At 41.4% G+C, this 72,089-nt stretch overlaps 1 protein-coding gene across 1 annotated transcript; it reads right to left on the reverse strand.

Moving 5' to 3' along the window:
• Window positions 1-13,380: 13,380 nt before the first annotated feature.
• Window positions 13,381-54,920, reverse strand: LOC149298597 (ribosomal protein S6 kinase alpha-5-like). The gene is made up of 16 exons (XM_089487333.1): window positions 54,857-54,920; window positions 54,481-54,699; window positions 54,076-54,191; window positions 53,838-53,945; window positions 50,799-50,879; window positions 50,589-50,692; window positions 50,329-50,473; window positions 49,978-50,139; window positions 49,700-49,819; window positions 36,253-36,386; window positions 34,636-34,729; window positions 32,001-32,171; window positions 31,728-31,919; window positions 27,121-27,280; window positions 25,935-26,098; window positions 13,381-13,605 (listed from the first exon to the last, which is right to left on the reverse strand). Exons 1-16 carry the CDS (start codon window positions 54,894-54,896, stop codon window positions 13,381-13,383), a joined length of 2,235 nt encoding a protein of 744 aa, XP_089343459.1. The 5' UTR covers window positions 54,897-54,920.
• Window positions 54,921-72,089: the final 17,169 nt, after the last annotated feature.

The following is a 72,089-nucleotide window of genomic DNA, read 5'->3' on the forward strand; positions in this document are numbered from 1 at the left end:
GGTGCAAGTTTCATGGGTACGTGGGTAGACCTGGCTGTTGTAGAAACCTTAACTTGATAGTATAAATATCTTAACTAGTGGCCTTTTTTGTTTTTAATTCCTACTTTTAAACACAGGCTCAAGTAACCCCCATCTGTCAGTTCCTGTGATAAATCTACATCCAGTCCTGTTGAGTTTTTACTTGGGTTAATATAACCTGGCTTGCACGGTCAAGTTTAATGAAGGATTGGGCTGTCCCAATAGGCTGCTCCTATAACACGAATCGTATTTTTGAGAAGTCTTAAAACAGTTCTCTGCATTTAAGTTTATAGGTTATGTTTTACATTCAGCAAGGTGGGGAACTTGGTGCCTGAAATTGATGGTCTCCTAAGCCCTTTTTAAAAAAAAAAAAAACCTGTCTGCTGCCATAATATGTATGGTGGGTGTTGACGCCCAGGAAAGAGCCCACATGGGGCCCCTGCTGCAGTTATGGGTTCACATCATTGGGGTCCTGTAGCAGCATAGCAGCCCTAGACCATCAGACAATCACCACCATGGTTCGATGGAGTCCCAGAGTAGAGGACTGCATCGGGATGTGGGATCCGTTAAAAAACTTGCTGGTGGGGGCGGTTTTTCCAGTGTTGTGGGCGGTCAGACTATGTACCTGCAGGTCCCAGTAATCCCACGAGCTCCTGCAAGGCTGCCTTCACGTTGCTCGTACACATTGTCTCTTGTCCCGCCCAGAAACCCAGCGCAGTCGTATGAGTTTACATCACATGACTCTACTCCGTTCCTGCTTCCCCTGGGCCGGAAAAGAGACTGGACGCTGTGTGCGAGAAACGAGAAGGCAGTCTTGCAGGAGTGCGTGGGAAATCTGCAGTTCAGGTAAGGGGGTAGGGGAGTTTGTATGAAAAAGTATCTGTGATCGAGGGAATGAGTATCTGCGTAAGGGAATGACTGTGAATGATACTTGCGGGATTGGACACGTATGTTGTGGGCGCAGGCGGGAGTGGAACACATACGTTGCGGGCGGTAATGGTCAAATTCAGCAGGATTAAGAAAACAGTCCCGTGCAGGGTACTATCCCAGAGCCATAGAAATCTATTTTTTTTTTATTTTTTTTTTAACCTTCCCAGACTGATGGATTTAATTTATTTTTATTTTTTTTTTCTCCTCTATTCTTGAGATCAGTGCATCTTGAGGTGGTTTTAAAGGCCCTTTAGCCTACATCACTTTGCACGACAAGCTCTATTTAACCCCTTAAGGACTGGGCTCATTTTTCATTTTGTACCCTGTGGGACCGAGGCTGTTTTGACACTTTTGTGGTGCTTGTGTTCAGCTGTAATTTTCTCCTCACCCATTTAGTGTACCCACATAAGTTATATATTGTTTTGTTCAGGACAAGATGGGCTTTCTTCAGATACCATTATTATTATAATTTCGATCGTATCATCTTATTTACTATTAAAAAAACATGGTGAAAAATTGAAAAAAAAACACTTTATGACTTTTATTTGAAAAATCTTTTACTCGCCTAAAAAAGCAAGTAAAAAAACTAGCTAAATAGATTCTACTACTTGTCCTGAGTTTAGAAATACCCTATTTTTTTTTTGCTGTTTTTTGTAAGTTATATGGCAATAAGTACAAGCAGCGTTTTATGATTTCCAAATCTTTTTTTAACAAATCTGGTCAGTCTGCCTCCATCTCCTCTTTGGAATATCTTTGAAGCCGGTTAACTCAATTTAAACCATTCAAACCATATATTTTTGAAAACTAGACACCCCAGGGTATTCCAAATGCTGTTATTTTAACCCTTTCCATGCACCAATTATAGAACTACACTTTGTCAAACTTTGTAATAGTCATTTTTTTTTTTTTTTTTTTTTCACACAAATTGTACTTTAGTTATAGATATACAGGTTCTGGTATATGTCACTGTCAAACAACACCCCAATGTGTGTTCAGGAACATCTCCTGAGTGTAGTGATACCCGACATGCATGGGTTTGTCGGGTTGTTTGAGATTTTTAATGCCACATTTGGGAAGTGCGCTTTTTTTTTTCTCCATTTTGGTCAGTCTGTACCTATGCCCTATCTTTGAGCTTGGCCACTCCAATTTACCCCATCAGCCATTTTTTTTATATATTAGACACCCCTTGGGTATTTGAAGTGCTTTTATTTTAACTCTTTGTTGAGATTTTTGAGAACTTTTAGCACTTGCTCACAATAATAAACTATTTTTTTATTTTAATACTTTTTTTATATTTTTTTTACACATTTTGCTGGTACTGGATGGTTCATCAAGTGACATCACTGCATAATTTTTAAATGTTAGCACATTTGTTTTATTTATTTTATTTCCATTTTTTTTTTTAATATTTTACTAATCACATAGTGATTAGAAAGCTGGGTTCCATTGACTTGCTTGGTTAAATGCAGTACCTGTATTCAACCTGCAAGTGGAGCCAGAGTTCTCTAGAGGGTCTGGAGACCGTCTAGCGAACTCTTTCTTCTTTATTGTTTTTTTTCCCGGGCCGCCGCCATCTTGCTGATGGCGAAGATCACCGGCTGCTGCGGCTGTGACCGCTCTCTGGAGCGGTCACAGCCCATCCAAAGGTAAGTGTTTGGTGTCGCTGGATGCCTCCTGATCGAGGCATTCCAGTGACACCATTTAAGTTTAGGAGGCGATCGTTGATCGCCTCCTAAACGCTTTTAAAACAGGCGTCCGCCGCCATACAATGTATGGCGGCTGTTGACGCCCCGGGGAGGGGCCAGACATGGCCCCCCGATGCCGATCTCGCCGTTACTGAATGCCTCGACATCGAGGCATTACAGTAACGCCGTTTAAGCGACGAAAGTGATCGTTGATCACTTTCTAAGCTTATTTAATTTTTTGACGGTTCAGGACCGTCAAAGGTCATTTAGTGACCTTCTTGTCATGACGGTCCTGAACCGGCAAAGGTCGCGAAGGGGTTAATTGATGTTTAGATTCAGTTAGTGGTTGATTTGGTAATCAAGGGGGCAATTACTTTTTACCCAGGTAGGGTCGAATAGCTTTTTTTCTTTCTACAAAATCATTGTATAGAAAGCTACATTTTATGTTTACTCGGATTATCTTTGATATCAAAGTTAGTTTGTTAACAATTTTCATTATTGATTAGCTGGTCGAGACAGATGTCACACACACACGCACACACACCTGGGAACGTGTGCCCCTTTTAGTCAAGCATTTGCCACATTAGGCACTGATGTTGGGTGAGAGGGCCTGGCTCACTTTAGGCAACCTTATGAGCCTGCCATATAGTAGACAAAGGGCAGGTGTGAGATTATCCCTGAAATAGTCTGCTATATGTGCTTGAAAATACTTGGGATTTCTGAGGGAATTAGACTTTAACATTGGGTTAACCACCATGAACAGTACCGGACGTGAGCTTATTATGGCGCTAGCAGGAACACCTGACCATTACAGCAACAGGGGCTTCTAAACATTAATATGTGGTTGGTCTCCCCTTTGCAGGTATAACAGCTTCCACTCTGCTGGGAAGGCTTTAAACAAGATTTTGAATTGTGTCTGTGGGAATTTTTCGCATTTGTAAGGTCAGGCACTGATGTTGGATGAGAAGGCCTGACTCCAGTTCATCCCAAAGGTGGTTTGATGGGGTTGCGTTTAGGACTCTGTGCGGACCAGTCAAGTTCTTCCACACCAAACTCATAACCATGTTTTTATTGACCTTGCTTTATACACTGGGGCACAGTCATTCTGGTATAGAAAAGGCCCTTCCACAAAGTTGGAAGCATAGCATTGTCCAAAATGTTTTGCACGTCCCCTTTACCATACGTCCACTTCAAAGAGTTTTTTAGATAATTGTAGAGAACTCCTTTGTTTTCAGAAGTGCCTTCGTTCTTCTGGCATACTTTCTACAAGGTGCTGGAGGACATGTCATTGCGCAGTTGCTGTAGATTTGTCAGCTGCACCTCCCGTTCCACATCCCAAAGGTGCTCTATTGGATTGAGATCTGGTGACTGTGGAGGCCATTGGAGTACAGTGAACTAACTCATTGTCATGTTCAAGAAACCCGTTTGAGATGATGTGAGCTTTGTGACATAGCTATTTGCAGCAGGATAATCAGAAGATGGGTACACTGTGGTCATAAAGGGATGGACATGGTCAGCAACAATACTCAGGTAGACTGCCGCGTTTAAACGATCCTCAATTGGTACTAAGGGGCCGAAAGTGTGCGAAGAAAATGTCCCCCACACCATTACACCGCCACCAGCCTGAACTCTTAATACAAGGCGGGGTGGATCCATGCTTTTGTTGTTTACGCCAAATTCTGACCATGCCATCGGAATGTTGCAGCTGTAATCGAGACTCATCAGACTAGGCAAAGTTCTTCAAGTCTTCCATTGTCCAATTTTGGTAAAACTGTGCAAATTGTAGTCTGTTTTCTGTTCTTAGCTGACAGGAGTGGCACCCAGTGTGGTCTTCTGCTGCTGTAGCCTATCTGCTTGAAGTTTATACGTGCTTTGTGTTCAGAGATGGTATTCTGCATACCTTGGTTGTACGAGTGGTTATTTGAGTTACTGTTGCCTTTCTGTCATCTTGAACCAGTCTGCCCATTCTCCTCTGACATGAACAAGGCATTTTTGTCCACACAACTGCCACTCACTGGATATTTTCTCTATTTTGGACGATTCCCTGTAAACCCTAGAGATGGTTATGCATGAAAATCCCAGTAGATCAGCAGTTTCTGAAATACTCAGACCAGCCCATCTGGTACCAACAACCATGCCATATTCAAAGTCACTTAAATCCCCTTTCTTTCCCATTCTGATTGAACTTCAGCAAGTTGTCTTGACTACGACTACATGCCTAAATGCATTGTTGCTGCCATATGATTGGCCAATTAGCTATTTAGGGGCAAGGGGCAAAAATACTACATAATAAAACCTACACTAAAATGTAAAAATAACTTTGTCCGAGTCTCCATGCAGTATTTTTAACTGTGCTGAATACAAAAATAATTAAAAGCTCATGAACCTATTATTCAATTTCATAGAAATGAAAGAGGAAAGTAAACTCCCAATTCCTCTGATGAAGTATTTTTGAAATAAGCTTCTGGCTACATGCCAGAAAACATAATTTACAGTTGTGCTCAAAAGTTTGCATGCCCTGGCAGAAATTGTGAAATGTTGGCATTGATTTTGAAAATACTACTGATCTTACAAATTTAAGGCCTCAGAAACAACTATTACAAAAGACTGCATTCTATCATTGATGCTAAAGGGGACAATACACAGTATTAAGAACTAAGGGTATGCAGACATTTGAGCAGGGGTCATTTCATTTTTTTCTTTGTTTGCCATGTTTTGTTTTATGATTGTGCATTTCTGTTATAACCTATAGTTGAATATGAATCCCATAAGAAATAAAAGAAACGTGTTTTGCCTGTTTTATTTAAAAACGGTACATATATTACCAATTCTCCAAGGGTATGCCAACTTTTGAGCACAATTGTAGCTCACCTAGGTTGTGGATAAGTGGTTTACAACACTAGCCACTCAATACAATAGTTTACTTTTATTTATCAGAATGTTTTTATTGGGAAATTTTGCCAATTTTGTGTTGCAACACAGCATGAAAGCAAGGATCAGACAGTTTTCCACTGTGTCAGTCAGTTGATCTAACTATTCCTGCTAGTAACGCGCAAGCACTTTTTTGGGCACTATTGATGGCACACTAGCAAGCAGGTAGTTTATGGTCTCTTTCTACTTAAAGTCGTCTGGAATATTCTGGCTTCTTGGACTACTTCCGCCAAAGAGCCCTTTTCAGAAAGCGCTCTGAGAGGCCTGGATAACGGAAAAGAAAGAAGACAGAAGAATAAGAGGAGGTAAGAGAAGAAGTGGCGCTGCAGGAAAGAGTGATTGTGTGAGAGTGAGTGTCACGACCCTGCTCGCTGGAATACTGGCTTGTTTTCATTGTCCCCGCCATGCAGCGATGTAGGGTATGGTTGTCTCTTATGAGAGTGACAGTGCAGCATTAACCCCTTCAATATGTTTTGTACAGGGCTCTGCTGCTGGTGGTCTCCCTGGAAGTCAAGGCAGACCAGCAACAGCAAAACGAGCCCCCACAAGCCCTTTGATCACTCCTGCTGGAGGCAGCTTCAGGAATAGGGGCCAAGGTTTCTTCGGTCTCCATGAGTGTGGAGACCAGCCCCAACCCTCCCCACTGCCCTATCGTTCCATTAAGAGTGATCACGTAGTGTTGACCCCTTCAATGCCGCGATTGTGTATGACACGATTGCGGCATTGCAAGGGTAAATACTTGTTCCCACAAGCTTGTGGGGACTAAATATCAGTCAATACTGTGCTCCAATGGAGGATCAGAATTGAAAAAGTTAAAAAAAAAAACAGCACTGACCTTAACCCCTTTAAGGACCAGGCTGCTTTTTACTTTTTGTACCCTTTGGGACCGAGGCTGTTTTAACACTTTTGTGCTGCTCGTGTTTAGCTGTAATTTTCTCTTCACCCATTTTGGATCATATCATCTAATTTCCATGTAAAAAAAAACAACTCACTTTTATTTGAAAAATCTTTTACTCATACAAAAAAGATAATGAATAACCTGCAAAATAGATTCTACTATGTGTCTTGAGTTTAGAAATACCGTTTTTATGGGGGTTTTTTTTGCTTTTCTTATGCAAGTTATTGGGCAAGAAGTACAAATAGCGTTTTGCTATTTCAAAACCAATTTTCTTCAAAATCTGGTCGTTCTGCCCCATGTGCTATTTCGGGTATCTTTAAAGCCGGCCAACGTAAAGACACCTCAAGGTATTTCAAATGCTGGTATTTTAACTCTTTCCATGCACTAAAAAAAAAACAGAAAATAAATTACTACCATAAAGTTTGACAAAAGGTGGTAGTTGATACCACCTTTTGTCAAAGTTTATGGTAGTAATTTATTTTCTGGGTTTTTTTCATCACAAAAAATGCACTTCAGGTATGGATTTACAGCTCCTGGTGTATGTCACTGTCAAACAAGACTCCAATATGCGTTTCAGCAACATCTCCCAAGTACAGTGATACCCCACATGCATGTGTTTGTAGAGTTGTTTGGGAGGTAAAATGGGAGGAAAATTGTCAGGCGCTGGGTCCATACAGACGACTGTAAAGACCCAGAACGCCCAATGAAGGAATTGAGGAGATATTGCGCAGTAGTGTAGTTGGACAGGGCCTGGTGCAGGGCGACTGCACTCTCCCGAGTGTTGCGCACCTAGGGTTGTGCGGCCACATACCCAGGGCCCTAACATAGCAGCGGATGATGTCCAGAACAAAACAAAGTGATATCCTGCAGGCACACTGGAGAGGGCATGAGACATAGCTCAACAGAGAAATGGCTGGGAGTAGGGAAGTTAAGTAGGGTAACAGCAGAAATATAGCAAGCAAAGGGGACAAAGCAAAGAACAGGGAGACCGAGTAAGAAACATAGCCAGACAAGACATACATGGTACAGGACACAACAAAAGGACAGGGAACAAGGAAAGGAACACAAGGGATGTAGCCGAGATCCGCAGACGCTTCTCCTTTAAGCAAGCATAGGATATCTTAACTGGGACATGGAGAGAGGAACCAAGATCCTCAGATGATTCAGGGAAAAAAAACCGCAAAAGGTACATAATAAGACTGACACACATAAATACAGGACTAGCCTAGGACTATATGATAACAATTGGAGATTTAGTCGCATCTTATGGCCATAGTATGCTTAGCCCACCACTACACCAAAGTACTGTGGGTCCTAGTGCTAAACCCTGCCTACTGAATTACTTATAAACTGAAACTAAACATTGAATCTAAACACAGAATCAAGAAGGGCATACCTTTAGACTGCTGACAACCATACCAAACGGGTGGGGCACACCTTATAAAGGAAACAGAAGCTAAGGCTAAGAGCAGGACTGAAACAAAGTATGAGACGTAAACAGCAGAGCACAGGGAACTGTAGCCAGACAGGGGAAACTAGAGATAAGCATCTCCGCAGCCTGGATGGGGCGTGACATAAATGGTAATCTAAAGTAATAATACCCCCCCACACACAAATTATTAATAAAAAAAGACATTTATTACCTGTCGGTGACATTTTAATTCACTGAATATCCTTTTTCATTTGCACTGGTTATATATATTTTTTTATAGGTTAAAACTGTCAACATTTTTCCTTTTTTCCTAATTTCCCCCACATCTTTAGATATTTCTCATACTAAATGATGGTTTATATATATATATATATATATATATATATATATATACTGACCTTAACCCCTTTAAGGACCAGGCTGCTTTTTACTTATATATATATAATTATTTTGTCAATAGAAAGCCCTGACAGGTACTGAAAAATACTAGTCATTTGACTTATACATAGAACACTTATACATACATTGCAGTCTTTGGGTTTTGATGACATAATAGTTGAATGAATAAGGCAATAGTTGAATTATGGGAGGCAGAACTGTTTAGTTAATGGTGCATATTTAGAGGAAGGGCTTGTCACTAGTGGGGTACCTAAGGGATCAGTATTGAGACCTGTACTTTTTAATATTTCAGTAGGTCTTAATGGTATGCTATGTCTTTTTGCATGGGTATGCATGTTAGTGTCTGCCTGCATGAGAAATACCATTACAAATGTTATGGTGGGTAAAGGTGATGAAAAACCCTTCCACTTAAAATTAAGGGGTAGTAGAAGCATTATTAAACACTCATCTACAGAAATCTTGGTGCTGCCACAACCACAAGGGATTCTGGGTAGGTGCATGCAAATACCTTTTGTAATGGTATTTCTCATGCTCTCCCAAGCCTCAAGTAATAAGCCAGTATCATGAAATCATGCTGACGAGTCCCATGAAGGACGAAACAGTTGTCCATGAGTGGTGATCTGGCTACTGCACCTCTTTCCGAGTTTTGTCTAACGGCTGTCTTGTATATCGGGCAATTACTTTCAAGGTTCCATGTATAAAAAGTGGATATAGGGGCAAAAGGTGATTATTGTTGACCTTATTTGCATACCCCTACCCAGAATCCCTTGTGGCAGCACCATGAGATTTCTGAGGGGAAAAAAACAAGCCTTCTGGCTTGTCTGGTGTCTGTAGATGAGTGTTTAATAATGCTTCTATTACCCCCTTAATTTTAAGTGCAAGGGTTTTCCATCACCTTTAACCGCCATAACTTTTGTATAGGTATGTTAATCTCTCTCTCCCAGGGCATGTATGCATGTCTGGGTATTTTAATGTGTCTCTGCCTGGGTATTTTAGTTTGTGTTGGCTCTGCATCTGCCCCTGGGTAAGCAGTGAATGTATGGTGATAACATCACATTTTAAAACTTTGTGGGGGTTTTCATAAATACAGAACTAATGTATTTTACCTATCTTTCCGGCATTAAATGTACTTCCTGCTTCTAGTTTATAATACTTGCCTCAGGTACTTCTGTGGTGGATTACATAAAGTAAAAATGACACAACTTTCCCATATTGCTAAATGTACCAATAATTACAGGGAAATACATTTGACTTATACATTGACTTATTAGTCAAATAGTATGGAAATAAGTTCCTTGTTCCCGTGGATGGTTAATGCCCAGTGGATATACAGCATCCTGGGTTTGTGGGGGTTTTTTTTTGGTTTTTTTAGATCCTAAGAGATATTTAGAAGATGAGAGTAAAATATAGAAAACAAATTTAACTAATTGAATGGTATACACTAGAGAGGATCTGCACTTTTTTGAAGCAACGAGAATTCTAGAAATTAAAGAAAAATAGAAAAATAAAGATTAGTATCATATTACATTGTAGATTAAGAAACACAATAATAATTACAGTTTATTAAGAGTAAGAAAAGGGATATATATACGTAATATATATAGTATAATGTGTCCAGTTTAGATTGGAAATAATCGAGGAATTATCCCTCTCTTGTCTTTTTCTCTTCTTCCTTCTCATTTCTCCCTCTCTTTCTCTCTTGTGCTTTCTCTTCCGTTTCTGTACCTTTTTTTCCCCTTCCTTCTTTCTTTTGGAAAGGAAGGGGAAAGGGAAAGCAATAATGATTTGCTTTACAGAGAAATATATATATATATATATATATATATATATATATATATATATATGCATTAGACTGTACTTATCACTTTGAAGTAAAGGCCTTCATTGAAATTTGATTTCAAAATAACAGCTCAACTGGCAGTTTTCTTTCTTTAATATATATATATAAAATAATAATAAACAATTTATGTGAAAATATATAAAATATATAATACATCTTGCAACAAGAGAAAATTAAGTGAAACACCAACTTCAAATAAACTACAATGCATAACCTGTTCAAGGATAATAACACCCAAACCAACAAAACAACAATAAAAAAAGTAATAAACTTATTAATATAAAGAAAACATTAGACCAAGAAATGAAGACAAAAACGTATACAGTAAACACCTTCTCAATATTCTTCAAAGATTAACTAAAAAATAAAAATACAAAACACACAGTGTAAACTGATGGAAAATGGTTATTAAAAAATAAAGATGAGATGGCCTTAAAATGGCAAATGGTTCTCCAAATTTCTGTTTGTATAGAACATATCCTGTCCAAAGCAGTGTGACAGAGCAGGCCGCAGATGCGGGGACGGAGCCTGCCTATTTGACACACACACACGCCTTATTACTCGATATAAATTATATACAAATAATAACTATTTACTATGCAATACTTTACATAAAATAGACATCTCTGCACAGACACTACCTTATACCGATATGTGCATGAATCCAAGCTGCTTCAAATAGTTTTAATAGTAATACATTGCTCTTATCAGATATATACAACCAATTTCAGACGTGGTTTTCATTTCTTCTTTTATTTATATAACGTCAACATTCATGCATTGCTTCTTATAGTATATTCAAGGGGTATGACAAAACAAGAACTGCTGCTTTCTGCTAATAGCCTTGTATTGTGACTCTGGCCGACTGATCTGATGCTATTTGCAGTGCCCTGCCTAAAAGCTTTCAGACAAGGGCCCTGTCCAAGGGCTATCCTGACAAGCATCCTGTCCAGGGGCCATCCTTCAATATGTCTTGTCCTTAGAACTATCCAGCTTCTGCCCATGAAGTTCATGAATTTTCACTCTTTCCTGTGAATATATATATATATACTGGTATACTCACACTTCAAGCACCTCTTTCCCCCTGTCTTCCCTGTACAACTTCCTCGTACATATTATGGCTGGAACTGCTGAATCTCTGAACGCCTTTCTACTTTTAGGTATCATGCAATTTGAGAAGAGAGGAGCTAGATGCCACACACCTACATTTTTCAGATCATCCAACTAATTGTAATATAAGACAAAGACAACACAAGTAAATACAAATGCAGCTTTTAAACGATCATTTACATTGAAGATTAAGAGTTAACCTATATCACCCATTTTAAAAAGTAATTGCCCCATAAACACAACTGGTTGTGCCCACCTTGGCAGCAACAGCTGCAATCCAACATGTGCGATAACTGGCAATTAGTCTTTTCCATGGCTGTGGAGGAATTTTGGACTGTTTGTACTATGTTCTTATGGTGGAATGTTAGCTTTATGCCAGATGTAAAAAAAAAAACAGGTCCTTCAAAAACTTCCACTTTTGACTCATGAGTCCACAGAATATTATTCCAAAAGTCTTGAGGGTCATCAAAACACAGTTTTTGGCAAATGTGAGACAACCCTTTGTGTTCTTTTTGGTCAGTGGTGTTTTTTCCTTGCAACTCTCCAATGGATGCCATTTTTTGCATGGTCTTTTCTTTTTGTGGAATCATGAACACTGATCTTAACTGAGGCAAGCGAGGCCTGTAGTCCTTTACATGTTAATCTGGGTCGTTTGTGACCTCCTGGATGAGTCGTTGATACGCTCTCGGAGGAATTTTGTTGGCTCTCATAGTGTTTTTTTGAAGTCCTACAAATGGCTTTATAACCCTTTCCAGACTGATTTTAATGACTTTGTTTCTTATCTGTTTTGAATACCATACATTGTGACATCATGTGCTGCTTTTTGAAACCGTTTAGCCTACTACACTTTAAACTGATGTTTAGATTCAACAGGGCTGGCAGTAATCATGCCTGGGTGATTATCAATTAAATTATTTGTATTATTATTATTATTATATTTTTCATTTGGTGATGTTGTAGAGATAAGGTAGTTGTGTTGTAGGTTATTAAAGACATTTTACATAGTTTTTTCGTCCTTAAAAGTACAGTATCAAATGACCACAGCTGCACAGCATCATGAAGTTCAGCTAGATAGTTTTCAATTGCATGATTGCAGTGATTTTAAGACGTCTGGTAGCAGTGATGTAACAAACAGGGGAGGGCTAGAGTTGAATGACAGTGCTCTATCAAAAGTCTCTTATCAAAACTTTGCAGTTTCACTGCTTGTAGTATTTCTTATTATTTGCACCCCGCAAATAACACACATACTATCATTTTAACACCATACACTTACATACATACTGTCTCCTACTACTAACCCTAGGCACTAACCCTGACACTCTACTACCAAACATTGACACCATAATAACATAAAACACATACTCACACACCCCTTCATACCAACACCACACACTAACACAGTGACTTACTCTAATACCATATGCTCACACATACATACTCACACTAACACTTTCGACCACTGGGCTCCTTTGTTACAGGCACACCTCGTTGCCATGCACCCACCATAGCGTGCCACTGCCGTTTTAGGCGCTGACTGAGAAAAAGAAGTCAGATATGTTTTTGTTTCTCCCCTTTATCGTGAATGAGCACTTATCTTGTGATGTTAAGATTGACCTTGGGTGAAACAGCACCTTTAATGTTAGCACCTTTCTAAGCATGCCCTATGTGTTTGAACCTTATGTATTAGCTTTTCAAAATGTGTATTTGCCACAGGTCTATCTGAAAGAATAAAGGGATGTAATTCACGTGGGCATAATACTATTATTCCCAAAATCATCTTTCTTGGCCATGGATAGAAGACACACAATGAACAGTATATTGATAAGTGACAGATGCTTATCAGGGTGTTGTGACTCAATTCTATTTTGCACATCTTTTCCTGCAACATTGTGGTTTATACCAAGCTTTTCTACCATATTAAAAAATACCACTTCAACATTTTAAATCCCTGAATAAGTAAAAATCTTAGCACATTAAGAGATAGGTGCATGGGCATATACATATCTTCACATAATACACACTGGTTCCTACATACATGCAAACATTAATCCTAATGATACCGGCAGTATTTTTATGGGCAGGGGTGCCATAGGACCAACTGCTACCATATTCTGAGCCATGCCCCATTCAGTGTCTATCACTGAGACTGGTGGTTTGGCATACTCACATCAGGCGTTTTCTGAGGGGACCTAGATCTAGGGGAGGGGGCTGGAGCTGCAACTGTGTATGACAAAGAGGAAGATGATGAGCCAGTGTGTGAGTCACTCTCTGTGTTGCACTGCTTCAGTTTGCGTCTTTTGGCAAGAGGAGCATTCTCCACGCTCTTTAAGAAAACACCTTCTCTTTTTCCACGGTTAAAAGCCTGCAAGAGTAATCAGAAAACATGTGAGTTTGTAGGTAAAAGAAAATCAAGTCTTTAACCAAACATGTCACATATGCTTAAGGGACCTAAGAGGTCTCTTCATTAGAGTCACATTTAGTTGGTCCCACCAGATTTCAGTTACAGTGTTATTCAACAGATTAATAAAATTAGCAGTTGAGAATTAAAACCTACAATTTGTCAATTTATAAGAACATAGATCTCAAGCCATGGTAAATGTTTTTCTTTCAGACACAAACTAGATTTTTCAAAATGTATTTAGGTGGGGATCTGTATTTGCAGATTTTATCTATCTTTTGTGATGCCTTAAGACTGTGCAGTGGGTATATAAGCTATAACCCATTCTACCACAGAACAAGTTTTCCAAGACCAGATAAGGATGTAACAGTTTTCTGTTAGGTCAGAGACTGTAAATCCATGGTGTAATCACCAGGCAATGTGATTTTTTTGCTTTATGTTTTACAGCATGGTTTTGTTTATACTGCCTCCTATGATCTAGGGCATTATTATTATTGTTACTGAATACACCACAATCTTGGGGCACCAGTAGTGTATACCTTTTTTGCTTACACAACAGTGCTTTACACTGATAAACTATGTAACTACACTCACTGGCCACTTTAGTAGGTACACCTTGTTAGTAATGGGTTGGACACCCTTTTGCCTTCATTCTTCGTGGCATAATTTCTACAAGGTGCTGGAAACATTCCTCAGAGATTTTGATTCATATGGACATGATGGCATCACGCAATTGTTGCCAAAGTCTGACCCTGCCATCTGAATGTCGCAGCTGGAATCAAGACTCATCATCTTTCAGTCTTCCGTTGTTCAATTTTGGTGAGCCTTTTCGAATTGTAGCCTCAGTTTTCGGTTCTTTGCCGACAGGAGTCATACCCAGTGTGGTGTTCTGCTGCTGTAGCCCGTCTGCTTTATGGTTTGACGTGTTGTGCTTTCAGAGATGGTATTTTGCATACTTGAACCAGTCTGGTCATTCTCCTCTAACCTCTGACATTAACAAGGAATTTTTGTCCACACAACTGCCGCACACTGGATATTTTCGCTTTTTCAGACCATTCTCTGTAAACTAGATGGTTATGCATGAAAATCCCAGTAGATCAGCAGTTTCTGAAATACTCAGACCAGCCATGCCATGTTCAAAGTCACTTAAATCTCCTTTCTTCAGTTTGAACTTCAGCAAATTGTCTTGACTACGTCTACATGCCTAAATACATTGAATTGCTGCCATGTAATTGGCTGAATAGCTATTTGTGTTAAGAAGTAAATGAACATGTGTACCTGTGAGTGGCCTGTGAGTGTATATTGTTGCTACATGTATCACCATGGATGAATTGTATTGTATAACAGTTTTGTATGTTTTTTTTCTTGTGAAAATGGATCGTCATGCAACTTTCCAAAACTAAATTTTTTTTATTTTTTTTTCTAAATATGAAGGTAATTTTTCTTGCATTTCTTCCACGCTTTTTCTTGGTTTTTCTTTTCTTTCTTTTACTTGTTGGCAAAATATTGAAGCTCCACAGATCACTTGACACATAAGTGAAATCTTTCTTGTGACAATGTATATTTTACATTATTATGTTACAATTAATTACTTGATGGATATTTGCATTGATACCAATATTGACATATGCAACAAATTGTGTTATATTTATTATAATACATGCGATAAAGGTGTGAGGAGCATTTACTGAAGCCCATGTGACAACTGCAGAAGTGTAGCAGACTGCCTATGAAGCCAAGACTTTATATATGACTCTAACCTACTGAAAAATAATTATGTAATTAACCAATGACATTTAAAAGAAAAGGTATGTTAAAGAACATATTTTATTTTCACATTTTAATTTATAAACAAATTCCCTGTAGTTTCCATAAGTCCATGAGATAATTTACATTTAAACAAGATGTTAAAGAAGTATATTTATCAAAACAAATACCAAATAGCACAATACATCTGACATGTATCATAAATAAATAGAAATAAAATAATAATGCCACATCTAAAACTTTGCCCAAATGTTTTATTTTCACATTTTGTGAAAGTTGTTGAATTATAACACAAAAAGTAGCATATACATGTATAAACCAAAAATGAATGACATTTTCTATTTAAAGGAGATTCATAAAAATAATGTCTACCAGAGGTACAGAAACTTGAAAATATATACACACACATTGATACATACAGAACAGCTTAATCTTCTTAAGAAAGGGAAAAGACATAACATAACCACTAAAGAAAAATGCATTATTAAAAAAACAGCAGAAAGGAGGTACACTTTAATATACGCATAAAATACACACCAAAATTTATAGTATCAGGGCAGGAGCATATTTATGCCAAAGCCTTAGAAATAAAATACCGTATTTTCTCAATTATAAGACTAGTTTTTTTCAGAAAAAGTCATCTGGGAAAAAACCCAACATTGTCTTATAATCCAGGTCTTCTTTTAGTCAGATCTCAGATCCACTGAATCAGCACTTCCGCTGACTACTGGGGAGTCATTTTATAATCAGGCAAATACGGTATATACCTGTTGTCTATAGCAGTCTCTCTGCTCTGGAACATTGTCATGCTAGATTACAGTGAGAGGACCCTGAATCTGTTTCACAACAACAGATCAATCACACAATCAGTGGAAATTTCCACGCATCTGTTGTGTGTTGATGTTTAGATGTCAGCAGGCACCAGTGGACTTGAAGCCAGCAAAGTGCCTTGATTTTGGACAGGAAGTTGCTGTTCCATCTCCCCCTTTAACACAGCTCACTGTAACAGCAAAAATGCAAACATTTAGGCAAAGCTAATGATATACTGTTTCATCACACTATATATATATCGTATTTGCTAAAAAAAATGCTCTGAAAAAGACCCCTATAAAGTCTTATAATCGGGGTCGTCTTATAATCAGACCTCAAATAGGTCTGACTATTAGACTGCAGGGGACCTGGATCCTTGTCTTATGCCCCCCCCCCCCCCCAGGAACTTACCGGTGCGGGAAATTCTCTGACAGACAGGGAAGGTCTGCGCGATGGACACAGAAACCCCCGCTGCTAACTGCACCTCCTTCCGGCTCCAGCGGAAGTTGCCTACGCGAATCGCGTAGACGTCTACACGCTGCACGGACAAGTCAGAAGCACCGGTAAGTTTGGGTGGGGGTAGTGTTAAATGGGGGGCATATGGCATTTCTGTAGGCAGAGTGCTCTATGAAATGCATTTTAACCTCCTTAATGCCAGTCTGCCTCCAGAAATGCCTTTTAACCCTCTATACGCCACTCTGCCTCCTGAAATGCATTATACCTCCCTATATGCCACTCTTCCTCATAATATGCCTTTTTACCCCCTAAATGCCAGAGTGGCATATAGGGGTATAAGGCATTTCTGGAGGCAGAGTGGCACATAGGGGGTCAAAAGGCATAACATGGGCCACAGTGGCATATAGAGGGTTAAAAGGCATATCATGGGACACAGTGGCATATAGGGGGTATAAGGCATTTCTGGGGCAGAATGGCAAGCCTGGGGGCAGATGTGCATAACAGGTTGGAAAATAAAAGGAAATAAAAACAAAATATTGTTCTCAATCATAGCTTTTATTTTTTTTCCTATAGGGTCGTCTTATATTCAGGCTTTATCTTTTTTTTCCTAAATTAATATACAGATTTTGGGAGGTCGTCTTATAATGAATCGAGCAAATATATATATATATATATATTAGGGCTGCAACAACTAATCAATAAAATCGATTATCGATAATGAAAATCATTGCCAACGAGTTTCATTATCAATTAGTTGAATCATATCTGGGGTATAAGGCATATCAGGTGGTATAAGGCATTTCATAGGGCACAGTAGCATATCACGGGGGTATAAGGCATATAGGGGTATAAGGCATATCTGGGAGACAGTGTGGCAAGCCTGGGCTCAAATGTGCATAACGGGGGGGCAGGTTGGGAAATAAAAACAAGAAATGCATTTTTTCTCAGTTTTTTTATTCTGCCACTTGTTTTTAAGATCCTGTTGGTTTATTAAATTATTTTAAATAAATTAAAAACTTACATTTTTTTTATCCGATTAATTGAAAAAAATTGATTAATTGAAACTAATAGATTATAAAAATAATTGGTAGTTGCAGACCTAACAGTGGGACACTGGTACATCCATCTACTGTCCAGTGAAGTCTGGCCAGAAGTGGTCTTCACTGTGGCCAAACACCTCTCGGGTGCAGAAAAATGACAGCATTTTTTCTTCAATGGTTTCTTCAATGCTGAGAAGTACAGGCAGATACTTATTTACCATACATTACTCAAGGAGGCACTCTCACAAATGTCTTCTGCTTCATGAGAACGACCCCAAACATGCAGTTAAAGTCATTAAGAATTATCTTCAGGGTAAAGCATTACAAGGAGAACCCTGATCTCATCATCATCGAGTCTGTCTGTGATTACATGAAGAGAGAGAAGCAACCGGGGCTGCCCAAATCCACAGAAGTATTGTGGTTAGTTCTCCAAGATGTTTGGAACAAGCTACCTACCAAACTGTGTGCAAGTGGGCCTAGAAGTGATGCTGTTTTGAAGGCAAATGGTAGTCACATGAAATACTGATTTCATTTAGATTTCCCTTCTGTTCACTCACTTTGAATTTTGTTAAATGATAAAAATAATGTTTATAGTAATTTGATGAAATATAAAGTCATCACTTACCGGGCAACAAACACACATTTTCTTGAAAATAACTTTTGACTTTGATGATGCTAAACGTTAAAAAAAAAAAAAAAAAAAAAAAAGCATTTTTTTTCCCTTTCATAAGTCATGTCTTACTGTATAAATAGCAGTGTATCCATATTTGCGACAATACTATGGGTTCCATTGCTTATGACCCCAGTTCCAACTAAGTACTGGCCCCAAGTGTCTATTGTCCAGCTGGGCTTGGACTGCATTTAAATCACACTGGAAACCAGAAAGTAGGGGATCCATTAGGAAATATATCCAGGTTTTCTTCAGTGTATTCCCCCATGACCTGGCAACCTCCTGGAATTTGGAAGACAAAGTGATGACGGAAACTGCTCATTGATGAAAAGGGAGCAAATTGAGGCCTTATTTTCTGCAGTACATGGCTTCAGAAACAAGGAAAGCCTGACAACTGAGTTCCTTCCAGCTGAAGGATACGGCATGGAGCCCTGTACCCATATTGGAAACAAGGACACCTATGCTCACTAGCTAGGCATACAACACTAGGAACCCTACCGACGGTATAGCTATACCGCCACCACCACCAAAATGAGTTCCCCTTTAAGTAACAAAAATTCTACTTGGTATAATATTGCTAGGAAGAATACTGGTAATATAAATATGCACCATACAGAAAAAGGACCCTTTTAAAGCCACAATAAATTAAATTAGACCTTTTTTGTTGGTAGAACACTTAAAAAATATGCATTATACTCTCAGTGATTAAATACCTTGTAATATTACATATACCGTATTTGCTTGATTATAAGACGAGGTTTTTTCCAGAGCAAATGCTCTGAAAAATACCCCTCGTCTTATAATCGAGGTCGTCTTCTAATCAGACCTCGATTAGGTTGCCAGGCTGCTTACCGGTGCTTTGGTCGCGAGCAGCGTCTCTTCTTCTAGCAGCAGGAGAACAGGAAGCTAGTAGAGTGTCACATAATTCTGCCTCCCCCCTCTTTCCTCTGGGGGCGGGGCCAGAGAAGTTGCTCGCACAGCCGGGCCCCTGCAGAAGTCTTCGAGTGAGAGATCTGCAGTTCAGGTAAGGGGGTGGGGGAGGGTTTTTGTGATTAATGTGTGAAGTATGTGTGATTAATGGAATGAATGAGAATTTAAATGTTTGTGAATGAGTGTGTGTATGATAGCATGGATGTGTAAGGTGGGTGGTGGTGGTAGCATGGCATAGGGAGGCTGTACTCACACTCATATCATCCCCAGGTTCCATCATGGACTGGCTGCCTTGGGTTGATAGGAGTGTGATTGCTGTTAGCAGATATATATATATATATATATACACACACACACACACACACACACACCTCCAGAAATGCCTTTTAACCCCCTAATATGCCACTCTGTCCCATGATATGCCTTTTAACCCCCTATATGCCACTCTGGCTTATAGAGGGTTAAAAGGCACATCATGGGGCAGAGTGGCAAATAGGGGGTATAAGGCATTTCTGGGAGCCGAGTGGCAACCCTGGGGGCAGATGTGCATAACTGGGGGGGCAGGTTGGCAAATAAAAAAAATATATATTTTTCTCAATCATAGCTTTTATTAGATATGAAAAAATTGTTTGCATGCATTAATATTTACTAGTAAAACTTTTTTTCCTATAGGGTCGTCTTATATTCAGGCTTTGTTTTTTTCCTAAATTAATATTTAGATTTTGGGGGGTCGTCTTATAATCAGGGTCGTCTTATAACCGAGCAAATACGGTAAATCAAATAGGAAATAAACCGTGTTTCAATTGGAGACTGAATGTATTAACCCTTTGAGTTCCAGAGATCAGGACACATTTTTCCCTGTGGGAGGCTGGGCCAATTTTTGTTTTTGTGCTATAGTTATGTTGCAAGTTATAATACTGATAGATACCTAATTCCAACCCAGAGTCAAAGTAACTAAAACTAAATATTTTTTTTTTTAAAAGTGTCTGCTCTCCCATATGCAATTTGGGAGAGCAGGCCTAATATATACTGCCTAACTCTCGTGGTGGTGATATTGATAAGAACAATCCAAACACAGGTAAGGTATAAACAGTTGCACGTATGTTTAAATAGAATATTACCAATCAATAAATAACCTATGTGTGATATGTCATCAGAAATTAACCTCATTGAACAAGCAGTGGTCTGTTTTAGATTGGTCACTTTCTGCATAAACCACAGGAACTCATCCATGATGGTTGTAATATAAATATGGTCATTAAATTATGTTAAAATAAAGAGCATGGAGATAAAATGCTAGAGTGTTATGGAACACTTACAATTCATTTTAAGGGAAATGAACTAATAACAAATATGATGCAACTTATCAAACTTGTTCGCATAAATTTGCGATCTTGATTAATGGCTGGGGTCCCTAGAGTACTGCTTGCCACTCACCAGGGACCCTCAAGGACCCTCTGCCAGAGCCAATATGCATGACACCTTGATCATCACTGACACCCCTACTAGCCCTGCCATTTCTAAGTTTGCCTGTAACGCTAAACTGATACCACTTTTTTAAAACGGCAATGCCTCTGTCAGTTAAAAAAAATGACTAAAGAAAGATGCAGGAGGAGTGACAAAACAAAAGACCTGATTAAAATATAAATATTTAAATATTTAATAAGAAACACAATGAGGAAAAATCTAAATATATGGACCCAAATACACTAGTGGGTTCCACTAGCCTGATCAAGATTAAGAAGCAAAAAATGAGGATCGCTCTCAAAATCAGGTATGAATTTATAGCACCTGGTATATATGACTGCCAAATAACACCCTGATATGTGTTCAGCAACACTGAATCTGCTGATACCACCCATACATAGGTTTTCCAGGTTTTTTTGAGGTTAAAAGGCCACATTTAGGAAGTATGCATTTTTCAACATAGAATTTTGAATCCTTTCCTATTTAGGACATCTTTGAAGCTGGCAATTCAATTTACCCCCATCGAACAATATATTTTCGAAAACTAGACACCCCGGGTATTTTATATGCAGGTGTTTAAACACTTTCCATGCGCTAATTCTACCACTAGCCTTTGAAACTTTGTGGTAGTAATTACAGCAATGTCTCACATACAGAGGTCGGTTTTGGAGAAGGTATGGGGCCAAAGATAAAAAATTTTTAAATGTTACCATGTTTTTTTTTTCCGTTTTTTTTTTTAATTATTATTATTATTATTTTTTTTTTTATATTTTACTAATCACATAGTGATTAGAAAGCTGGGCTCCATTGACTTGTATGTTTGAATGCAGTACCTGTATTCAACCTGCAAGTGGAGCCAGAGTTCTCTAGAGGGTCTGGAGACCATCTAGCGAACTTTTTCAACTTTATTTTTTTTTTCTGAGCGGCCGCCATCTTGCGGATGGCGAAGATCACCGTCCTGGGGTAAGTGTTTGGTGTCGCTGAATGCCTCCTGATCGAGGCATTCCAGCGACACCATTGAAGTTTAGGAGGTGATCGTTGATCGCCTCCTAAACGCTTTTAAAACGGGCATCCGCCGCCATACAATGTATGGCGGATGTTGACGCCCCGGGGAGGGGCCAGACATGGCCCACGATGCCGATCTCAGTGTTGCTGAATGCCTCGACATCGAGGCATTACAGCAACACTGTTGCTGTTTAAGTCTCATGACGTGTCAGGCACATCATAGGTCGTTAAGTGACCATTTTGCATGACGTGCCTGACCCGGCAATGGACGTTAAGGGGTTAAAGTTTTCAAATGTGGAATTTTCCAAAATTGGTTTGCTGGGTAGACAACCCAAAAAATAGATTAATTTATAACATTAACCAAAAATGATAAAGAATCAGAAAGAAAATCAAAATGATAATACAATTAAATTAAATGGTAAATATTAGACTTGGGATCTTAAAAATCTTGGGATTTTAAAAGTCTGTAAGAGCAACTCTATTGGTCGCCGGCAGGGGCCTCCTCTGCCAACAACCAATGAAGTGCACGGCAAACCTACAGATTTCCGCTCCAGTTAACCCCTGCGCTGCTGTGTAGATAAGGTAGGCTAGACGGGGAAGGGACCAGGGAGATAAGTAAATGAAGACAAACTCAACGATTCTTCGTGTTGTGTGTCTTCATATACGTTTTGCCGGCCGCCTTGTTCGTATGTTTGGTATTCGGGCTGAACAACGAAAACGCACCCTTTGTGTTCATTTTCATGTTTGCCCAATACGAATGCACCAGTCTAGTATATATGTAAACCTGTACCCTGGTATGCTTACAGCTGAAAAATAAAACAAGAATGATAATGATAATGAGATACTTTGAGAAAAGGAAAAAATAGTAACTCAACTGTGTGATACATTTTGACACAGTTGCCAATACAGAACCCAGGCTGATCAGGGCAATCAGGACAGTAAAACCTTGTTTTACCCAACAAGGCTATTGTTGGAGACACCACAGACCCAGAAAGTACATGCTCTATCATCCCTAAAATTAATTGGAGCTGATATTGCAGGACTATTTAGGATTTTTTTTTTAAATGAGGAATGAATTACAGGTGACTGCTCCATATAGATGGCAACCTTTTTGTACCAGGCCTTGGTTTTCCTCATTATGAGGTAGGGCTTCAAAAGCTGGTCTGTCAAATCCCCCCCCCATATGCCTGTTACATGGATGTGTACCTGTGTGCGTGTGAGAGCATGGATGTGTACTTGTGTGTGTGTGTGTGTGTGTGTGTGTGTGTGTGTGTGAGAGGGAGCATGGATGTGTACTTTGTGTGTGTGCATGCATGTGTACTTGTGTGTGTGAGCATGCATGTGTACTTGTGTGTTAAAGGAACCTAACATATATAGCCCGGAAAAAGTAAGTGACAGGGGGATAGGATCAGAGGCTTATCTACTGAAAATAGCGCCTATGGCAAGCACTGAAATTGCGCCCCTGTCCAAATAAAAACCCATTTACTAGCCCCTGCTGCCTATATATATATATATATATATATAGTCCCTGCTGCCGATAGCGGGTATAGATCAACACGCAAACCCAGATCAATTGAAATTCACTTGTGATCTCAGCACTGAAGGTATATATCAAATAAACAGAATCAGACATACAAGTCCTGTATTTGCAGGTATACAATAATAATATATGAAACGTAGCATCGCAGGTATAAGATCAACTGAATAAGACATATTAACCCTGTATTTGCAGGTACACATAAATAATGTATGGAAACATAGCATAGCAGATATGGATCTACAGCATAACACAAAAACCCAGCTTTGCAGGTAAAGATCAATTGGAATTCACATAAAAACACGGCATTAAAGGTATATTTAAAACCCCCTAAATTACAGGCATAGATCACAGGTTGCACACCGCAAAGCCAGCCCTGGCGTCCACACTGCCGACATAGAACCTGGCCAGCACCCAGATTACACACATAAGATTTGCCATCTTTGTCCGCAAATAGCCCACCACAAGTCAACTTTGTCCCCAAACACCCTGCCTGTGCCATCTCGGTCCCCAAGGCTCAAACCTCCTGCTAGTGCCATCTTTGCCCTTCCACAATTATACATCTATGATACACACAAACACTTTTACAGTCACTCACTAATTCACACTTTAATTCAGAGAACTCATCCACACATTAACTCATGCTCTCCCTCATTCAGACAATACATTCACACATTAACTCATGCTCGCCCTCATTCAGACAACTCATCCACACATTAACTCATGCTCTCTCTCATTCACTCAATGCATCCACACATTAATGCACACTCTTTACTTATATCTACCCCCCTCCCTCATCACTTTTTAACCCCCTCCCTCATCACTTTTTAACCCACCCCCTCCCTTACCACTTTTTAACCCCCTCCCTTATCACTTTTTAACCCCCTCCCTTATCACTTTTTAAACCCCCCCCCCTCACCTTGAAGTCCAGCGACGGGAGCACGATGTTGCTGTCTTCCTGCACCGCTCGCTGGTGCCCGCTGCTTCACTGCTGAGCGCCGTAATATGACGTCATATTTCGGCGCCCAGCAGTGAAGCAGCGGGCACCAGCGAGCGGCTTTTAAACACTGATGCGGAGGAGATATCTCCTCCGCATCTGTGTTTAAAAGCCGCTCGCTGGTGCCGGCATTTCATGAAATGCCGGCACCGGGATGGGGGTAGAGGGCTCGTGGAGGAGAATGAGGGGCGCCGAGCGGTTGCTAGACGCCCCTCTCTCTCCTCCACATCAAAAAAAAATAAAAAATGCCAATGAGCGGCATTTAAAAGCCGCTCACCGGCGCCCCCCTTGAGATGGCGCTCATGGCACGTGCCATGGCTGCCATACCCTATATACGCCTCTGGATAGGATACACTGGCATAACTACAGGGGCTGCAGCGGTCGCAGCTGCGAAGAGGCCTGTGTCACTAGGGGGCCCGGTGCCAACCCCTTCTTGTATCCCCATGCCGTGAGAAGGGCCCTTCCTAGACTATTTTGAATGGGCACAGGGAGACAAATGTGTATTGGGGTCACGTGACCTCGCAGTGAAGCCAAGGCTGCTTGCACACTGTGCGCTAGCAGCCAGAGAGAAGCTGCAGTAGGAGTGAGAAGTAAGCGGGGGCGGAAGGTGTATATATGTATATGTGTTTGTATATATGTATGTACGTATGGATGTGCAATTGTGTGGGTGAACATGGATGTGCAATTGTGTGGGTGAACATGGATGTGCAATTGTGTGGGTGAACATGGATGTGCAATTGATGTGTAAGTGGTGTGAGATGGAGTGTGTGTTAGTGAGTATGTGTGTGTAAGTGTGTTTACATACGTTGTATGTTGGAAGGGGGGAAATGAGGATCCCCTGCAGTGCTGCAGGAGACCTGGATCCTCCTCTCTGGCAGCCACTGAACGTGTGTGCGATGCGCGCGGAGAACCTCCGCTGCTAGCCGACACTTCCGCCGGCGCTTCTATGATAGAGCACCAGCCTCACATGTCCTTCCGTTCAGTCATAGGAACCTGGGCGGAAGTAACTGGTAGGAGTGGATGTTGTCTGGGCGCATCACAGAGACGTCCACCGGCTGCCCCCACTTGACACCAGGGAGTCTGGAGCACAGGGAACAAGTTTAGGGATACATCGGTAAGTCGGGGGGGCATATAGGGGGTTTAAGGCATATAAGGGGGCAGATTGGCAAATAGGGGGAATAAGGCATATCTGGGGGGCAGAGTGGCAAATACAGGGTATAAACCATATCAGTGGGGAGCAGAGTGGCACATCAGTGGGGAGCAGAGTGGCACATAGGGGGTATAAGACATGTCTGGGGTGCAGAGTAGCAAGCTGTGGGGCAGATGTGCATAACTGGGGGCAAGTTGGCAAATATGGTGCGTTGGCACAGCTACAAATGTCCTTGTTTTCCACTCCAAATATCTGAATGGTAGTGTATATATAATCAGAATGAATTATACATATATATCAGTATTCATGTATTCACAGTTCCATTACTGTTGTTACATGAGCTCAGGCACCTCTCAGTTAAGATAATATCATTCATCATTATTCTGTTGTGGAATTGTCAACACGTCTCGTGGTCTATACTTTTGCAATATGTATTACTATAATGAACTATGTAATCCATTTACCATAAAAGTGGCTTGGACACATGTCTTGGTAGTCGGTCCACTTGATTCCAGAACATCAGGTGTCATGAGTGGAGTCGAGGAGAGTGGATGTCCCTTTCGCAACCAATCATTCTCATGGAGATCACTCAGATTCAGCCGGCTGCAGGGGTCTACAGTCAGTAAACCTATGAAAAGTATGAAAGATGGGACTCACAGTGTAAAAGAGAATTGGAAGCCAAGAATAAACACACTGATCAGCCATAACATTATGACCGCTAATAGGTGAAGTGAATAAGACTGATAATCTTGGTATTATGGCTCCTATCAGTGGGTGTGATATATTGGGCAGCAATGGAACATTGTTTTCTCAAAGTTGATGTTTTAGAAGCAGGAAAAATGGGCAAGTGTAATGATCTGAGTGACTTTGACAAGGGGCAAATTGCGATGGCAAGGGGCAGAGCATCTCCAAAACTGCAGCTCTTGTGGGGTGTCAGTACTTATCAAAAGTGGTCCAAGGAAAGAAAAGTGGTGAACCAGCGGCAAAGTCATGGGCGGCCAAGGCTCATTGATGTACATGGGGAGTGTGGCCCGTGTGGTCTAATCTGACGAGCTACTATAGCTCAAATTGCTGAAAAGGTTAATGCTGGTTCTGATAGAAAGGTGTCAAAACACACATTGCATCGGAGTTTGTTGTGTATGGGGCTGCATAGCTCCAGACAAGTCAGGGTGCCCATGCTGACCCCTATCCATTGCTGAAAGCGCCTACAATGGACACGCAAGCCTAAGAACTGGACCACAAAGAAATGGAAGAAGGTGGCTTGGTCTGATGAATTATGATTTCTTTTACATTACATGGATGGCCGGGTGCGTGCGTGGAGGCCACACCTCTCAAATTACAGGACTTAAAGGATATGCTGCTAACATCTTGGTGCCAGATGCCACAGCACACCTTCAGAGGTCTTGTGGAGTCCATGCCTTGACGTATCAGGTGTGTTCTGGTGGCAAAAGGGGGACCTACGCAAAATTAGGCAGGTAGTCATAATGTTATGGCTGATCAGTGTATATAAAAATTTTCTGTACCCAACAGAAACCCATGAGTATTCTTTGAGAACACTATTTTCAAAATGATGGCAGCTATTTCAGTTTCTCAGAGGGATATGTTCATGTCTTAACTAACAAGTTTGTACAGTGTGTCAATGGCTATTACCTTTCACAAGCTCCTTGGCATTGTTGCTTACATGTTCCCAATTCTCCCCTTCCATACTGAAGTCACCTTCCTTAATCTTACGGATGATGTCAGCAGCATGACTCTGTGGAGACCCACCTTTTTCTGCCTGAAATGGTACTTGACCAGACAGCATGGTGTACTGCAAGACAGAAAGAGAGCTTAAAACATGGTGTATAACAAGACAGAACATTAAGCCACAGCATTTTCTATAAAAAAAACAAAATGGATACCTGTTCCTAATGCAAATAGACTAATTTATTCAGCAGAAAAAATAAAATGGTAACAACTCAGAGATTTATAGCATTTTCTAAATTATGTTTATTACAAAAAAAACCCAGATTCCCAAATGAAAATCTTTTTTTTTTTTTTTTTAAGATTTTATATATATATATATATATATATATACATATATATATATATATATTTTTTTTAATATTAAGGATATTAAGGGCTTCATTGATCACCCAGGAAGAGCTCTTAAAAAGGTAAATGATCCTTTTTTTCTTTACAGGTAGTAACCGACTGGATGGATCTCAACCTCCCCCTACCAGGAGGACTCAGGGGTAAGTAAGGTTTCTACTTTTTCATTTAATGTCTGTACCCTTCAAAGGGGGATTTTATTTATTCAGAATGGAGAAGGAGAATGAGGAGAGAGACTGCATGGACTGCAATATAATTTCTAAATTGTAATAAAAATATAACTTAAAACATTCTATAAGCTTTTATAGTATAAACAACAATACCAGTGATAATGCCCTTACAAACAGTCAGGCACAGTAACAGAGTGTACAGTAATACTACATTAACTCCTCCCTTACCATGGCTTTTAGTGCCATAAGTACCATTTTACCATATGTGGGTTTCCCAATTTCCATGTTTGAGGTATCCACACAAATTATACATCAATTTTTTTAAAAGAGACAATGGGCTTTCATTATAAACCATAGAAACATGCAAGTATGTAAAAAAAAAATCAGTAGGTGCCACTAATTATGTTTGACAGCATCCCCAAATACACCACACCGTAGGACACAGCGTAGGAAGGAGACACCGAAGTCAGGTAGGACTGGTAAGGGATAGTCCAGGAAGCCGAGGTCAGGGAACCAAGATCAGGAACGTCGAAATACAAGCAAAGGTCAGGATACCGGAGAGCAGGAACGTCGTGGGATAAGCCGAGGTCAGGATACCAGAAGACAGAGTAAACAGGAACAAGCAAGTTAAGCAACAGAAAGGCAAATGGAACGCGTACTGAGGAATAGGCACTACCAAGATAGGCACGACCATCAGAAGGCAATGGCTGTAGGTTGCAGAGTCTATTATACAGGCACATGAGTTTAGGCACTAATTAAGAATCTCCCGCCAAATATTCAAAGTCCCGTTACGTCATTTCGTCATTTCCATCTTGTGTGTAGCGTATTCGTAACCTCCCAGTATAAGGCAATGCAGTTTCCGGCGGCGCCACTAGGTGGTGTGAAGAGGATCGAGTCAGGACCCCGGAGCTGAACCTGTCTCCTGGCTGCGGCGATCCCAGCGTGGAGGCGGGAGGTCTCCCTCGCCGTCGCGGTGGCTGCTGCTGCCGTGCAGAGGCAGGGGGTCTGCTTCTTCTTCGCGGTGGCTGTGGCTGCCTTGCAGAGGCGGGAGGTCTCCCCCTTCTTCGCAGCGGATGTGGCTGCTGGTCAGAAGCGGGGAGTCTCCCCCTTCTTCGCAGTGGCTGCGGTTGCCGATCAGGGGACCCGGAGGGCCAGGTACGTGACAACACCTCGTCATAATTACATAATTTTTTTCAGGGCAAAATTGGCTTTCTTTGGATTACTTTGATAGTATCATATAATTTACAATAAAAAAAGTATTAAATATGGTAAAAAAAAAAATAAAAATATGGACTTTCTGACTTTTACTTGAAAAATATTTTAGTCATCTATAAAAAACAATGTTTTTATGGGTTTTTTTGTGCTTTTTTGCAAGTTATAGGGCAATAAATACAAGTAGTGTGCTATTTGGAACATCTTTGAAGCCGTCCATTGCAATTTACCCATCAAACTATATATTTTTGAAATCTAGACACCCCAGGGTATTTAACTCTTTCCATGCACTAATTCTACCGCCTTTGTCACATTTGGTAGTAATATGTTCTCAGCAACATCTCCTGAGTATAGAGATTTGTTGTGTTGTTTGGGGGGTAATTTCTTTCTCCAACATATCTATATCCTTCTGGAGCTACAGTCTCCAGTATTGAACACAATACTTCAATCGAGGTCTTCCTACCTTTAAGTCCTCTGAATTAAGTACTCCTACATCTCTTTCCTCAAATGTTGAGGTTAGGACAGTATCAAATATTCTATACTCTGTCCTTGGGTTTTCATGTCCTAGGTGCATTATTTTGCATTTACAGACATTAAATGCAAGTTCAGACCATTTTTCCAGTTTACATAAATCATTTGGCTTATCCCTCCAGGAATACCAACCCTGTTGCATATCTTTGTGTCATCAGCAAAAAGACATACATTACCAACAAGACTTTCTGCAATATCACTAATAAAAATATTAAAGTACAGATCCCTGAGGTACCCCATTGGTAACAAGACCTTACTCAAAATTTACTCCATTGACTACAACTTTTTGTTGTCTGTCACTCAGCTGCTGCCTAATCCATTCAACAATATTGGGATCTAAACTCAGAGACTGCAGTCTATTGATATCTTATATGTGGGACAGTGTCAAAAGTCTTACTGAAATCTAGATAAGCAACCAACACCACCTTGATCAATTACTTTAGTCACCCAATCAAGAAAATCAATAAGATAAGTTTGGCATGATTTTCCAGAGGTAAACCCATGTTGTTTTTTATCTTGAAACCCATGTGACTTTAGATGTTCAACAATCCTATCCTTTAACATTGTTTTCATTAATTTCCCCACTACTAATGTACGATTCACAGGCCTATTATGTTAATACAATAATACCGTATTTGCCCGAATATAGGCCGCACTTTAAGTCTTTAAAGTGGGGGTGTGGCCTATATTCGGGGTTTAGCGCAGGAATGCTCAATTCGTATCGTCCGACGCCCGGGACATGCAGTTTCAGGCGCCAGCTGGGTTAGGATGCAGGAGACCTGCAGCCTACTCTCTGATACGCTCAGACAGCCTCCCCTGCCAGCACTTTCCACGAGGGGAGTGCCGGCACGGGAAATTGTCTAAACGCATCGCGCAGATGTTCACCGGCTGCGGCGATGCGCGTTAACAACCTCCGCTGCCGGCACGTCTGCTCGATGTGCTTTAACAATCTCCCTTGCCGAGAATTCCCACGGGAGGAGTCCCGCCAAGGGAGATTGTTAAAGCACATCGTGCAGACGTGCCGGCAGCGGAGGTTGTTTACACCTGCATCGCCGCAGCCGGTGAACGTCTTGGGGGCAGAGTGGCAGCATATCTCGGGGGGGGGGGGGGGGGGGGACACAGATTGGCAGCATATCTTGGGGGGGGGCAGAGTGGCAGCATATCTATTACATTTAGAATTCAATTTTTTCTTTAAAAAAAGCACTTAACTTTTAGGGTGCGGCCTATACTCGGGTGCAGCCTATAATTGAGCCAATACGGTAATAATGCATCATACTTATTTAATATATCAGCAGGTTAGAGTTATTTTAAGTATTATTTAAATATGGGTATATAAATAGCTTGAACTATGAAATGCAAGGGGGTTTTACTGTAGCAAAGTAGTTGGTTTCCAGCTAATGCCTGGAGCTCAAAACCACTGGTGCTAGGTGTAAGGACTTACCTGCCTCTCCGGTCCCGCTCCATGGCTGCTCCCGCAACGCTTCCTCCTCAGACGGCTTCCCGGGCTGCGAGTACCACCGCTACCTGGTCGGCGTCTTCACCGCATGGCCGACCACGCGGCAAACAGGTACCACGTTACATTTGTAACATGCCCTTATAACCTCGGGTGACCTCTTCATGCAGGACACGCCTCTTCCTCTCCCTATTTAAACCCGTACTTCCTCTTCTGGATCACCCTTGGTTGGTGTATTTTTGCTACTTGCTTGCGCATTAGATTGTGACTGACTGCTTGTTGACCTCGTTCCTGTCTCCTGATTCGGCTCCTGATTCCTGCTCGTCTGGTATTGATTTGGCTTGTTTACCTCGTCTCTGGATTCTGATTTGGCTTATCCTGATTACCTGTCTGACCCGGTTGGTTCTCTGACTTTCTGGTTCCGGTTTGGCCTGGCCCACTCCGCCATCCGGGGTCCTACCTCATCATACCATTACACTAGGGTATTTACACGGATTTTAACATTTTAAATTGGATATACAACTCCCTGGACCACATCTACATTTAAATATTGTCAGTGTTTTTAAGGTGTTTTGGCAGTAATTAAAATGGAATGTAAAATTGTTTAGCTACAAATGGGTAACATCCTTTTCAAATCATGGCAAATATAAGATGTTATGCCTTCTGCTTACAACAAACAATCCAAAACCACAAAATGCTACTTGCTCCAGGGCAAATCCCTCAACCGCTGCAACATCCAACTCATTTGCATCCCACAAAACATGAGTTAATGAAGCAATGCAAATGTACAGAACACTTACCAGAATAACACCAAGACTCCAGAGGTCACATGACTCATCATAACCTTGGTGAGAAAGTAACTCTGGGGCTGCATAGTGCAACGAAAAGCAGGGAGTGTGCAGAGGACGTATTCCTGGTGGACAAAGCCTTGCAAATCCAAAATCTATTACTTTCAGAACTGCATCATCCGCGGAAGACGAAAGGAGTAGATTCTAAGTGTGAGAGAAAAACTATAATTTTATATTATTTTAACCCCCTCCTAAGCCTTTAAAATTACAATTGTCTTTGCTTACCTCTGGTTTGAGGTCTCTGTGCACCACTCCAGCCTCGTGCATGTGAGTAACAGCGCTCACCAGACTGCGCATAAGACTACTTGCCTCTACTTCACTAAAACATGACTGTTTTTTTATGCAATCCAGCAATTCACCGCCATCCAAAAGTTCCATAACAATATAAGAGTGGTACTGAAGTAGTAACAACAGTAAAAATAAAAAGGTAAAAAGAAAAAAATAGTCAAATAGTAATAGTGATGGATACACAATAGAAAAAAGTTACACAATAGAAAAAAATATAATTTTATGACACTCTATATATACCCACCATCTCCAAAAGTTGCCCTTGCACTGGTGAGCATCTTTGGAGGAAATCCAATTTACACAAGGTCTTCTATCATTATATACTGAGGCAAACATTGATGGTGGTACACCATAACTGCTATCATTATATACTGAGGCAAACATTGACGGTGGTACAGCATAACTGCTATCATTATATACTGAGGCAAACATTGACGGTGGTAGAGCATAACTATCATTATATACCGAGGCAAACATTGACGGTGGTAGAGCATAACTATCATTATATACCGAGGCAAACATTGACGGTGGTACAGCATAACACCTACCTATCACTATATACTAAGCCAAACATTGATGTATTGTAGGCCTACCACTTCAGTGTCTGGCTTAGTATATAGGGATGCGCCAAAAGGAAAATTCTGGACCGAAACCTAAAATTCAGCATTCACTTGACCGAAACCGAAAATGATCCCCCACCTTTAAAAATAAACACTTTTATTAAAAGTAAGTAACACAACAAAATTAGCCAACAAAAACAATAACAATATTGATATATATAATATATATAGAGAGAGAGATTGTTATCAGCAATCACACTCTTATCAAGCCCAGGTTCTAGCATGTACTGGTTGCCTGGGCATGATAGGAGTGTGATTGCTGTTGGCAATTAATATTGTTATTTAATTTTTCTGTCCAATTTTGGAGTGTTACTTACTTTTAATGAAAGTGTGGTTAACACACCAAAATTGGACACAAAACATCAACAACAATATTATATATATACTGCTATCATGCCCAGGCAGCCAGTACATGCTGGAACCTGGGCATGATAGGAATGTGATTACAGCATCCCAATGCCATGCTATCCCCCCCACTTACATTTCCATGCTATCACACACACTCATTCACAAACATTCATCATTAACTACAGCATAACACCCACCACCCGCACAAACTTACTGATCCACCCTCACTGAATGTTTTCCTACCTTTCCTCTGTCACTGTCACTTTTCCTCCTCCTCTTCATTCTTCCTCTTGGCTCTTCTTCCTCCTCTTGGCTCTTCTTCCTCTGTGTCCCTCTCACCACTTGCAGCTTTCTTCTACTGTTGTTACCTCTTTCCACTCCCGTATTCAGGATTTCACCCGTGCCGCTCCCCTTCCCTGTTCCGTCACACTTTCTGCCTCGTACGCGACTTTCAAAACCTCTCTGAAAACTCACTTGTTCAGGGAAGCATACAACATTCCTTTACACTGCTCCCAACCATCATCCTAATCAAAGCCATCTGAACAAACCGCTTCAACACATCACCGCAACCAGATCAACTCATCCCCATCCAAGCAGTCCTCTCCTATTGTCTCCGACTAGATTGTAAGCTCGCAAGAGCAGGGCCCTCTTCTCCTTTGCACCAGTTTGTTATTGTATGTGTTTATAAAGTGTTCTAATGAATGTAACAGCGCTGCGGAATCGGCCGGCGCTTTATAAATAAATATAATCTAATGTAACGTTCTGTTCTTCCGGTGCAGTAAGTGCGAAAGGCGGTGGCACGGCTTATGTGTTGTGCGCCAGGATATGACATCAAATCCCGACGTACAGTTCAGGATCAGTTGCGACACGCATTGCAAGGGAGCAGGATCGGAGGTCTGCATTAACAGACCTCCCGCTCCCTTGATTGTCTTTAAGCCGGTTAGAGGGAGATCCTTGATCTCCCCAACCGAGCCTGCTCCTCCAGCGGTGGACATTACTGTCCGTCTCTGGAGGGTGCCGGCGTGATGGCACCCCCTGATGAGCGGCACCAGGGGTGGACTGCCCCCCCCTTGGTATGCTACTGTGTCTATAGTTATCTTACCCACTTTCTTGCATCAAATTATCTTCTAGACACTCTACTATCTATACCACAATTACTAATGACCTCCTTACCGCGAAAACAAATTTTTCTTACTCATCCTGTTGGACTCACTCATAAATAAAAACAAGAAGCATGCAACCTATTCTAGTTGTACCCTCAACCTACACACTTGCCACTTTATTAGGTACACCTTGCTAGAACCGGGTAGGACCCCCTTTTGCCTTCAGACCTGCCTTCATTCTTCATATTATACTTTCTACAAGGTGCTGGAAACATTCCTCAGAGATATTGGTCCATATGGACATGATGTCTTCACGCATTTGCTGCAGATTAGTGCTCGTTACATTATACATGGTAGTTTATTCAGTTTATTTAAAAAACAATGCTAACTTCACAGAGAATCAAAGCAAGGGAGTAGCTTGATCTTCCCCATAATAATATTTTCCAATATTATACCATGGAGTAGTTAGCGTGCAGTCAGGTAGACAGAGAGGGTTCATACCTGATCGTGTAGAACTTCATGTAAAGTCACAATGTTGGGGTGTCCTTGACACAACTTCAGTGCTGTCACTTCCCGCTGAGTGTTAACTTCCATCCTGTCAGGAACAGAAATAAGAAAGGGTAATTAAGTGAAAATGGAATAAAGCAATCAGTTATCAGCAACTGGAAGAAATTATTGAGGTGAGGGAATACGAAAAAAGACCTGAGAGAGGGTAGGCCCTTGGTGACAGAGGCATTCATATAAGATACTACCTAGGGAAGAGCTGGAAATACGAGTGAAAGACATATGAAGAATATTGCCACTCTTGGGGTACAAAACAGCATTGTTGTTTTAAAATAATCTGGGCAGCTGCTGTCAATGACACCAGAGTGTATTTGTAAAATGCATTGTCTTGCAGAGGGATATACATATAGCAGGTATCAAGAGAGACCAAGAGACCAGCTACATGGGAACTTGAGGCACTGTCAGGAACCATGGAGATTTATACCATCGACTCCTTGTCACCACCAGGTGGATTTGGGGTTGTTGGACTCTTTGGCTCCCCATGGAAATGAGATCCCCATCTAGTCCTGATACAGCTGCTCATTTCTACAATCAAGGGTTTCTCCTACGCTCTTTTTGCGGGAGCATTGTATTTCTTGGCCTTGCATTATTGTGGATCCTGATTGTTTGGTTTATGTATTTTCTTTGGTTTTGACCACATGCCTCCAACTCAGGGTTCAATCCTGTTTTTGCCTTCTTGTACCCTAAATGGTTATTGTCATGGTAACCCCCTAAGGCTGAGGACACATGGGGGTATGTTTGAGTTTGGGACTGGTGGATTCCTGGGGATGCTTCTTACCTGCCTGTCTGCCCAGTCCCCTCTTATGTCTATGTAACCATGTGCTCATTGGGGACACAGGGTGAATGGGAAACCCTGTCTGGTGTGCCCTAACCAGACCCCCATGAACTAGCTGGCTATGGAGGCTCTACAAGCCAGGAAACACTTGATGTGCCTGACCATGACCTTGCCACAATTTCTGCCTGTCCTGAACCCATCAAAAGATGTACGATAGAAACTGCGTCCTTGGCTGCACCCCACCCCCAAATTTCTATCTTTTTTAAAGATTGTCTTAGAAAGGGTAGAACTCCTGTCTTAGTCTATGTAAGAAGGCATTTTTTTGTCTACAGTTTTGTACCCTGCACAATTATCAAGAAAAAACTGAGATGATTAAGAAAGGAAAACAAGAAGCTGCTGATTTTTATGTCTGTTAAAACAAACGAACCATTAAAATAACATTAAATGAACAAGTAATTTGGTGGAGAGATATATATACACAATGCCAAAAATCGTGGCATATGAATGTATGTATGTATGTATGTATGTATGTATGTATGTATGTATGTATGTCTGAGCAAAACTAACTGAGGGAACAGGAATGGCAGACGTATAAACAAGTATATTAGAAAAATAAAATCATGGACAAATACAATGCACGCATTCAAGAAAGGACTGGATGCTTTTCTGAGGAAATGTAAGAAATTGATTTAAGGGAGAAGCTGTCCTATGCCACGTGTAGGATTGATACAAGCTGTGCTACATACTTTAGTGTAAGTGGTAGGGTCAACTTAGACAACCTTTTGCTCAGGATTTTCACAGCATACTCCTTCCTGGTCTGTCGATGTCGACATTTTCGGCAGACAGAAAAACTGCCAGAACCCAGGGCTAAGGCTTGCAGATCCATATCATACTGCTGGAAGAATGCAGAATCCTGAGGGCAAGTCCAATTAATTAGACAGAGGTTAATAGCCCAGCAGAAATGTAGAATTTAACTCTTTAAATGCCACAGATCCAGACAAATATTTTCACCCTGGAAGGTCTGGAACATTTATTATGTAGTTTTATTTAGTTATATAACAACCCTATAAACTTATAAAGGAAGTTCACCTATGAAGCAAACCTATTTATTTTGCCCTGGTTTAAGCTAAACAGTGTGGAGGTAGCATTCAGACTATGCTAGACACCTTAGGGAGCATGATAAAATATTTGTTAAAAATATATCTTATGGTCATTATAGGTGTAAAAGGAGCTAAAGTGATCTGACCTAACAAAACAACATTTGGCCAGTTGATTTCACATGCTCCCAAAAACACAGGTGGAGACTTTTATTTAAGTACAAGGCAAATGTGCAAAGGTAAATAGTGTATTGCATTGTTTGTGAAAGCAGTTGTGTCTGTTTGTAAATAATACGTGAGGGGATCTGTAGAAAGAATGAAGCGTTTTGTTTTTTGTTAGGATGAGGTTTGTGGATCTCTGTAAAGGTGATGTCATTGTCCCTATAAGAATTGTGTGTCTCCCCAATACTGCATTACATTATTTTTACATTCTTGTAGCAGTTAGTTATATCCATGCTAAAATAAATCTTTATTACCAATGTAATCCTGTGTGTGTTGGCCTTTCCACAATATTAAACACTCCATTTTCTTACCAATAAGCATTTTTTTGTTATTATTCTCTCTACATGGAATGAAACTATTTACCCCTAGAATGCTCCTATGTAAGCAGGAGATTGGAAAGAGTTTATCCCAGTGACTAATGAGTTAACCCCTGGTCCCATTAACACAGGTGCCCCAGGTTTAAATCTGCACTGTGGGGTGGGGGAAACAGCCTCTCTCTCTCTGACTGAGAACATTCCACTGTATATTTTCCAACATGCTAGAAGTTTACTCTCTGCTGTGGGGACCAACTGCATTACTCTGTCTCCTTGTTGAAATTCCCTCACTGCAGCAGTCTGGTCATAAAGTAACTTCTGAGCCCCCTGTTTTTCCATGTATTGGCGAACAAGGGGAACAACGCTAGTCATACGCTTCTGTACAACATACATACTGTACAACACTGTAGTTTCTGGTACCCCATTGCCCTTCCCAATCATCTTTGAGTACATCCAACATCCCTCTTGGACGTCTACCATATAAGAGCTCAAACAGGGAAAAACAGTTAAACTCTGGGGAACCTCTTGTATTGCAAATAATAGGTAAGTAGCATTTCTCAGTGTTTTCCATCTCTACTAACCACTTTCCTTAACATCCCCTTGAGAGCGCGATTAAACCTTTCGACGAGTCCGTCCATCTGAGGGTGATACATGCCTTGAAAACCTCAGTGTATTTTAAACAGGTGACACAATTCCCTCATGAGTCAGGAAACAAAAGGGGTACCTTGATCAGCGAGTATCTCCTTTGGTATGACTACTCATGAAAATGCATGCACCAGTTCTTTAGCAATGTTTTTAGAGGTAGCCTGTCAGGACCAGGGACTGCCACCTACCTCGCGGGGAGGATCGCCGTCGCGGGGGACGGTTTCCTTGTGGCACGATCGCTCGTCCGCGGGGAAGGCCATATCCCCGGCCTCGATTTTGCCGCACGCCGTGCTTTCCTCGTGGCAGGGGGCCGTGGCTTCATTCCAGAGGACGGAGGGAGCTGCCAATCAAGGGAGGAGCCAGAATCCATTACCCCTATCCTTCTTATGCCAAGGGGAGGGCAAGAGGTGTGTGGAGAAGGGGAACAGGTGTGCAGAGGAGGTAATCAGGTATGAAGGGGAGGAGACTTCGAATCAATAATTATATTGGAACTGTGACTTCGGTTATGAACCTACGCTGCCTGCCTTTGACCTTGGAACTGTTTGATTGACTATGCTGACGTTTTTACCTTTTGTTGGGACTGTATGCTTATTATTTGTTGCTCATTAAAACTTTGCTTATTCAACCTGCACTACGCTCCGTTTCTGATTCTGACATAGCCTTAGGTAAAGTAATGGCTTCGGGATACCAGGTGGCATAATCAAGGATGACCAGAATATACTGGTGCCCGCGAGCTGACTTCTCTAAGGCGCCTACTATGTCCATTCCAATCCTTTCAAATGGAACATCAATAACCGGGAGTGAAATAAGGGGAGCCCTCAGCTAGGATCTTGGGGATGACAATTGGTATTGCAGGCAGGAAGCACAATATCTTTTTACTGCCTCTTATACCCCTGGCCAAAAGAATCTCTGTAGGATCCTCTCCTGAGTTTTCTCTACCCTTAGGTGTGTGTGAGCAAAATCTAGAACATTTCTAGTATGATTAGAAGGAACCAATAACAGTTCAACCTCCTGCCCCTCTTCAGTGGTTACTCTATACAGGAGATCTTTCTTAATAATAAAATATGGATATGTACTAGTTCGACTCTACAGGTACGCCATTTACTTCTATTACTCTACTGCATGCATTGGCCTGGTCTCGTCCAAAATTGCCACCAGAAAAGTCACAAGGAGCAGAACTGTTTTCTTAAGATTCACCGTCCTGGTTAAGATGTACCTATATAAAGCCACAACTAACTCACAGAGCTTGCTCACTTGAGTTTCTTCTGCATAGAGATAGTCTCTTTTGAAGTAGGCTATTTTAAGTAGGCGTTAAAAAAAAACCAGGAGTTTAAAAGACAAAAGGAGATTAGACAAGTTACCGTTATATATCTATTTGGACTGTTTTGTACTTTTTAACATTTTTTGTTTTTCTTCTTGTTTAACTATTTTTTAGATTGCCCGTTATTAATATAATTCTTCCTGTACTTGATAATTCTGTGTGTGGTTATGGGAGTTTGATGGTCTTATGCACATCTTGCTCCATGTTTGCATGCCTGGATAAATCCATCCAGGGTCCATACATCTGTGGCAGGTGTGAGCAAGTGGGTTCTCTGGAAGCTCATATTGGAGATCTGGAGAAGCAAATTGCAACTTTGAGACAGATTGACAATCTTGAAAGGAGTCTATTGCTTACTGAGTGTAGTGGGGGCAGGTAGTGAAGAGGGAGGAGATAAATCAGCTGGGGAACAGGCACATAGCTGGGTGACAGTTACACGTGGTAGCAGAGGGGGAGGGAAGAGGAAAGGTTTAGCTAGCACTGACCTTGTGTGGCCTAACAGATTTGCCCGCTTGAGTGAAGATCTTTATAGCCACGATGGATTGCACCTAAACGGAAGAGGGTCTGCTGTGCTGGGGGACAGGATGGCTAGAAGGTTGGAAGGGATTTTAAACTAGTTGAAGGGGAGGGGCAAAGATATATAGAAAAGGTAGATAGCACAGAAAGGAGAGGGGCTTTAGATTGGAACAAAGGGGGCAGGGGCAAGATCAGAACAGAAGAGGTATGTAATAAAAAAGCACATAAAACACAAGAGACTTGTGATAAATGTATGCTTACTAATGCAAGGAGTCTAAATAACAAAATGGTGGAACTAGAGGCAATAGCATACACTAAGCAATATGACATAATAGGCATTACGGAAACATGGTGGGATGAGCCGCACGACTGGGCAGTTAACATAAACGGGTACACGTTATTTAGGAAAAATAGAAATAAACAGGAAGGGAGGTGGAGTATGTTTGTATGTTAGCAATGAGCTAAAATATAATATTAAGCAACTTGAATGTGACAAGGAAAATGTGGAAACTTTATGGGTAGATATCAGCTTGGGGCAAAAAAAGGAAATCAACTACTGGTTGGGATATGTTATAAACCACCTAATGTTAATACCAATGAGGAAGAACAGCTGTTAGAGCAATTTGAGAAAGCTGCACATTTGGGATCGAGGGACTAGTAGTTCTGCAAGGGGAATCAGGTTTTTGAGCCTGTTAAATGACACCTTCATGTCACAACTGGTACAAGCTCCAACTAGAAAGGATACTTGTCTGGATCTTGTTATAACAAACAATGTTGATCTACTGTGGGGGAGCACTTGAGTAATAGTGATGACAATATGGTGTCTTTTGAAATAAACTCAAAAAAGGAATTGTACATGGGGAATACTAAAACATACAATTTTAAAAAGGCCAATTTTAATAAGATAAGGTCAGCTTTACAACATATTGACTGGCATAAACACTGAGGGAAAAAGGGTAAAGAGGAAAATATTAGAAAGGTACACTTCTCAGTATGTACCATTGGATAATAAATATAAAAGAAACAGATTGAAACAAATGTGGCTGAGCGGGAAAGTAAACCAAGAAATTAGATAGATAGACTCCTCCTCCGTACCTGAGATAGGGCAGGACACAAAAAACTTTAAAAGCCCCCCCCACTAACCCCAGTGAATACCAAAGACCACACAGGAAAAGCAATCTGATGCAACAAAATTTATTGCAAGGAAGGGAGGGAACAAAAACGTGTCACCAGGGATTGGCAGGGAAAAGAAACTCTCGGTAAGTAGAACTTCCTGTTTCTCTGCCATCCCAGGTGACACTAAGGATAGATGTACCAAAGCAGAAGGGTGGGTAAACTTAAGGAGACAAAACAGCTTTAAGGACCTTCCGACCAAAAAGAGAGTCCTCCTGAACCATCTGGTCCAGACGGTAATGCTGTACAAAAGCGTGGAGAGTTCGCAGATCTGGTCAGGCGAAATACAACATCTTTCGGCCCAGGAAGTGGAGACCGCCCTAGTAGAGTGGGCACGGATCCCCACAGGAGCAGGTTGGCCAGCCGCAGAATATGCCAAGGTGATGGCCGCGACAATCCACTTAGCGATGGAAGGCTTGGAGATGCTGACACCTCTGTTGGGCCCCGAAGAGGCCACAAACAAAAGAGAGGACTGACGCAGCGGCAGAGTCCGTTCCAAATAGATGGTGAGGCATCTCTTCAGATCGAGAGTGTGAAGAGCTTCTTCTTCAGCTGAGCCAGGTGCTGGAAAAAAGGTAGGCAGCATGATCTCCTGGTTCTTGTGGAAAGCCGACTGAACCTTGGGTGCAAACTCCGGCGGTAGAGAGAGAACCACCTTATCCGGGAAAAAAAACGGAGAAACGGTTCCTTCATAGACAGAGCCTGAAGTTCACCAATCCGACGAGCAGAAGTAATGGCTACTAAAAAGGCCGTCTTCAGCGATAGAAAATACAGAGAAACCGACTGAAGAGGCTCAAAAGGAGGTAACGTGAGTCTACGAAGGACGAGATTCAAGTCCCATGGAACGAGGACGCATCCGGGCAGAGATATAAGCTCGAACCCCAGGAGAGCACTGATGGCAGAAATATGCACCCTGATAGTGGAAGGTTGAAGTCCACTGTCGAATCCCTCTTGGAAGAAGTCCAAAATGGAAACCGAGGAACAGGAAGATGGCAAAATTCCCCTGGAACAACACCAATCATGAAATCTCTTCCAGATCTTAATGTATCGCAGAGAGGTAACCTTCTTTCTACTCTGCAGAAGAGTCTCAGCCACAGGAAAAGAAAAACCTTGCGCTCTCAGCAGTTCGCGCTCAACCTCAGGTGGAACACGGCAGAGTTTGGGTGCAGGAATGAACCCTGATGCAGAAGGTCTCTCCAAGCCGGGAGCTTCAGAGGGGGAGAGAGACCTAGAGTGATCAAGTCCCAATACCAGACACGCTTGGGCCAGTCTGGTGCTATCAGGATCACGGAGGCATGGTCCTTTTTGATCTTCTGTAGGACCCTGGAGATCAGAGCAAACGGAGGAAAAACGTAGGCGAAATGGAAATTCCACTCCTGGGCGAAGGCATCTATCGGCAAGGGATGATCCTGAGGCTTGAGGGAAATGAAGACCGGAATCTGAGCATTGTCTCTGTATGCCATCAGATCGATCTCGGGTAAGCCCCACTGTTGGACGATGAGGTCGAAGGCTGCCGGATGCAGAGCCCATTCGCCGCTGAGCACAGGAGTTCTGCTTAGGAAATCCACTTGAGAGTTTAGAGTCCCTCTGAGGTGGATAGCGGATAGAGTCATGAGACGGGACTCCGCCCAAAAGGAAATCCTGAGGGATATTTGAAGAAGTCGAGGACTTCTTGTGCCCCCCCTGTTTGTTGACATAGGCTACTACAGCCTGATTGTCGGAGCGAAGCAAAATGTCCTTGCCGATGAGCAGATATTCCCAGTGATGCAGAGGTCTTTCTACTGCAAGCAACTCCAGACAGCTTGAAAGAAGAAGTTTAGCAGCTGGAGACCAGAGACTCTGCAGGAATAGGTCCTGATACGTAGCGCCCCACCCCTTGATGCTGGCGTCGGTGGTGAGAAGAACCTTGGAGACAATAGACCATCTTCTCCCTGCAGCAAGGATGTTTTGTTGGAGCCACCAGGCGAGGGAGACTCTGACATGCGGTGGAAGACAGACAAGCCTGTCCAGAGCCAAAGGGTTGTCTTCTAGATGGTTGAGGACAAATCTTTGAAGAATTCTCATGTGGGCCAGAGCCCAGGGCACCACATACCTTGCGGAGACCATCTTGCCCAGCAGGTACATGCACAACCTCAAGGAGCTTTGGTGCACAGAGCAAACCCTGTGTACTAGGAGCCGAATCCCCTTGATCCTGGCAGGAGGAAGGAAAGCTTTCCCGGAGCAGGAATCCAGGCGAAGGCCCAGAAACATCAGTTGTTGAGAGGGAATGGTACAGGATTTGTCCCAGTTCAGAATCCAGCTGAGATCTTGTAACGTGTCGACCACTGTGGAAAGGTGAACCCGAAGAATCTGCACCGTCCGGGCATGGATAAGCCAATCGTCCAGATAAGGAATGACCGAAATTCCCTGAACCCGGAAATGTGCTGCCACTACTACAGTTTCGTGAAGACTCCTGGGGCTCCCGACAATCCGAATGGAAGGGCTTGAAACTGAAAATGCTGGACAGCCGAAACCTCGAGGAATCGCCACGCCTCAGGAAACGTTGATGCGATGGATGGATGGGAACGTGGAAATATGCATCCTTCAGATCCAATGAAGCCATGAAATCGTTGAGGCATAAGGTGTTGAGGGTGGATTTCACGGTTTCCATCTTGAACCGGACAAACTGAAGGTGACCGTTCAAAAAGCGTAAGTCTATGATGAGACGAAGACCTCCCGGCTTCTTGGGCACCAGAAAAAACGGAGAATAAACCCCCTGGCCTTGCTCTGGCCAAGGAACAGGAACCAGTACTCTGAGGTCTGTCAACTGCTGAATGGTGGATAACAGGACCGACCGCATTGGCTAGTCTGGAGGAAGGTGGGAGATCAAAAACCGGTCTGAAGGTCTGGTCCTGAATTGAAGACGATAGCCGTGCGATACAATTGCTCTCACCCAAGGGTCTCGGGTGAGTGAGAACCAATTGTCCCTGAAAAATCGGAGCCTTCCTCCCACCAGAATGGAGGAGGCGTCATGCAGAGCTCTTGGGGTCTTGAAACGCTTTGGGAAAGGCGAGTCTGCCAAATCTCCCCCTCCCTCTAAGGAATCTGCCTCGGAAGTTCTGTTTTCTGGACGAGGGGTTGAATCTAGAACTATGTCCCGGGAAGAATGGCGGAAAGGACTGCCGTCTTTTAGAAGGAGGTTTTCTCTGAGGCATCCAATGCTTGTCCCCTGTGGTTTTCTCCAAAAGGGACTCCAGCTCTTCCCCGAATAAAGTCTTACCCTTAAAAGGGATATTAAGAAGCCTGTTTTTAGAGGCATTATCCGCCGCCCAGGCCTTAAGCCACAAGGCCCTTCTAGCTGCAACTGAAAGCGCTGAAGCTCTGGCTGTCATTCTGATGTTTTCAATGGAGGCATCACAGAGAAAATCCACGGCCAATCTCACTGCAGCAACATTCTTGAGAATAGTCTCCCTGGGGGTCTTGGCAGCAATATCCTCCTCAAACTGGGATAGCCAAATCTTGACTGCTCTGGAAACTGAGGAAGAAGCAATACCTGGTTTAAGGACGGCAGCAGAAGCCTCAAAAGATTTCTTTACTGCAGCCTCAGCTTTCTTTTCCATCTGGTCAGAGAAATGAGAGCCACTCTCAAGCGGTAAAGCAGTCTTTCTGGAGACCCTCATAACAGCAGTGTCTACCAGTGGAGTAGCACAGAACTGAGTCTTCATTAAAGGGAAACATGTGCTTAACCCTTCTGGACAGGTTAACCCTCCTTTCCGGGTGGTGCCATTCCTGCTTGATAATGTCAGACAGCACAGGATGAACAGGAAAAGAGGCGGACTGCTTGGAGAAGCTGGCACCAAAGACCGGGTCACTCTTCTGGGTGGAGGACTCCTCCAAATGCATGGCTGACCTAACAGTGGAAATCAAAGTCTCAATCTCTTCCACCAGGAACAAAAAAGAACTCTCCTCCCGGATCTCTCCTTCCTCCGAGGAACCTTCCTCAAACTCTGGATAGTCAAATTCAGAGTCAGACAACAAAGGCTGATGTCCCAGGATAGCGGGGTCTTGCACTGCTGGAAGGTTGTGATAGGCAGGAACAGGAACAGTCTGACGGAAGGCAGAGAAGGTAGACTGCATCTCCTCTTTAAGCCAGGTCAAGAACTCTCTACCCCCAGACGGCTCAGAATCCGCTACAGACCTCAGGCAAGCGGAGCAGAGCTTCTTCCTAGAATCCTGCAAAGCCTTGTGACACCCGGAACATTGGGCATGGGATTTAGTAACAGCTTTCTTAGGCTTGTCCTCAACAAGGACGACAAAGAGGGTGGCTCAGAATTATCCGGGGCTGACATATCTAAAGATGCAACAGCACCCAGCCAAAAGCAAACAGCAGGAACACACAAAGAAATAAAATCACCTACCTATTATATCTACTGAAAAAGGGGCTGAAATCAAACAGTAATCCGCAACAGCGGAGGATTGGCGCCAAAAATTCAAATCTTGAGTGAAAACGAGGCTTGGACTACAGGAAGTGCGAGAGCCCGGACCGGAAGTCGGCCGCTGCCATTATGGTCACAGTCAGCACACCGCAATAGCGGCGTTAAGCCGCTGATTCAGTGACCGGCAAGCCTCCCTGGGGGCAAGAGGTGCACCGGCTCTACCCAGGCGACTGCCACAGCAGACCAGGTGACCGTCGGGGCGCGGACGCGCCGGGACACGGGCACCGCAGCCGCCGGGACAAGGGCGCCGCAGCCGCGGACACCACCGGGACAAGAGCACCGCCCTATCTCAGTTACGGAGGAGGAGTCTATCCTTAGTGTCACCTGGGATGGCTGGGAAAAGGGCTTTTAAAGCATTTAAATCAGACAAATCAGAGGCATCCTATATAAGATATAAATAAGCCAATATTGCATGAAAAAAGCTGATTAGATGGGCTAAACTAGAAAATGAGAGAGGGATAGCCAAAGAGAGCAAAACCAACCCCAAAAAGTTATTTAAGTACATAAATTCTTAAAAAAACAGGAAAGTGTACACTAAAAACAGAGATGGGAGTTAGACTTGCTTTTGGGACCTGTACGACCCCATGAAGAGAACTTAGAGTGAACTGGGGTGGATTTCGACAAATCTTTAGCGGACTGGTGTCTTTCCACTTGTGCCACCATGGAGTCATACGTGGTGGGATTCCCTTGGCCAACCCATTCTCTTAGGCCACGCCAGAATTCCCGTAGTAATCTATCAAGTACCAGAGTCTCCACAATCTGTGCAGGGGTTTGAGCCTCTGGTCTGAGCCACTTCCTTGCTAGATTAATAAAATCAAACAACTGTGATCTAGGTGCTTTTTCCTCATGGAACCGCCAAGCCCAGAGGCGCTGGACTCTTACTGTTACCGTCACCCCCATCCTTGCCAGAATTTCTGCTTTAACCGAGTGTAATCAGCACCCTCTTCTTTCAGGTCCAGGTCTCCCAGCAAAAAGGGAGCAACAATTCCTGCCCACTGATCATGGGGCCATGCATCCCAGGTCGCTATGCCCCCACATCATCCTCCGAAGTCATTTTCTGGAGACAACTGCTTGCCCTTATCTGAGAAACACTACTACCTTGTGCAGGTATTCCCCGGATGGCAAGATGTTGTACTACCTCTAAGTATAGCATGGTCCGCGTTTTGAGCTTCAACCAGGATCCCAATTTGTGCTGCCAAAACACTGTTGTGTTGCTACCGAGGCCACAGCTTGGCGATTAGTCGCTTGTTGCACTGTTGTAGCCTGTAGCAGGGCCCGTACAACATCCTTTTAGCCTTTAACTGTAGTAAGGTTAGGAACATGGCATCCCACATGTAGTAAGGTACCTGCTAGGACACTTCTAGTGCAGCCCACCTTGTAGCACACTGGAACTTAAACCTGGGGCACCTGTGTTAATGGGACCAGCAGTTAACCCATTAGTCACTGGGAAACTACTCTTTCCAATCTGCTGCTTACATAGCCATCTTTCATCCTGTCACAACACATTGCACATGAAGACCATGCAGTTAACAGTCCGCAATATATTTCAGGGTAAACATTCCTAAGATAAGGTAAAATGGCATAGTAGTAAAGAAACACAACATGTGGACAAACTATACATTTCTATAAGTCTAACATGCCTTTTGAACCTCTGGTATACTTTGGTGTAATAAAACTCCCATAACCCTTATCATAATTCTGGCGGTTACAAAAGTTATATTTCACAAACCATACCTGCATCTTTAAATTAACAAAATTATAAAATATTATTGGAATATATTTGCGTACTTTTTAAATTGAATATTTACGGGGGTTTTGGGTGCCTCCTTTATACATTGATTCCCGATTAAAAGCCAGGCCCATATACCAAACAAAAGGCTATTAATTGCTCAGTAACTGATTGGAAGCCTTCTGTGCAGCATTTTGTATATATATCCAGTGTCCACATGGTTAGCCATGTATCTCATGTAGTTGCTACTAATAGGGCTAAACATAACAATCGGGAAACCAGTACATATAACCAATAGAGTTCACTAAGGAGGGCAACAAGGAATGACATAGGAACTTGGAAGTGCTACTATACTGGTCTATTGTGTTCTCCAAGTACCATGTCCACAATTCAATTGTTCTTTTTCTCAATTTTCTCTATTGTCAATAGAATTTTTATCTCCTTCCAGTCACCCGCACCACCACACTATATCTGTATCTTGCTCATTATTTTCTTTCCCCCTTCTATCATCCCAGGCAGTTTTTACTGTCACCAGCTCCCTCTCCCCCTTCTAACATTTTCTTTGTTCCCACAAGTCCTATTTCCACCTTCTCTCACTCTCTCTTCTTCTACTTTTAGCAGCTGGGCATATCTCCCCAAATCCCGGTTCTCTCTTATTGCTTCCTTTCCTTTTCACTGCCACTCAAGTTTTCAGAAACCTCTATAATCTCATTCATACTCCTTGCCCCTTTTACCATTGCTCTATTGAATGCACGTTCTGTGTATAACAAACTAACAGCAATACATGACTACTTTTAATTCCCTGCACCTCCTCGTTTTAACTGAAACCTGGCTAACCACTTGAAACACGATCTCTCCTGTGGCTCTCTCCTATGGAGGCCTCCAATTCACTCACACTTCCAGAACTGACAAAAAGGGTGGTGATGTAGGCTTCTTACTCTTCCCAACTTGCACTTTTCAACCTATCCCTTCTGTTTCATCACTATATTTCTCCTCATTTGAGGTCCAGCTATTTAAGTCCATCTCTTTACACATTGCTATTGTGCACTGTTCCCCTGGCCCTGCTAATATCTTGCTTGACCACTTCTATCCTGCTTCCTCTCCTTTGGTGTATCTTCTGTTATCCTTGGAGACTTCAGCATCACAGTAGACTCCCATTTAAGTCCAGTGGCTTCAAAATTTCTTTCCATTATCTCCTCCTTTGATCTCATACAGCATACTAACTCCCCTACTCAAGATGATAGTCACACCCTGGCCGTGATTTTTTCTAGCATGTGCTCTCTCACTAACTTCTAATTCCCCTTTGCTCCTAGTCCTTCGATTTTCTTCCAACAATCTTGTCTAACCAGAGACATTAGCTCTCAATCTTCAGAAATCCCCATCCAATTTACTCCCTGCTACCTCTTTTTCTTAACTCCACTCCATCTGCTCATGAGAATATAGCCCAAACTATTATTCACTCTTCACAATGCTCAGGTTTCCAACCCTGGCACACAACAGTAACCCAACACCTTCCATATTGCTCCAGCACTGCTGAACATAGCTGGTGGAAGTCTCATTCTATGTATTACTTCCTACACAATAAATGCATGTTTCGTTCCTACTACTCTGCTCATACTCTTGCTAAGGAAACCTACTTTACCTTCCTTATCTCACAACCCTAAACACCTCTTCAGTTCTTCCAATTCCCTTCTTCACATTATCATAACTACCCCCTTTGACTAACCTTACTTTGGCACATACTTTAACAGTAAAACTGAAACTGTCAGATGTGATACATCTGATCAGTCCCCCTCTAGCCCTTGCCCTCTCTTTGACTCTGCTTCCTCATCTACATTAAATTGTCTATCTCTTGTCACTGAAGATGAGGTTCATGCTCTCCTTCTTCCCTCTTGTCCAACCACATGTCCCTTTGATTCAATCCCTTCTCATCTTACCAAATCTCTCTCATGTAGCTTATAGCTTCAACTTCTCTCTCTTTACTGGATCCACCCCATCCTTCTTCAATCATTATACCATAACTCCTATCTTGAAAAACCCCTCCCTGGACACAACTGATCTGTCCAACTAATGTCCCCTCTTCCCAACTTCCTCTCACCTCCAAACTTCTTGAAAGAATTGTTTACACTCAACTAAGTTTCTTGACTCGAACTCCTTACTTGACCCTTTTCAATCTGGATTCTGCTCTCAACTCTACTAAGACTGCCTTTACTAAAGGTTACTAATGATCTCCCCACTGCCAAATTCAAGAACAACTCAGTGCTAATCCTACTTGACCTTTCTGCTGCTTTTAACACAGGACCACCCTCTTCTCCTAAAAACTCTTTGAAATCTTGGTCTCCATAACACTGCTCTCTTCTGGTTTACATCCTACCTTCCTGAACATACCTTTTGCCTCTCCCGCTCCAGAAACACTCCCCCCCTCTCCATCAGGGTACCCCAAGGCTCAGTTCTAGGACCCCTTCTATCCTCACTTTACATTACCTCACTTGGAAAACAAATCTCAACCCTTGGCTTTCAATACCACCAACAGTGGCAGTTTCACCTCTTGCGTAATACAGCATAACTCCCTCTAGATTGCAAACTGGTTTGAGCAGGGCCTCTCTCACCTGTTTCTGTAACTCAAATTGTTATGTTATATATTACTTATGTTCTGTTTTTACATTATTACACAGCAATGTACAACTGGTAAATCTATAATAATAATATGCCTAATGTTAAAATTTGTTTAAATTACCTTCATAGCAGCACTTAGAGCCAATGTAAGGCTACCAGGTTTGTCATCTGATGGAGCAGGCGTATCTGTCATTATTGCATTCAAGCTGAACAGAACCGAAGGTGCAACAAAGGAGTAACCCTGGGCCACAGGAGACAAAAATACATTGGTTAAGACGTTTGAGAAAGCAGAAAGATTAGTATAGCCAAATAAAATATCAGCCATTTGTAGACACAGAGGGGAAACAACGTAATACGGACCAGAAGGTCTAGGATAAAAAATATAAAGGTAACAGAGACCTGGAACACATGAGCACCAGATGGTGGAGTGTCAGCTGGGGAGTATACAGGATCAAGGCTGGTAAATTCATCAGAGAAATTGCTGACATCTGTCTCACTTCGAAGAGTGGGTCGAAAGGGGGGAGAGACCTTGCGTTGGGCTAGTGCATCCCATTCTAGTCCCTACAATGAAGAAACAAAACAGCCGATCCATAATTGGGCCAAAAAGCGCTGTGGTAGAGGAGACCATGCCATTTTGGCAAACATGGCACAATTAAGATTAATTAAAGGAAGTAACACAAGAAAGTAAGAACACACCATCAAGATTTTCAATAAACAGACGCTAATTATACAGAAGAACAGAATTCTCACTTTGAAAAAGGGATGATCCTTAATTGGGGAGGCACCTGTGGCTCCAAGGCGTTTTTTAGGGTCCTTCAACAGCAACTTTTGCAAAAGGTCCCGAGCTTCTGCACTCAATGTTGATGGATATGATGGATCCATCTTTAGGATCCGCCTGTTGGCAAAACCAGTACTCATTACACACCTCCACTCCCATTTTCTTGTTTTAAAGTAAGATAAACTTTACCTTTCTGTTAATTTTGGCTCGTTCTAACTTGACAAACTCTTACCTTGAAACATCGCTTTGTGTGTTCTTTTCTCCTTCCAGAGTGAAGGGAGATGCTCCTGTTAGAAGTTCATATATTAGGATTCCCAAACTCCACCAGTCCACGGACTGTTTAATGAGACAACACCCCCAAAATCATCATAAAGTTCTTCGCGCCTCACAAAAAATCTATTGTTTGATCTCAGTCTCTTCTCTTTTGTATCAAAGCACTTACCTTGCCATGACCACCCTGTCCACATATAATTTCTGGTGCCATATACTCTGTAGTCCCACAAAATGAATAGGTGCGATCAATCTTTAGAAGACATGTCCAAAGAAAGAGAAAGCAAAAGAGAAAAAGTGTGAAGTGTACAAAAAAATTAAAGTCGGTACAGAGTAGGTAATTAGAAAGTAGAAATTATTACCCCCCAAGTGTCACCAGTGATATATACACTTAGGAGTAAAAGGAAAACAATCATTCTGATAAGAAAGTCAAGGTCCTACCTCACATGAAGGAAGGTGTCTGAAAGCACTGGATTTGTTTTCAAGTGGATTTGGCAGCTGCCTGGAGGATCATTTTACAGGGATACTATGGGAGGCATTTGGGTATGACTAAATGGTAGTAGGGCTGCAACAACTAATCGATAAAATCGATAATGAAAATCGTTGCCAACGAATTTCATTATCAATTAGTTGAATCTATTTTTATCGATTATAAAATGAGGGCTCTGAAAATACCCCTCATTATATAATCCGTTTAGTCTGACTCACAGCAGCAGCTCCTACTTACCAGTCTCTCCCTGTAATCACTGTGACAACTGGCCCCGCCCCTTCCTTCTCCCAGGAATATTTGGGCTGCTGAAAATTAGGGGACGTGGGGGTTAATTTAGGGGCAGTTATGGTTAATGAGGTGTTTAGGGTTAATATAGGAGCAGCTGTGGTTAATGGGGTGTTTGGGGTTAATTTGAGGCAGTTGTGGTTAATGGGGTGTTTAGGGTTAATTTAGGGGCTGTTGTGGTTGATGGGGGTCTTTAGGGTTAATTTAGGGGATGCTGTGGTTAATGGTGTGTTTAGGGTTAATTTAGGGTAGTTGTGTTTGATGGGGTATTTAGAGTTAATTTAGGGGTAGTTATGGTTAATGGGGTGTTTAGGGTTAATTTAATGATGAGGACTGAGGGTTAATTTAATTAATTTAATAAAGTTAACTTAAGGCGCAGTTAGAGGTAAAGGGGGACAGACTAAAGGGAATCTAAATCCTGGGGGCAGTGATGATTAACCCAGTACTTATTTATAAAAGTATGGTGTCAGTGTGCTGTGAACAGGTCTGTGACTCTATGAGGGCACTATGAGATATCTGGGGGGTATAAGGCATATTTGAGGTCGGATTATAAAACTCTGGGTTTTTTTTTTGCTCTGAAAAAACCCTCATCTTTTAATCGATAAAATCGATTAGACTATTTCAACGATTTTCATTATCTATTATTTGCGATTTTATCGATTAGTTGTTACAGTCCTAAATATATATAAAAAAGACTTCTCTCTCTTTAGGACACTGTAACAAGGAAATACTCTTATAAATCAATTCTCATTGAATTGATTGTAATGGGCAAAGGTTTGAAGACTTGCAAATCTGATCTGTAGGAACCAAAAACTTCCCCATTAGAGGATACTGCCCTGTCATTAAGGAGGCTGGTTGTTATTTTCCCTTCAGTCAAATAAGCTACTCTCACAACCAGCAGGAAATGAATATCTGTACAACGCACCCAATATCCAAATGGTGCCATTCCCTTTCCTTCCTGGATCAGGATAATGTATACAAAATGATCTATTGATTCTTGTGAAATGCAGAATCCTAAGTTTAAGTCTTTGGGTAGCTCCAAAACATCTGGGTATCCTAGTCTTTTTAAACACCTTGGACACACAAAAAGAGGCTTGCTCGTGCTTGACATTCTTAATCACTGCTATAAGGAGAAACATGGAAAAATACACTGTTTGAGAGCATACAATAAACTCCTAATTATTGAGTTTAGGTGTTTCAGCCACCTATATTGGTAAAATCAAGCATGCCATCTCCACAGAAATATTGGTCGGAGAATGGGTCATTCTGAAGAGCTCAGTGAGCATTGTTAGGATGCCATCTTTGCCACAAGTCAGTTCATGAAACGTCTGCCCCGGTCCACTATTGTGAAGGAGGATCATTTAAGAGTAATAACAGTTCAGTTACAAGTTGTAAACCATGGATACTCACAGAGTGAAGTCGCCAAGTGCTGAAGCGCATTGTGTGCACTGTCCTAGGTAGCATCACTCACTACACAGTTTCAAGCTTCCTCTGGAAGCAACATCATTGAGCTTCATTAAATGGATTTCTATGGCCAAGCAACTGTACATAAGTAAAAAAATCACTGTGCGCACTTCCGAGGGTCAGCTGGAGTGATGTAAAGCAAACAGCCACTGGACTCTGAAGTCCCTTGGTATAAATTGCATGCCCATATTCGTTTGGTCATATAGTGCACGTTATAACTTAAAAAAGGCTCCCTTTAAGCCAGGGCATCTCTTTCAAGTAACTAATCAGCCATGCTCAAGAAAAAAAAAAATGTTCTCTTAGCAATTACATTTATATGTTGTTACATCCAACGCTTTACTACCATAAGAAGAACATCTCAAAAAGATGATCACTCATTGATGTACTGCAGTTCTGCAGAGAAAGCCTGCTTTTTTCCACCTCTGGGATACGGACGAATGCTAAGGCTAACAAACACTTTTTGCCAAAATCACATTTCCAAGATATGGTCAAGCTTGCTTTGAGTATCGTCTGCCTGTTTTTGAAGGCAACTCATAAAGAACCTTAGCAGCTCCAAATTATTTTATGGCATAGTACCTTCTTTTAAAGACACTGAAAATCTTTCACCTCACAGTGTAGCTAAAACATAACCTTTATTATTTAAATTTAGAAATAAAAGTAAAAACACCTTGATGAAAACGGCCTGTCAAAGCGCACAGGCCTTTCTTTCTGTGATACTTTAAGATCCTATCTTTTTTTTTGTATGGTTAATGCAGATTAGCTCAGTAGCTCAGGGTTATGATACACTGCTCTTATAATTTCATTTTAGACCTCATAGAATATGATAACATCTCTCAGAAGATTTTGCTGTAGTCATTTGAGTTTTGGTACCTAATAAACCTTGTTCAGATAGATTTCTAAAGTACCCGTATATATGACTGAAATTACAAGATTTAAGAGCTGTTTTTACTAGTAGTAACCTAGAACTCTCACCTCTTGAGACAAGAATTCCTTGCTCAGGCCAAAGTCTGTCAGCACCACATGACCATCACTGTCTAGTAAGATGTTCTCCAGCTTGATGTCCCGATATACGATGCCCAGCTGGAGACAAGAGTTTTGCAATCAGTAGAGCCCCTATTCCCATGCCTAATTCGCTGAACAATGAAGAGGAGGAGTCGCATGATCTGTGGGTAGGGATTCCTTTGTATAAAATGAGGTGTGTAGTTCTTACCTTGTGCAGGTGCTCCAGTGCCAGAATAATTTCTCCAGAATAAAACCGCACAGCATCTTCAGAGAAGTTGTCCCGCTGAAAGAGGTGCGTGAATAGCTCCCCACCGCTAACATAGTCTAATGGATGCAGAGTCAGCCATATAAAATGTAAACTAAATGGACTGTAAAAAAGTAATCTACACTTCAAGTGACACACATTATTTTTGCTGCATGAGGGACAAAATGTGTTTTAGTATCTGTCCAAGCAGAAGATCAAAAGATAAAGGTAGACAAGTGCTATAAGTCTGTCCCCTTGTGCCACAATTACACAATGCCATGTGTACAAAAATGTTTGTAACTACAGCGTCCTAGAAAAAATAAGTATGAGCCTGTTCCTAATACTAACCAATACACGGAGGACACTCACCTAATATAAGGTGGAGTTTGGCTTCTGTCTGGAAAGCATAATGAAGGGTCACGAGGAAAGGGCTTTGTCTTACATGTTCCAACACAGTTCGCTCTGTCCGTGTGTGCTCAGCAGTTTTCTCCTTCTGAACAAGAGATGCTTTGCGCAATACCTTCATAGCATAAAGATTCTTAGCATCTGGGCCAGTCACTTTACGTACAAGAAAGACTTTTCCATATGCTGCAGTAGTATAAGCAGAAAAAAATGGTATCAAGGGAGTAAAAGCAAACTTCATTAGTGAAAGAATAAACTAAGAAGGAAGGTTGGATTGAAGAATGAGAGAGTGGATTCAAGGTAAAGAAATGGAAGAACTAAAAAAAAGTAGATGACATCTTACCCCCAGTTCCCAGGATTTTCAACAGCTCAAAGTCTTCCATTGCAACTTTATCTTCATGTCCAGTTTCATTTACTGATGGATGAGAGATGTTTACAGGATTAAAAACAAAACACAGGTCTACGTGCATCACACTTATTTCATGAAAAAACTCCATTAAAGCAAATATGACAAAATAAACATAAAACACCTTAAGCAAAAAATTTATCTTTTTCAGTTTTTCTTGCATTACTCTATGCACAATTCCTTAATTATTCAACCTCCCCTTTCTTACTCATTGGTCTCTTCTTTAACCTTTCTCTCTCTAATATTCCATTCTCTTTGTCCTCGTCATCATTGTCTCCATACACTTCCTTTATTGTCCCCTTTAAGGCTACAACCAAATCTTCTGCAGTCTCTGCAAAAGCGTCAGTAAACTCCCATGGTACATTTTATTTTCAATGCATTGCTTGCAAATGTATGTGATGTAACACATTGGTTCCCTAACAGTTTATGTTTGAGAGAACATCTAAAGACAGATGATCGCCTGATTTCTAAAACTGAACTTATTTTCTTCACTGTTGCCATTACTTTGACAGCCTCTCTCAATTTCAGTTGCAACTAATGTTTTCGTTTCCAAAAATGAAAACATTGTTCAGTCACCCTCTTTCTAAAATAAGACAACTAAAAAAACTTGTTCATGCAGTTGCCTTTTTTCCAGATTGATTATTGCAACTCTTTGCTGGTCTCCCTTGTATCTGACTCTTACAGTTGACTATGAATTCTGCTGCCAGGTGTATCTTTCCTAACCATAACTCTACTAATAAATATTCACAAAACAAAAACTTTTTAAAAAAATGAACCAACTAACTGATTAACTCCAATCCTCTCACCTAAACTACTACACTTTTTTTTGTCTCAGTCTTACTCTTCAGTCGGTAGGGTATTAATGTAATTTATTAAAACAACGTTTACCCTGGGAGGGAAGAGTAAACTGGTATGTGTTCCAAAATAATAAAATAAACAGTTTAGTAGTCTCACCAAAATTGAATTAAAAAAACAAAAAAGCTGTGACAGGTTTAGGCTACTGACATTGATCAGTGAGACTGATCAATAATCAGTGAACTAAAGCGTCCCTAAAAATTGATCAGCTACCGGAGCAGATTTCAGGAGGGCAACATGTTAATGTCCAGCAAGCCGCATTTGGTACATGGGCTGCATGTTGCACTCCCATGCAATAACAAATATCAATCTTGACTAAAATCTATAAAGGTCTAGTTAGATATTAGACTAGGTATCTAACATTGTAATATGTGTAGCACATTGTGTGGCCTCCCTTCCTCTTCCAAATTGATGATGCCATCATTGGCACCTACAAGATATGATAGCCCCAAGAGCAAAATCAAAACGTGCCCCAGTACCACTTCCCCCACCATAAGAGGTAGACTTATTAAATTATTGCGCCAAAACATATAGTACTACAGGACATTATTACTGTAATCAGGGAAAGTTACCAAAAATAAACTGGGTTATTGTTCAGCAATGGTACTTACTATGGAAAATCATTAAAAATGTTTTTATTAGATAAAAGCACTAACAATTATATTTTGTGTGTTTTTATGGCTTCAAAAGAGGGCCCAATGGATGGGTACATCAAACATGGAAAAGGGGAATTATGGTAAAAATAGCAAAAATGCTCCAGTATTTAGGGAATGTAAAAAAAAAATAAAAAAACATACACAAATTAATTAAAAAAATGTAATACATAATTATAACCTAATAATTTTAGGTCACTAATTATTGATCAGTCTCCCTGATCAATGTCACTGGCCTAAATTTGTCACTTACAAGTGATCTTAGTGATCTATTCTTATGTTTGCTTTTGCAATACATATTTAACCTAATAAAATCCATATCACTAACACTACACAGTACTGTAACCTAACCCTAAAATCTAGCCTTACCTATAACTATCCACTAGCAGGACCCTTATGCTGTTTGCCAACCCCTAACACCTAGGTATTTTCAGCTGTTATGTTAGTTATTTGCGTGGTAGTTGGTTCTGAGACACATTTGGAAAAATTAAGAAAGACACCAAAAACAACATTTCTAGGAGAGAAACAAAAAAGCCATTCCAAAAAAAAGTCCCAAAACCCAGGGAACAAGGAGACACAAATAAACCCTGCCATGTGGAAATCCTGATATTCATCTACATATGTGCAACAAATATTATTAAAAAGGTAGAAGAAAAAACCTCAATCAGTTCCTGTTAGATTTGAGGTAGTGTCTCCACGCATAGAAAGGTAAGGGGGAGACTTTGAGGTCATTGGGCTTTGTGCTTTCAGGGAAAATATAGTCTATGAGATTATTTTTGTTCTTAGTAGCTGTGCATGAGGTTTAGCTGTTTAAACCTTGTTAAGCTGTTTAAACCTCTTTGCAATCTCATGATTTGGTGGTCTCTTGTGACAGTGTACTGCTGACATACCACTGTAAGGGCCGCTCTAAGGCAGGCCCCATTCAGGCTGCGGAGCTGCTCATCTCTGGTGTCCATGCTTTGCTTCAGTTCCCAGTTATTGCACAGTAGCAGAGTTGGACAGGGCCTGGAGCAGGGTGACTAGGGCCTCTAGGGCTGTGCGGCCACATACCAGGGCCCTGACATAGCAGCTAAAGTTGTCCAGAACAAAGCAGAACTTGGAGATATCCTGCAGGCACCCTGGAGCAGGCATGAGACATAGCACTAGAATCATGTGAAGGGTGCTGCAGGCTGGGAGTATGGAAGCTAAGCAGAGTAAAAGCAGAAACATAGCAAGCAAGGAACAGGGAGACCGAGCAAGGAACATAGGAAGACAGGACATACCTGGTACAGAACACAACTAAGGACAGGGAACAAGGAAATGAACACAGGGGATGGAGTGAGGAGCCGCAATCATCGGACACTTCTCCTTTAAGCAAGGATAGGACAACTTTACTGGGACATGGGGAGAGGAACCGAAATCCTCAGATGATTCAGGGAAAGGAAGGCAAAGGTTTGTAAGTGACAAACATGAATACAGGAACTAGCCTAGTACTATTTGATAACAATTGGAGATTCAGTCACATCACATGGCCATAGTATACTTAGCCCACCACTACGCCAAAGTACTCCAATATTCACTGGGTCCTAACACTAACCCCTGCCTACTAAATCACTAATAAACTGAAACCAAACATTGAACCTAAACACAGAACCAAGAAGGACATACCTTTAGACAAACAAACGTGTGGGGCACACCTTATAAAGGAAACAGCGCTGAGAACTGAGGCAAGGCAAGGAAACCAGAGACAAGCAGCTCCGCAGCTTGAATGGGGCCCGACTTAGAGTGGCCCTTACAATCACACAGCTATGTGCTCAGGAGAAATGTGAAATTAGTATCTTGTGTTATCTTACTTTATTTCAAGTTACCCCATGTGAAGCATCTATCCCAAAATGTGCATGGCATATGAAAAGGTAGAACAAAAACCTCAACCCCCCCCCGTTCAATTTGTGGTTGCTGTGGGCTACCTAGAAATCTAAGTACAGTGTCTTTGAAATCTTTAAAGGGTGTGCTTCGAGGAAATATTTATATTCCCTCAAAGGGTTCAATTGATATTTGGGACCTCTAATGTGTCTCAAATGAGACATGGGCCAAGTAAAGTGAGCTGTCAAAATTCCAGACCCCACAATGTCTGAGAAACATGACTTATCCATGCGTGTGGGGTATTGCTGTACTTGAGGGTTGTTATTGAATACAAATCAACAACCGTTTTTGTTCTCACATATCCACATTGCAAAGTAGATGTGAAAATGCTTTTTTTTTGGTTTCACCAACTTGGAAAGATGTTGGTATGCAATAGGATAGGCCAATATGCCCAGAGAAAAAGCGAGGTGCAACTGCAAAGTGGATGTCAAAAATATTCCAACTTTGGTAGGTGCTGGTATAGAATCAGCTACGTTGGACTAGTCAACATGCACCTAATCAGATTACCTGCACTGTCTAGTTTTTGAAAATATATAGATTTATTGGGTGACATTGAAATATGGGACCGCTAATGTGTCTCAAGTGAGACATGGACCTAGCAAAACAATCTGTCAAAAATCCATTTTTTAAAACTGTTTCAATTTTGAATATTTAGAGAACAAAAGTGACTTAACTGGACGATTGTTCTAGGCACAAAAATATCCGCCTTAGAGGTATTACAGAATCAATTCAACACGACCAGATGGAAATATATATGAAGTTTTTTTGGATCGTTTATATCTTTAGAAAACTTGGGATCACAATACATTGAAAGTTTTCATAGATTACAAAGACCAACGGGGGGGGGGGGGTAATTCCCTCCCACGCGATGTGATAAGATTTGCAAATTTTTATACAAAAAAAAAAATAAAAAAAATTGTCCAAGCCTCTAGGAAAAGAATATTTAATACCAACTCAGATCAGTACAAACAATTAAAAATACTTCCCGATTTTTCGTTGGCAACGCGAAAGTCCTCTGAACACAAACTCTTAGAAGAAATGAAATTAGATACAGATGGACATTTTCAACTGCAATCCTAAAGGAAAAAAGATTACATCATGGGATCTATTTTTTTTGCACTTTATTCATTATAGTTATTACATCTTATCATATATTGTTAATAATGTATAAAACACGATTAGCATAATTTCATGAAATTACACGATTAATATGAATTGTAATTTATATTAGATTTTACTAATTAGTAAAACTACTGACTTAAGCATTTTATATTATATGGGTTAAATTATTATAATCATATTTTTATATAATCAGATGTTGAATAAAATGAATTATGTAAATTTAGGTTTGCTAAACTAATTGCTTGGAGCACCGGAGTCTATTAGTGGAAATTCACTAAATATTCTGAAATATGTTTTTGGGTCAAAAGAAAAGGAGCTGCATTACTATTTTTGAGTAAACTAAAATTGCAACTAATACATGAGTAAGCTCACTCAAATGTAAGATACCAAATTGTAACTATAAAACTGAATGACGTACAGTACACATTTTTAAATATATATGCTCCAAATCAGTCACCTAATAGATTTTTAAAAGAAATATTTACTAAATTGGAGAATTTCTCAATTAGTATTCTCATATGTGGAGGTGACTTCAATTGTGACTGACCCTAAAATCAATAAAAAGTTATAGGCAGTAAAGGGAACCAGATTCACATTTTCAAGACACTTCCTCGGCCCTACAAAAAATATCACAATATGTACTATATGACTGCTGGAGGGTCTTTCACCCAACTGAAAGAGACTATTCATTTTATTCAAATGTACACCAAACATATTCCCCATAGATACACTACTAATGAGACCACAGATATTTAATAAAGTTATTAAGATAAATATAGGCCTGATTACTTGGTCTGATCATGCTTTTGTTATCCTTGAATTAAAAAATAACAATGAATATAAATGACGGACAAATTGGAGGCTCAATGAAAGTATCTTGAATATTCAAACTTACTTAGATTATTTTCTTACTGAGGCAGAACATTTTCTAGTTACTGTCACGCACAGCGTAGAATAGGACCTGTAATCAGGTAGAACAGCGTGTGCAAGTCCAATAGACAGATCACAAAAGTCCAGCACAGAATAGCCAATGAGCAAGCCGAGGTCGGGAAGCCAGAAGTCAGGATAGTCGTGAGGGTAGCCAGAGTCAAACGCCAGGAATCGGTAACAGGAACAAGCCGGGTCGGTAACGGGAAATCAACAGGAACGCGTACTGAGCAGACACTATACAAGATAGGTACAACCATCAGAAGGCAAGGCTGGTAGGTTCTGAGGTTCCTTAAATAGGCAGGGAAGGTTTAGGCACCAATTAACGTTTTCCCGCCAGAAATTCAAAGTGCCGTTATGTCACTTCCGGTCTGCGGCCATCTTGGGATTGGCAAGATCGTAAATTTCTAAAAGGAGTGGTAGTACCGGCTGGCGCCACTAGGTGGCGTGCAGAGGAACGAGTGTACGCAGCAGGACCGGACCTGGTTCCAGCAGAGGATGATCGACGCGTGGAGCCGCGAGGTCTTCCCCTTCCTCGCGGCGACGGAGGCTGTCTCGGAGAGGCGGGAGGTCTCCCTCTCCTCCGCGGTGGTTGCGGCTGCCGCGGCAAGGCGGGTGGTCTCCCCCTCTTCCGCGGCTGGGGCTGCTGTGCCGAGGCGGGAGGTCTCCCTCTCTTCCGCGGCGGTTGCAGGCGCTGCGGCACGGTGGGGGGTCTCCCTCTTCTCCTCGGCGGCTGCCGGTCCGAGGACCCAGAGGCACCAGCAGCCAGGTATGTGACAGTTACTAATGATAATGGAGATGTCTCCCCTGGGATGGTGTGGTATACTTTTAAATGCTATCTGTGAGGTTTCATAATAAAGTTAGGGGCTGAACAAAACAAAAAGAATAACCCAACTATAAATGAACTCCACATTATGTTTTCTAAACTAGAGGATAAACAAAGTACAATTTTATAAAAAATGTCTAGAGAACATTCTTAAAATTAGAGCAGAAATACAGATTTAAACCTATGAGAAAATTAATATAGTGATTACTAAACTGAAACAATGAAGGGTACTATGGAAATAGGACAGGTAAATTGACAAACAAAAAATTACAATTAAAAAAAAAAAAAAAAAAAAGTCGGCGACAAACAATATCTAGATCCAAAGAGCATTGCAAAAGCCTTTGGTGAATTCTATAGTGCATTATACAATTTACCAGATACTAAATGTGATAGTTCAAAGGATATTGTGGAATTCTTAGATGGCCTATTACTGCCTAAATTATCTGAATTTGATATGACATACATATATATATATATATATATATATATATATATATATATATATATATATATATATCTATCAAATCTCGGCATACTGATCAGGCCAGTATTGTTCCTGGAAGAAATACGGTGGATAATACTCGTAGCATGTTAAATATAATTCATAAACTTAAGATACATCAAATTGGATCAGTACTGATGGCGATCCATTTCTTGATAAAGTACTAGATAAATATGGAATAGTGGGTAATTTTAAAAATAATATCATGAACCTCTACTAATCCAAATACCAGGGCTCTCGGCTCGTTATTTCAATCTGAATATTTAGATATTCAGATTGAAATAACGAGCCGAGAGACCTGGTCATTACTTGCCAGGGATGTCCTTTGGCTACATTATTGTACATATTGACAATCGAAGGATTAGCTATCATGATTAGACAAAATAATGATATTATGGGTATATCAATAGGGGAAGAAACTACAAAATTACATTATACACTGATGACTCTCCTGTCATTAACAAAGCCGTCCTCTTAGATTCCAGCTTTATTACATACAATTGAAATCTATAGTAGATATACCAAAATATATCGACTAACTGGTGACAAAAACCCCTATGGGAATCCCATCGCCACCGACTAGACCTAAGCCCCTGGGAAACAAATGAAGAATTAATGTGGTAATTTAGTAAATGAATACTATACGATATGATTTTCTCTTTTGGTAGAATTATCTAATTCATGAAATTATACGTACGATATGACATGTAACAATGAAACATCATTGGTATTTTATGGTACGATAAACAATATATTTATGGAAATATGTATATTTTGATGGATATAAATGAAATTAAGACGTTAATCATAACAATTTATAATAAAATATATCTTTGTTAAAATTAGGCAATTGACATAAAATTCCAATTAGCCAGGAGAAGATAGCAAATATGAAGATTAATCAAGGTAATTATAAGAGTAAAAATCTGGTCCACAATGTCAAAAGCCTTAAATCTATTTTTTTGTTTAAGCATAAATTTTTACAGACCATAATCTCCACCTATTGATTAAAAACCTCCAATCAGAATTATGGATATCACTTATTGTAATTAGAAACTTTGTAGCATATTTACACACTTTTATTTCCATTATTCACTGCTGAGAGACGCTCCAGTCTAAGGAATAATTTTAAGAAACCACCTGCTGTTTATCCTTGACCGGATACCTGTTTATCTGTAGTAGAGAATACGAGGGGAGGGAGGAGAGAGAAATATTTATATGGATTAAAAGCAAACAAGATGGCTCTGACTCCATTTTGTGTTTGTGTGAGTGTAAAATGCTAAAATATAATACACTTACTTTCCAGCCTAAAATATCTGACAGAACTGAGTTTATTGGGAACAGCACAGATATTTAAACACACAGCAATGCCCACACAGAGTCACTTTTTCGGTGCAATACAGAGGGTGCGGCGTAAATCCCTGGGTCCCAATGGATAGCTCAGGGCCCAATGTTATGTTTCAATATGTGACTTGATCCGTTGTCGGGAACCTAAGCCACAGCGCTGGAAGCGTCCCCGGGAATAGTCTGCACAATAGCCGGGCCAGAGTTCCAAAGCCATGACTAGGTAAACCTCAGTTCCGAAGATAGGTAATAAAAACAGGTTTCCCAAATAAGCTTCCTCTTCGTAACCACCTCCAATTGTGGCCCACCAGGAACACAGGAGTTTTTCTGCTCAACATTTTTGTATATCAGGCATTCTTTGGTATATATGCTACACGCTGGGCTGCCTGGAAAAAGAAAGAAAACACAAATTTAATCTTCCGCTTCTATTTAACAGATAACACATATGTGTGGTATGTCAGTGTTACACAGTCAGAGGAAGCCCTCACATCATGAGAACATAAATGTGTACCTCATGATTTTGATAACTACCCCAATACACCAAAATAAACCAAACTCATTATTCCTTAAATCAACCCACCAGGATTTCAAAGACACCTCACATACTTCTGTTGGTGGCTCACTGCAACCATAAATCTAACTGGAATTTTTGTTTTTTACTCTACTTTTCCACATACCAGGCATGTTTTGGTATGTCTGCAACAAGCTTGGCTACCTGAAACAAGAAAAGAAAAAAACACAATTAAACGCCCATTTCTCCTGAACGGTTGGACCAGGAAGGTGCACTACATGGTTTGGAGGAGGAGGTAAAAACTACCTTTACACACCAAAATAACCCTCACAAATGATACTTTCTGAAACTACAGTCTATGAAGATTACAAAGACATCCTACTTACCTTTCTAGGAGGTCCACAGGAAATTTGAATACATAATAGTTACTCCAGAATCAATTTTTATTTTTGTGGATAAGTTTACATTGTGGGATGTGCAGAATTCTACAATTGGCCATATCACGTGGTTAGATCACAAGCCAATTTCCATTACCCTCTATGAGATTATGGCAGTTAGAGGGTATGGTGTTTGGAGACTAAATGAGGCACTGCTAAATAACTCTTAAGAAAGCAAAGCAGAATGCATATTTTAACTTTTAGGCTAAATGGGTAAGTAAAATATTGCCATCACTAATACCCCCAGATCGAGTGGTGTTTGTACCAGGATGTTAAGTTAATAGCTAATTCATGAAGATGTGTCAGTCTTTTTTCAAGTGCACAGTAAAGAGAGACAACACTGTTACTATTATCACCTAAAAAGACTTTCTATTTTTAGCCTCTAGTGTAGACACCCGCGCGGCACTGTTTTCTTAATCCCTCTCCGGCTGAATTTTTGACCATTACCACCCGCTCCCGCAACATGCATTCAATCCCGCCCGCTCCCACAACGGGTGTCCAATCCCACCCACTTCCGCAAACATTCTGTCACAGATAGTTAAGAGTTTACACAAATGTTAGGGCTATGCTAAACGTTCAAAATAACAGACATAAAACACTGCATTCCATTAAACGGACCATAAACTGAATATTAAAGTGAGGTTAGGACTACAGGACTGCATTGGGATCTGTGAGACGCTTTGCGGGACTGCGCGGGAAATCTGAAGTTCAGGTAAGGAGGTGGGCGTGATTGGCCACATTTGTGGCGGGAGCGGAACACACACATTGCTGGAGCAGATGGGATTGGACAAAAAAATAAATAAATAAAATCAGCGGGATTAAAAAAGCAGTCCCAAGCAAGTTTTTGTTTACAGGTCCCACAGTACCGTAATCCTGATGTAGTCCTCTACTCTAGTGTGTCAGTTATGTATATCATAGATGGCTGGTAAAGTGTGCATCCACAACTAGCTATCAATGTCTGACAGTGTCAATTCTTCTCCTTTCCAGCACAATTAGTCTCTTAGCCACTTCAAAACACTGCCCTTCACACAGCAGGAAAGGGTGAGAGCAATCAAGCAGTGTTAACCTCTACAATGCCAAGATTGCATCAATGCTGCATTATGCAGTTCAGAGGCTGCGACCATGGGTGTCTTTGGTCGCACCAGCATTGAAATAGTTAAGAAAAACAATTAAATCTTCAACCCACATACATATATAAAAGTTAGGTGCTTTTCTAAGGAAAAATTTTTCTTAGTTAAAAAAAACCAACCTAGAATAGATCTGCTGCCACTCTGCCCTCCCCCCGAGATATATACTGCCATTCTGCCCCCCCCCAACTTACCAAAGAAGACTCCCGTGTGTCTTGCGGGGCCACTAAGGGTCCTTGCCAGGCAGCCAGTGGACAGCTAAGGAGCCCTAAAATAGGGCCCAGGCAGATAACCCTGCCCCAAGCCAAGTGCACAAATAGATGGAGAAATGGCCTGCACATGCGTATACTGCCACAGGAGTAAATGGTCGGCTATCATTGGAGTGGCCTGCGCATGCGCAGGGTCCGACGGCATCTGCGGGAGGTTGCTGTAGCCATAGGTAAGGTGGTTACACTTTCTTAATGGTTTGTATTCTAGTTAGACACCAAAAAGGGCATTTAGACCCATGTCTGCCAGAAAACGTAGGGGCTCCAGCATGAAACACTGATCCTGATATATAAATAAAATGTGAAAAGGAGAAGGGGGAAAAAAAATCTAAATCCTGTGTTAGATTTGTGGTTGCCGAGGTCCACTTAGAGAGGTAAGTGGGGTGTCCCTGAAGACATAGATTGTGGGGGTTTAGCGGTAGTTCCTTCCTCTCCAAAAATATGAAGTGTGCAGTCCAGGCTTAACTGTAAAAAGCTTAAACTTTGCATACATATGATTATGAGGGTCCCTTGTGACTGTGTTACATTGACATACCACATATATGTGGTATCCATGTTCTCAGGACTAGCAGGAGATTTATTTGTATTTTCTTTTTTATAGCTAATTAAGGATCATCATCACAAAATGTACGACCTGTTTTGGAAGTTTTATCAAATGAAAAGTACAAAAATGAAAAGATGAATTTCTGAAAATGTCCCAAAGGGAAAAATCTGTCCATACATATGGCACGCAAAGGGTTAAATATGGTCAAGACCTTAAACATATATACAAAAATTACAGATCATTTCCTTAAGGTAACCCTTACGTTAGAGTCCAAGTTGCATGCTATTCCAATGGGACATGACAAGGCTCCTTGTCCTACTAAATTTTTGTATCGGCTCTTAAACCTTTAGCCAAGGTCCAAGGATACTATTATTCAACCGCTTACACACAGCAAAAGTATAGAGCCTAAAACTGTCCTTTTTTAACATGATGATCTTTTGGCGTTTTATTGCCACTATAAATACAGCTGCAGGATTATGGGGAAAATATATATGTATACATTATAAAAATAACCAAACTAAATCCGCACAGCTTCCAGTACAGATGTAGTTCCGTGTAAACACAACTATCTAGATTAATATATTCTAATAAGTAAAAATTGCAAGGCATAATTCAGGACCATGCCTAGGCATTCAACAGAATAAATGACCACATTAGGAAGAGTAAGAAATGCACAGATTAGTTCAATTTTTGCCTAGGGGTAGCAAACAATTCACTCACCAGCTGATTTGCTTAACCAGTACAAAGCGAGCAAGTGGGAGGCAAACAAGCATTGGACAGCCTTCACTTGCTCTCAGTGGCTCGCACTTTTTATGGATTTTGGAGAAAAAGGTTTCTCATCTATTGCTATAGTGGCCACATGCAACAACGTTTAATAAAATGAGCTTGGTATATTTAGCCTAGGGTTACTAGGCCTATGTCAGCAAGTCAGGTAGCAGCATCCTGCTGCAAATAGTATCCCCAGTGTTGTATAACTACAACAACAAGGTAAATGCAAGGGGATGCTTATCATTTGTATAAAAAAAATATGCAGATTCTAAGTATTTAATAGTGGTAAATGTTGCTGCATAACAAGCATTATATATATATATATAAAATTTCAAATATTTAGTAATGTGATTACATATACTGACTGTTCCCTATATAGTATATTTATATATCTTAAGTTTGTATATCATCTCTATATGCTTTACGGAAATGGAGACAATATATTTGTATACCTAGGTACATATACACTGTGTAAATATAATGCTAAACAGTATATAATGGGCGTGCTAGATAAAATTATACATAATTCCTTATAGCACACTGTACACATTTACAAGATACCTTAACAGATTGCAGTTACGCAATCTAGGCACAGGGCAGACAGACTCGCGTAAAAGAAACAAATCATAGCATTAACACAAACCCTGCACATTGACACACAGACTCCGGGATTCACAACGTTGATGTGCGAGCCGCTGAGCATTTTTACACCAGTACGTTTCTTTCTTGCTACTGTGTACTGAGCGTATATGTGGTTTTCGTGGACCTGGGTGATTTATTTAGGGCGCCCTGACTATATCGCTGTATCTACTACCTTGGATCGATTTGTCGGTGTCGGTCCTATCCGGATTCCCCATGACCGGCGCAGATCCCTGTTAGAATTGGCCGCTTCCTCGGATTTATAATATGATTAAAATGGTACAAAGCAAAGAAAGAGGAACTTCCTGTGTGTGAGCGCGCTGTGTCAGCTATTAATGCGATACAGAGGCTCTCCCCTGTCGTTGGGTGTGTCAGAATGCATGCCAGTGGTACAGAAAGGGTGCAGTCGTGTTTCTAGGTGTACTCTGCATACACGCGGGTTAAACTGAGTATGCGTTAAATGATAGAACGGATTATGCGCCCCGCACAATATCCATATGTCAAAAAGAGAAATGAAGTCCAATATGCTGGAGGAATGACGGAATTTAAATTTGGATGTATGCCTCATTATGTAAAGAAATCCCCAGCAAAATGCATCATTAGTTTTTGGCAAAAACAAACGTTTTTGCTTACTGTTAAATTTTTTTCCAATCATTTTTAGTCATTTCTATGTGCTACTAATACAAAGCTTTTTCAATGGCCGATGTTATTTTTTGTACCCTTTGTTTTAACATTTCTGCGGTGCTTGTGTTTAGCTGTAATTTTCTTCTTTCCCATTTACTGAACCCACGCAAGTTATACATTTTTTCAGGACAAAAAGGGTTTTTTTTAGATACCATTATTTTGATGGTATCATCTAATTTACTATTAAAAAAAGTATATAATATTGAGAAAAAAGTTGACTTTTTCTTACTTTTTCCTGCTAAATTTATTCTAATATTGGTCCTGAATTTAGAAATACTCAATGTTTTTGTATTTTTCCATGTTATAGGGCAATTAGTACAAGTAGCATATTGCTATTTCAAAGCTTTTTTTTCTCTCCAAATATGGTCATACTACCCATGTTCTATTTGGGACACCTTTGAAGCTGACCACTTCAATTTACCCCATCAAACCATATATGTTTGAAAACTAGACACCCCAGGATATTTCAAATGCTAGTGTTTTAATGCTTTCCATGCACTAATTCTACCACCAGCATTTTGTGGTAGTAAAATGTTATAGAGTTCTTTCCCACACACATTTTACTTCTGGTATGAATTTACACCACCTGGTGTATGTCACTGCCAAGCAACACTAATATGTGTTCAGCAAAATCGCCTCACTGCTAGTGATGTCCGGATCATGAACGAATCGTTCATTTGATCCGAATCTTTTCTAGACTGAACGATTCATTTGTAGCAGTTCAGTCTGTGAATCATGCAGTTGTAACCTGATCCTAGAGCGAGTCATCTGCAGAGCACTCAGACACAGACTCTGGGATCAGGTTACAGCTTATTAATTCACAGAGGAACGATGACTCATAGAGTCAGAGAGTCGTTCAATGATTCATATGATTCAAATGATCTGGATCTTACAGGGATCCGGATCTTACAGGGATTCGAATCATTCAGAGACTATCACCATACTTTTATAAATAAATACAGTAATAATTACTGCCCCCAGGATTTACATTCCCCTTTACCTCTAACTGCATCTTAAGTTAACTTTATTAAATTAAATTAACCCATAACAGCCCATCAACCATGACTGCCCCTAAAATTAACCCTTAACACCCCATTAAGCATAACTGCCCCTGAATTAACCCTAAACACCCGTTAAGCATAACTGCCCCTAAATTAACCCTAAACACCCCATCAACCATAACTGCCCCTAAATTAACCCTAAACACCCCATTAACCATAACTGCCCCCAAATTAACACTAAAGACCCCATCAACCATACCAATTTATTAGGTAATTTATCTGGAGTACATGCAATTAATTTAGGGGCAGTTGTGGTTAATGGGGTATTTAGGGTTAATTTAGGGGCAGTTATGGTTGATGAGGTGTTTAGGGTTAATTTAGGGGAAGTTATGCTTAATGGGGTGTTAAGGGTTAATTTTAGGGGCAGTCATGGTTGATGGGGTGTTAAGGGTTAATTTAATGCTAAGGGCTAATTTAATTAATTTAATAAAGTTAACTTAAGGTGCAGTTGGAGGTAAAGTCATGGGGGCAGTGATTATTAATGTATTTATTTATAAAAGTATGGTGATATTCTCTGAATGTTTCGAATCCCAATGAAGGCAGAGAGTCGTTCAAAGATTCGGATCTTATAGTGATCCGGATCTTACAGTGATCCGGATCACTGTCAGATCCGGATCACTGTAAGATTCAGATCCCTGTAAGATCCGAATCTTTGAAAGACTCTCTGCCTTCATTGACATCACTCGAGTATGCAGGCAGGAGGGTTCATTGACTAATGAAAGTGGCGGGGCCAATCGTTAGTATGCCTGCACGGAGGGACTGGGAAACAGTAACTTTGTGAGTCACACTGAGTGATCCGAAGATTCGGATCATGAATCAGATCATTTCAGTGAACGAGTCGAAATGATCCAGTTCACTTTAACGATCCGAACTTCCCATCAATACTCACTACAGTGATACCACCCATGCATGGATTTGTCAGGTTGCTTGGATAGTAAACTGCCACATTTGGGAAGTGTGCATTTTTCAATTTGGGTACTCCCGCGGACCTGGCCTCGCAGGCCGATGAAGGCCACGAGGCCGCCTCTCCAGCAATTTCCTCCTCTGTGGACGACTCTGCCTCAGCGGTCCGCTTACCTTCCGCATCTCACCCTCCAGAAGTGCTGCAGCTTTTCTCATCTGCGCCCTGGAAGTCGGACTTCTCCACGCTCATTACGGAGCTTAAACAAGTGGTGCGTGATGAGGTGTCGGCTCTTCGTTCGGATTTATCTTCGCTGGAGCAGAGGGTGCAGGCCCTGGAGGACTCCTCTTCCCGCCAACAGCGCACTGTGACGCAGGCTCAGCAATTGGGCGATCGACATGCGACTTACCTGCGAGATCTTCGCCGCCGGATTAAGGACATCGACAATCGGGGCCGTCGTCAGAATATTCGGGTACGAGGGGTGCCGGAATCCGACGCTTCGGAGGATATTCTAGCTCTACTTTCCGAGATGTTCAATGGTCTCCTGAACAGATCCCCTGACTCGCCGGTGCCGATAGACAGGGCTCACCGGGCTCTCCGTCCTAGAGGTGGCCCAGGATCCCCTCCGAGGGATATCATGTCACTTGTCGGATTTCCGCTTGAAGGAAGAGATCATGGCCAAGGCTCGGATTTCCTTTTTTCAGGACTTGTCTGACCTCACCCTACAGGCTAGACGGGCTCTTCGCCCATTAACCTCTGAACTTCGTCGTCTGCAGATCCCGTACCGTTGGGGTCATCCTTTTGCCCTGGTGATCCGTTATGACAACAGATCCCTCACCATCAGGCATCATCCTGACGTTCTGCCTGTCCTCCAACTTCTGGACTTACCCGACCTGCGAATTCTGGATTGGGTCGATCTGGATGTGGTATCTGGCGTGTCCTCGAACCCGCTGCCGCAGTTGCGACGTCCTTCTCGCTCCGACCGTGTTCGCCGGAGCCCTCCTCGGGGACTGTCCGCCCGCACCCCTGTTTCTCGCCGCCTGGGTGCCATTGAGGAATGAGTAGTCGTGAGTATCTCAGCTTCGCCCTGGCAGGTCCTCTTACCTGGATGGACTGTCTAGTTGCATTGCCTCTCCTCTACACCGTGCTGTGGCTTCCACTCTCCGCGTCACTAGGCTTCGTTGGACTGCCGCTCGGTGCCATCCCGGTTTATTTGTTTGTTTACCGTCGCCTTTCTGTTGAGTTTCCTTTACGGTTGACGATGCTGCTACTAGTGGTTTCTGGGGGGCGGGGGGGGTCTATGGTTTCATATTCCAATCTGAGTGTTCACATTGCCTGGGCCATCGATTATTGCTCTGGTTTCGCTGCATATGGGATTTGCGAACTGTGTGGCGTTATATCCTCTATGTGCTGTGGCCCTCATATGTAACTGTCTATGTTCTGCCTTCCGCTCTAGTTGCGGTGTTCCCTGGCCTATGCACCCTTACACCTCTACACATCTGTCGTTTCGGGGGGTGGGGGGGAGTTGTGGGTCTTGGGTTTTTTTTTTGTTTTTTTGTTTTTTCCTTATTCCGGACGGGGCTGTGGTTGTGCACTCTCCTGCTTTCGCTGCCTGCCACCGCCCCCCCCCTCTTCATGGTTTCCCTTGTGCCCAGATTATCTATCGCTGCCTTACTTTTTGTGTTATTAGAGTTGCGAGCGGCGGCTCGCGTCGGTTCGTTTGTTTTTTACGGTTCTTTTTTCTTTTCTCTAGTTTTTGTTCGCGGTTCTCCCTCTGTGGTGGGTCTTTCCCCTACACAGTGACGCCATCCGTTGCCGGGTAGTGGTCCCCGGCAAGCGTAGTTTGTGTCTGTTTTCTTTCCCGCCTTTCCTTCACTTCCCTTTCGCCCTCTTCTTCCCCTCCTCCCTCTCTCTCTCCTTGTTCCCCCCCTGGTCTTGTTCTTGTGAATTTCCCCCTCGTTTCCCCCCCCCCTTTTTTTTTTTCTCTCTTTCACGTCTCCTTCTCTCTGACTTCCCTTTTTCTGTACTATGGCGCCTCCGGCCTGCTCCGAGCTCGCTTTCCTGTCTCTCAATGCCCGTGGGCTCAACACCCCTGAGAAAC

Source organism: Sceloporus occidentalis, unplaced genomic scaffold (genome assembly GCF_023333645.1).
Source record: "Sceloporus occidentalis isolate IW3139 unplaced genomic scaffold, rSceOcc1.0.p SCAF_32, whole genome shotgun sequence".
NCBI lineage: Eukaryota > Metazoa > Chordata > Lepidosauria > Squamata > Phrynosomatidae > Sceloporus > Sceloporus occidentalis.

Coding starts and splice junctions, on each gene's coding strand:
- LOC149298597 (XM_089487333.1), bottom strand. CDS start 54,896: ATGGAAGACTTTGAGCTGTTGAAAATCCTGGGAACTGGGG. Junction 27,281..31,727: donor GGAGTCTTGGTGTTATTCTG/GTAAGTGTTCTG, acceptor TCTGTCTTGCAG/TACACCATGCTGTCTGGTCA. Junction 26,099..27,120: donor TGCCAAGGAGCTTGTGAAAG/GTAATAGCCATT, acceptor TACTTTTCATAG/GTTTACTGACTGTAGACCCC.